A 72,089-nucleotide genomic window follows, 5' to 3' on the forward strand; every position below is an offset into this window, starting at 1 on the left:
TAATAGCACGCATTTTCAGTACAACATTTGAATAATGAAGTAAATAACCTATCTTAGGTAGCTTTGTTGAATGCTATGCTAAACATCCTTCTCAATAAGATAGTCTTTTTTCTCTACATAGCAAAAGATAAATATCATACAGATATATAACTTTTCAGTTTTCACCATACTCTCTTCTACTGTAGTTGATATTATAGTTAAGAGTAGGCAGGGATTGCTGTTCTGATTCTCTTGCTGCATTTATTTTCATTTGCATCAAACATTACATACAGTAACATTGTTCAGTGACATGCCTACATCAGCACCAAAGATTTATTTGATATTTGGATGGCAATGTTCTTTCTATATGCTGGAGAACCAGAGGAGTGGGGAAACAGACCAGAAAGTCAAGGCTGAGGGAATGTCGAGGGAACAAAATGAGCATGTGTTATTTCCTAGATATTCCCTTGTGTGCACTTTTAGGTTCTCTATGCTTACAAAAAGGAAAGGAAAGTAGGATTTCAGACATGCTCTTATAGAGTGACTCGTGCTCAAATCTAGAAATTGATATCACCTCAGGTTTGGGTTTTGAGAGCTCACTTATCTGAATCTGTAGTATAGCAGTTTGATTAAAGTCTTAGTATAAAATGTCTTTCAAATTTCACGCACTAAATAAAGCAGCATCGGGAGGGCCATTTCTTGAATTGTTTGTCTCCACTTTATTCAGGTGAACCAAAATGTTTTCCCAGGTCTTCGAACTGAAATACAGTAGTACTTTAGAACCACAACACTACAACAAAGTTGCCACTGCATGTAAATTAGACAAACAGAGTGTGCACACAACCACGGAAAGACACATATACAAGCAGACAGAACAAGAAACCAGACAAATAAGAACACTGACAAACAAACTAATGATGATGAACTTATTTATTAGATAATAGAGAGGTCACATAGTTCTATACAAAGCGGTTAACATTAAGATCGAATACACGACCAATAAAAACAGAACACAAATCATTATTAATAAGTTTCATCTGATACATGACTAACAAAGTATTCTACTATAACAAGCTAGAACACATGTCTCAATCCGATGTTACAGTCGCCAAATGTGCTCGTCTGTTCTCTAGAAATTTGTTGATGAAACGACTCCTTGGATTGTCAATCAACGAACGACGAATTGCTGCAATTTAGAACATGATTTGTAAGGACATGATTATTTTAAATTATTGTCATTCTAATTGTATCTATATCTATAATCTATAAATCTATAAATATATTATAAGAACCACTCACTCTTCAAGCGGTATTTAGTGTGATGATCCGGGTTGAAATGAATAGTGCTGTGGTCCGAGGTTTCCAAGCACCCTATTGTTATAAAATAATAGTATATAATTATTAATAAGAGTAAGAATTAAGTATATATTGAAAGATGTTAGGCACAGAAGAAATTACTGTGCTTATGGTTACAACGCAGCAAAGTTCCAATAATTATGTTCTTGTCAACTCTAGCTAACGACCATCGTAGAGCATTTCTTTGCAAGAGGTCAGTCCATACCCCCACGATGATTAGATCCCACCTATTAAAAACCTTAATCGTCTGAATAAGACCTAACAAATGCATAATGCTGTTAAAAAATAATGTATATATGAAAATTAGTGCCACCTAGAATCCATTAGTACAACTTCTCTATACGGTCTTCCACCGATATGCTTTAATGGTTCCAAATGAAGAACTATGCCAATAACATCTGAACAATTCACATATGATTAGTTACCTTTGAATCATTTAGACTTCAGGCGTTAGTGATATATATATATATATAAACTATATGGAAAGAAGGGTTATTACCTACGAATGTCTTATGCGGTTGTTGGTAAACCTCATGAAATGGCATAAGATACTTTGGAAATGGAGGAAATTGGATTGGCTTCGTGAATGGATCCACAATAGTATGTGTTATCAATCCCAACTCTAGCCCATGACCAATATTGCGAAATTGAAGTTCCTCCCGGTTTAGACAAAATGCCACTCTATACAATGTATATGTGCATCCTTGTGTGAGTAAGGCATCGAACCGTTGGACATTATTGCCGTTAGAAATTGCTTCGATTTTGGATCCCTAGATATTTGGGAATACATGTTGTATGAGTCAAAGAATTTAATTATAATAACATGAATATATTGGCTCTATTTCAATGCTTGTTGAAGTGACTCACAGTGATGTCCTGTAGGATGTAGTGTTGACTATTACGACGCCTAGGGAACTTAACAACTACTCTCGCAAAGACACTTTTGACTTGTGGTAAGTTATTGACATCTTGAATATCGTCAAATAGCACGAAACTACATAAAACACGAACTTTAGTTTAAGTTCTTCATACAAATAGATGTAAAAAGTAAATAACCTTATATAAACTTACGGAGGAAAGGGAGACAGGCCTGCCACCGTCCTATTTTGAGTACGTCTACCTAATGCCATTGTTCTTATAGGATCTATCATGACATTATTGCAAAGATACAAAAAACATTAAAACGACTATATGACATATAATCTCTTGTCTATTAAAATGCTAAAATAATATGTACAATATATCGCTGTATTAATAGGACTGAATTTAGAGATATCAGAATTTAGCAACAAACAAAGTCACTCTGTCAATTGGGGACAGGTACAAGTGTATTGTACAAAAAGTCCTCCCATGCAACATACAACACCAGAAATTATATAATGCACCCATAATGAATTATGTCAGTTTCTGCAACACACTGCAGGCTGCAGTTTTCAATCTCTTAGTATTTCGTTTGGATTAGGTTCAGCATTTCAGTATTCATACATTCATTCATGTTTCAGTATTACAGCTTCCAGTGATTATACTGATACAGGTGCTGATCTTATTGTCTCATAATTACAGGTCAATTGTTCAAGTTGCAATTGTTCAACAATTCACAGACATTTTCATCAATATTCATCAGAACTTTACAAGGACAGGTTATTTGAATTCACATCATATTGTTTATTTGGCCTATTTTTTCTGCCTGCAAAATGCCTAGATCAAATCCTCAGCTGACTAATAAATAAACAAGCCCTCTCATACTCCAGAACTTGTTGTCAAATAGAAGATGGACAGTGACGGAACAATAAGTTGAACATCTTTGTGTTGTAATGCTCCTGTGCATCATTGTTGGGCCTATCGCCGGATACTTAATATTTAAGATGTCATGTAACACGCAATGATTTGCACATTACAATGTTTGATAGTGACGTTTTAAGAGGAAGTTGTTGATGTATCGTTCAAAAAGAAGAGGGGAGAGAGAATTGTGGGCGGGTGCAAGTGCAACATACAAAAAGCATGCTACCAGCTAAGCCTCCCAACTATAATGTTTTTATCTAAGAATTAGCATCAACCTCTATATACCGGAAGCATGCTATAATTGGTTTATCTAAGAATTAGCATCAACCTCTATATACCGGAAGCATGCTATAAACTTTATATAGCCCAAAGAATACCCCAAATACACACAAGTCTAGTATTTTATTTAATGACCCTAATTATCAACCATTTACTGATTAGTGATAAAAATAATGAACAACCACTAAGATTATGTCAAATCTCTACTACTTATTACAATTTAGAGGACTCAATAGTTAGCAGCTAACAAATACAAAGTGTTATATATTGCAGAATATTAGTGCTAGAACAATATATGTTGCCTAAGTGTCATAACCATAAGATGGTGAGCATTATAGTTTCAGGTAAAGAAGGTGTTGAATTTTCAGTGGTTACCTAAAAATCCAGCAATGTCCAGCAAGCACCACTCAGCAACACAAATCAAGTTCAAACTTCTGTTCAAAGTAATAGAGCAAACATTAATAGTTAGCAACCATGCAACAGGTAGCAACGATTAGAAGGTAGGAAATACAAAAATATCAGCTATGATGTACTCAAGATACTTGCTAGCAGGAAAAACATAATGGACAGGACCCTCTGGTCATACTAACTACGAAGGATAACCTTGAGATACAGAAGCACTACGATAAAAAGCATTACATAAGATAAAACAAAGGTTCTTCTTATGTGTTCTTGCACTCTTGAAAATCAAAGCAGCTTATGCTAATCCAATTGATGGGATTGATGGGAGCATACATATGTATGAGTTTGGACTGCTGAAAATCAAAGCAGCTTATGCTAATCCAACTAATGGGATTGATGGGAGCACAATGCAATAAACAGCAAGGAGAACAACAGCCTAGCTATTAGTGGGATTGATGGGAAGCAAAATTCAGCATATCGTTAGGTCAGTGCAATGAACAAAAAGCAGAACAACAAAAACTGTGTCGTCTGTCCCTTGAGCTTTTAAACAGTCTGAACTAATGCGAACAGGAACCCAAACAATATATTTTGATTGATGTGATCAGCAAGTCAAATGCTATTTGGTACTCCGAATTGGTGTCAACAGCAAGCCAAACACTATATGGTACTCTGAATTGGTGTCAACAGCAAGCCAAACTACTCATCATCTTCGAGATCGTATAGGATATGTTTAAACTGAACAACAGGACAAAGATATTAACTATGAGTCTATGACTGTAATCCTAAATCACATGACAGAAACATATTGCTACAAAACATATTGCTGCATAACATTCGACACATAGCTATCATGGGCTCTCCGGTACTACAACGCTATCTAATTAGTTATATGTGATTTCACTAAAGAATGAAGATGGCAGCAGCTACATAAACAAATGTGGTAGCTCATGAATGTGTTAAAAAAGAACTTGAGAAGCACATTAACATACATCTGCTGACACCTGCCTCGTATCTAACACATCAGCCTTGTTCCCAGCAAGAGCCACTATTGTATTCGAGTTTCCTGCATTAAAAAGAAAAGGAAAATTAAAACAAACAATTGTAGATCAGCAGCACACTCAATGATATAATACATCCACAGATAACCCCTTCCAATGACAAAATTCACATCGTTCTCAAGTGGGTTTCCTGCTATCTAATTAGTTGTCAACAAAAACATAGAACTACAAAGAGTATTACCTCTATGTGATTTCAGTCGTCCTCGTTCTCCGGCACGCGCGCAGTCTTGTTGATACCCACTTGAGAACTACAAAAAAGGAAGGGTTGCAGAACGGTGATATCAAGATTATCACTGAGAACATAGATTAAATGCAATGAAAAGGAAGAAATGGACAATGCAATTATAAACTTCAACATTTGGAACTAAGTTAATCTAACAAATGGGAAATCTTTTCTCTGGGCACACCGTTTGCCCCCTAACAGACGCTGCTTTGCCGACCAATGGTGTACTGTCATTAGCCCTCGAATATGAATTCCCTAGCTCATGTAATTCCTTGAAACAGAACCACTCTTACCCCCCCCGGCCCAATGCAATGCAAGACAGTAAAAAAACATTAATTCAGTTCATGCAAAGAAAAACAAATACATTGCACCCCACTTCTGCTCAGCATATAAGCTCAGCAAATAACCTCAGCTATCTTACTGTTGGCAAAACTCATTGTGAATTGATATACCACTTCACTTGGGCCCCAAGGGGTTTTCCTCACGTATACTAAAAATAGCAGTCTCTACTCATGTCCACAATGTTGTTTAATCTTAACGCAAAAGCATACTGGCAGATTATACTTGGAATCAAGCAAATGTGGCATCAGATGGCTCATTCATTACGCTAGAACTGACAATATCTGGTCGACTGAACCAGATGCCAAAACTTTGATGGAAAGGCTTGATCACAATGTATGACCATTGCCATTGCTCAATCAACACGAAAATTAGAATAAATATATATGATAAAAATACGAACATATGTGCACTTGTTCAACGAAATGTTTTTATACAAATAAACTGCAAACCACTACAATCCTCGTAGCGATAAAACTTGCATTTCCAAAAAATACTGACCGAGAATCCATCTCTTTATTTTTCATAAGTGGTTGCATTGGCCACTAAACCTATAGAAAAATAACAATGATTGGTTGTGTTTGTGTTAAGTCTTAGAGAACTAACAAGTGAGTGAGTATATAGTTATATTACACAATGCAATAAAACCAAGGCTGAGAGCTTGCCAATTATTTGGATAGGAGGATTGGGACCCAAATTTTTAGGATTTCCTATTATCCTAAAAAATCATCAACCAAGTGCCCCTTATACTACAGCTAGAACAAACTACATAGTTCAGTTAAAACAAAAAAGGTAAGTTATTCAACAGAATAAAAATCCTAATAAGCAAAGAGGGGATAACAAACACAAACTAAGATTCTGACTACAAATCAAGACATAGCGAATTGGATTGCTGAGCTGTAAGCAATGAGAATTTAGCAGTTAGGTCAGGCGGCAGTGGGGTGGACATTGGGTACCTCGTCAATGGCAGAGGAGAGCTCGGAGAGGCGGTCAAAGCAGAGCAGCGCGCTGTACACGTTGGGCAGCACCGGCGTGGCGGCAGCGCTGTTCCGGACGCCGATGGAGGGAGGGAGTAGGCGAGGTCCTCCGGCTCCCGATGCAGGACAGGAAGCGCGCTGTTGCCGTGGCGGACTACGTGCGGATTTGGGGTGAAAGAGACAGGAACGGACTCGGACGCGGCACCATATAGCGACATCATCCAGCGCCAAGGAAGTGGAGGTCGTGGGGAGGGAGGATGCGAGAGTGGGGCTGAGTGGCTGACCGAGCGGTTGCGCTGAGGAAGAAGACCGCTCTCCCGCGGTCCCGCCTGAGGGTCGCGTCGCAGGGCGACGGGCGACGGCGACCAGGACGCGCCCGGGGCCGAGGTGCCCGCCCCACTCGCAGCACCCCTCGCAGCAAATGGGCCGTCCGCGCGACACTCAGCAAATGGGCCGCGCGGTTCCATTGATGGGCCGAGGAACCGCTCTCCTGCTGTCTTGCAACAATTTAGCACCATACTGGCTACTAAAGGAGACATGGCGCGGCTTATAAGCGTGGGCGCGGACTTGATAGTAAGAATTCTGTTGGTGGCTGAATTGGTTAAGTTCAGCTCTTGCGCAGGTATGATAAAATTTTTGCTGGAAACCTGTGTGTACGGCTGTGGGGTACGTAGATGGCAGAACCGGTCAGAGGCAGAACGGTCAAAAGGCAGACTACTATTGCTTACTTAATAAGTAGTAGAGATTCTTTCTAACCCACTTTTTTCCGTCAACATTCATTCAAATAATAATAAATATCTCTACTACTTATTAAGGCTGCAATAGTAGTCTGTCTCTGACATGTTCTGTCGTTCTGCCATCTACGTGCGCCCCACAGGGCCGTACACGCCTCCTGCATGTGGGCCCCACTCACACGCCTCCTGCATGTGGGCCCCACTCCTGCGTGCACGCATTCCCACCCAACTCGCCTTCTCATTGTCCAGAAAAAAATATCACGTCCTCGCGAGTTGGACAGTTCAACCACCAAACACAATATAGTTCAACAACAGAGTTCTTACTGTTAGGTCCGAGCCAACGCTTATAAGCCGCTCTATATCTCCTTTACTAGCCAGTATGGTATTAAGTTTTTTGCAAGACAATACAACAACACAACAGTGCAGGTGTTCTGGGCTGAATTTTTGGTGCGGCCCATACGTTTGGGGCGACCCATACTCCAGCGACTGCAGCAGTCTTCTTTGGCAACCTCCGTCTGCACGACGTCGCGCCCAACCGCTCGGTCAGCTCCACTACCGTAGCCTCCCTCTCCACGATCTCCACTTCTTTGACCAGTTCCCCTCCCGCTCCATTCCTGCACTTTGCCGACGTCCGCAAGCTCCCCTTCGTCCTTCCTGCATCGGGAGCCGGAGGACCTCGCCTACTCCCTCCCTCCATCGGTGCGGCGGCTGTCTCGGTCGAGCCTGAGTCGAGCGGAGGTCGTGCCCCCGTCGCGCCACCACTTCGTCCTGCCTTCGGGACACCCCCTCGTCGCCTCCCTGACCCCCACAGTCGCGACACACGCCGCTATCGTCGCACGAGGCCACATCGCCGCTACGCCACCACTCCCTTCCCTAGTCGCCTCCTCGACACTCGCAGCCACAGCGCGTGTCGTCGTCGTCGCACGAGGCTGGGGCCCCACCGTGCGACCACTCCCTCCCCCTCGTCGCCTCTCCAACCCAGTCGCATCCCTGTAGACGGTGGCTACCCACAGACGGAGAGAATCCTGCTCCCTTGCCTAGGTTTCTCGGAACCCTAGCCCCGACGCTGCAGAACCTCCTCGCTGACACGTTGCCCCACCCTCGAGCCCACTTCCCGACGCCACCCTTGCACAAGATCCCGATGCGGCAATGGCGGCTGATAGTCGCCTAGAGGGGGGTGAATAGGGCGAAACTGAAATTTACAAAATTAATCACAACTACAAGTCGGGTCAGCGTTAGAAATAATAACGAGTCCGAGAGAGAGGGCGCAAAACAAATCGCAAGCAAATGAAGAGTGTGACACGCGGATTTGTTTTACCGAGGTTCGGTTCTCGCAAACCTACTCCCCGTTGAGGAGGCCACAAAGGCCGGGTCTCTTTCAACCCTTCCCTCTCTCAAACGGTCCCTCGGACCGAGTGAGCTTCTCTTCTCAAATCAAAACCGGGAACAAAACTTCCCCGCAAGGGCCACCACACAATTGGTGCCTCTTGCCTTGATTACAATGGAGTTTTGATCACAAGAACAAGTGAGAAAGAAAAGAAGCAATCCAAGCGCAAGAGCTCAAAAGAACACGGCAAATCTCTCTCGCTAATCACTAAAGCCTTAAGTGGAGTTGGAGAGGATTTGATCTCTTTGGTGTGTCTAGAATTGAATGCCTAGCTCTTGTAAGTGGTAGAGAAGCGGAAAACTTGGATGCAATGAATGGTGGGTGGTTGGGGGTATTTATAGCCCCAACCACCAAACTAGCCGTTTGGTGGAGGCTGTCTGTCGTATGGTGCACCGGACAGTCCGGTGCACACCGGACATGTCCGGTGCGCCAGTCACGTCACCAAAGCCGTTGGGTTCTGACCGTTGGAGCTCTGTCTTCTGGGCCCGCCTGGATGTCCGATGGCGCACCGGACATGTACTGTAGAGTGTCCGGTGCGCCACTACGCGCGTGCCTGACTTCTGCGCGCTCTGGCGCTCATTAAATGTCGTTGCAGGTGACCGTTGGCGCGAAGTAGCCATTGCCCCGCAGTTACACCGGACAGTCAGGTGTACACCGGACATGTCCGGTGAATTATAGCGGAGCAGCCGTTGCAGTTTCCCGAAGCTGGCGAGTTCCTGAGGCCGCTCTTCCCTGGAGCACTGGACACTGTCCGGTGTTGTCGGCGTTTCGAGACAGGGGGGTCCCTAAGCCGACGAGTGAGTGTGCTGCGTGCCCCAGCCCAGATGGGTCGAGCGCGTGGGCGAGCGCGAAGGGGGGAGAGGCGAGGTGGCCGGAGCCGAGCGTGAGAGAGGTGGAAGTCCCGCGGCCTTCGTGTTCGTCCCGCGCCCAGGTCGGGTGCGCTTGCAGTAGGGGGGTTACAAGCGTCCACGCGGGTGAGGGGAGCGAGCGGCCCCAAGAGAGCGCCTGTCCCGTCCTCGGTCCCGCGCGGCCAACCTCCTCTAAGAAGGCCCTGGTCCTCCCTTTTATAGTCGTAAGGAGAGGATCCAGGTGTACAATGGGGGGTGTAGCAGAGTGCTACGTGTCTAGCGGAGCGTGAGCTAGCGCCCTAGGTACATGCCAATGTGGCAGCCGGAGAGGTCTTGGCACCTTGCTGGCGTGATGTCGTGGCTGTCGGAGGTGCGACGGAGCCTGGTGGAGGGACAGCTGTTGGAGCGGTCGAGTCCTTGCTGACGTCGCCCTGCTTCCGTAAGAGAGCTGGGGGCCGCCGTCGTCACAGAGCTTGTGGAGCGCCATCATTGCCCATCCGGCGGAGCTGGCCGGATGGGACGCCGGTCTCGTTCTCTGTGACCCGAGTCGATTCGGGGTAGGACGATGATGGTGCTCCCTGTTGACGTGGCGGGTCTGTGCCCTAGGCAGGGTGACGTGGGGGTTCCTCCGAAGCCGAGGTTGAGTCTATCTTCTGTTGCCGAGGCCGAGTCCGAGCCATGGGGTCGGGCGAGGCGGAGGTCGTTCGGCCGAGGCCAGGGCGGAGTCCGAGCCCTGGGGTCGGGCGAGGCGGAGTTTCGTCGTCTTCCGGGTCTTAGCCCGAGTCCGAGCCCTGGGGTCGGGCGGAGCGGAGTTCGCCGTCTTCCGGGTCTTAGCCCGAGTCCGAGCCCTGGGGTCGGGCGGAGCGGAGTTCGCCGTCTTCCGGGTCTTAGCCCGAGTCTGAGCCCTGGGGTCGGGCGGAGCGGAGTTCGCCGTCTTCCAGGTCTTAGCCCGAGTCCGAGCCCTAGGGTCGGGCGGAGCGGAGTTCGCCGTCTTCCGGGTCTTAGCCCGAGTCCGAGCCCTAGGGTCGGGCGGGGCGGAGTTCGCCGTCTTCCGGGTCTTAGCCCGAGTCCGAGCCCTGGGGTCGGGCGGAGCGGAGTTCGCCGTGGCGCCTTTGGCAAGGCCTGACTGCCTGTCAGATTCACTCTGTCGAGTGGCACCGCAGTCGGAGTGGCGCAGGCGGCGCTGTCCTTCTGTCAGACTGGTCAGTGGAGCGGTGGAGTGACGGTGGTCACTTCGGCTCTGCCGGGGGGGCGCGTGTCAGGATAAAGGTGTCAGGCCACCTTTGCGTTAAATGCTCCTGCAATTTGGTCAGTCGGTGCGGCGATTTAGTCAGGGTTGCTTCTGAGCGAAGCTAAGGCCTCGGGCGAGCCGGTGATGCGTCCGCCGTAAAAAGGGGGGCCTCGGGCGAGACGGAAGTCTCTCGAGGTCGGCTGCCCTTGGCCGAGGCTAGGCTCGGGTGAAGCGTGATCGAGTCACTCGTGTGGACTGATCCCTGACTTAATCGTACCCATCAGGCCTTTGCAGCTTTATGCTGATGGGGGTTACCAGCTGAGAATTAGGCGTCTTGAGGGTACCCCTAATTATGGTCCCCGACAGTAGCCCCCGAGCCTCGAAGGGAGTGTTAGCACTCGCTTGGAGGCTTTCGTCGCACTTTTTTGCAAGGGGACCAGCCTTTCTCGGTTGCATTTTGTTCCGGTGGGTGCGCGCGAGCGCACCCGCCGGGTGTAGCCCCCGAGGCCTCGGAGGAGTGGTTACACTCCTTTGAGGTCTTAATACCTTGCGTAATGCTTCGGCTGGTCTGGTCGTTCCCTCATGCGAACTGGCCGTAGCCCGGGTGCACGGTTGGGGCCCAAGCTCTCGGGTTGGTATGTTGACGCTATCAACGGTTTGGCCGGAGCCGGTTTTTGCGAGAGCAGCCCTCGAGCCTCTGCACAGGGCGAGAGGACGATCAGGGACAGACTCGGCTTTTTACATACGCCCCTACGTCGCCTTTCCGCAAGGAGGAGGGGGGGAGTGCGCCATGTTACCCTCGATGGGCACCGAACATGGTGTCTCCGATGAGCTGCAAGCGGGTAATCCGAGTGGACGTCCGTGCCCCATTCGTTGGGGGTCGGCTAGGGGCCCAGAGGCACGCCCAAAAGTACCTGCGGGTGACTTGCCGGACCCGGTCCCCTGGCGACGGGGTCCGAGGGCTCGATGCCTCCCTCCGATGGGATTCCGTTACAAGATCGTTCCCGCTGGTCTCGGAAATGTCCTAGGGTACCTCGGGAGCGCAGCCCGAGCCTTGGTTATGTATCGAACGTACCCCTGGTCATCCCTCGCTCGGTGTCTGAGGCGACTGTGAACCCTTCGGGGGCCAGCTTTCGAACCCCTGATCAGTAATGGGCGCGGAGCCCGAGTAGCCTGAGGCGGCCATGGAACCCTTCGGGGGGCTGGCCTTCGAACCCCTGACCAGTAGTGGGTGTCGGGCCCACGCGATCTGAGGCGACTGTTGAACCCTTCGGAGGGCCAGTCTTCGAACCCCTGATCAGTAGGGGGGGCTCGGAGCCCGGTTCCTTCGCGGAGAAGGATCCTTTTCGGGGTATCCCCCTTTCCCGGTCCCTGTTGCAAGAGATAGAGAAAGAGGAAAAAGGAAAAGGATACGAAATCGAACGACGTGGCGTACCTTTTCTGACGCGGTTATTACGGCGAAGGTGAAGCGTCGCGCGCTCCTCCCGTCAGAGGCGCCGCCCGTCCCGCCGTGGAGTTAATGCGACGGGGCGAGTGGTTGGCGGGGCGGCCGTTGCGCGTGCGCGATCCGTTCGAGGAACGGGTCACGGGTGCGCCGTCTTCACGCCGTGGGAGGAGGCTCTCTTGCTGTCCCAGGATGAGACGTGAGCCTGGCTGACGACGTGACTGCTGCGCCCGCCTGCCTGCCACCGCCATTACTGCCGGCCCACTTTCGGTTGCTTTGACCAACGCGCCAGGCTGGCGTTGCTGGGTCGCCTCGAGTCGCGGCATAGGCTCCGCAACCGAAGAGGCGCGACGGTGGCGCAAGTGGCGGTGCGGTTGCTTGCATGCAGCGACTGGCGCGCCGGTTGCTTGACGCGTGGGCCTGGGCTTCCAAGCTGGCGTGTCAGAAGTCGGAGAAGCGCGTCCACCTGGCGCGGTTGCATGCCGCCTACATGGCTGCCCGCCCCTTCCGCCCGTTGGTCTGGGCAAAAGTGGGGGGTCGCTTGTAACCGCTGGACGGTCGTGCGCACCACGTGCGGCGGTTTGGCTTCTTCTGCCCTGAGCCGGTTTGCATGACATGCGGGACCCAGCCCCCGAGTCGCAGGGGAGGGCCTTGGAGCGTGTTGGAGAAGACTCAGCCCGCGGCGTCTGGGGGCGCACGTAGGGAGAGTTGCCTTTAAAAGGAGGGAGACTCCTTTCAGAAGGCAACCATGTCTTCTTCCTCCCTTATGCGTCGTGTCTTTCCATCTTCCAAGCCCCCGGGTGGGGGGTATCCGCCGCCTTTCCGCCTCCTCGTTGGAGGAACGCAACTCCATGGGAGCTGGTACCTCTCAGCCATCGTTCGGCTTCAAGGATTTTCATCACGCAGCCTGGCCACACCCCGCCACCGGCGGTCACCCAAGATGGTGACCTCCAGTTCGACGGTGGGGAAAGCGGGCCAGGCCGCGGCCTCTACTCCTCCCTCGGCCTCAAGGATTTTCGTCATCCAGGCCAAGATGGAAGATGAGGCGAGTCGGGGGGCCGCCCCCGCGTGGGTCGGCTGCCTTTTTCTTCCCCCCGCGCCTGGGGGAGAATGGCGTCCTCGAGTCCCACGGGGACTTCCTCCAGCCATGTCGGGATAGGTAGGGCGCTAGTGGCCCTGGGTCTCCGTCTCCCTGCCTGAATGGCTGGTTCTCGTCCTCAGCGGGGGAGAGCCCTCCTGTCGTGACACCTGCCCCAAAGCTGCTGCCTAAGCCGCTTCGCTGCCTAGGGCGGGGGCGGTTGTCGTCGTGGTTAGAACGGGCGGCAGCGAGCCGCTCGTCGTTCTTCTGTTACTCCGCAGGCCTTCCCCCTCGGTTGTCGTCATGGTTAGAATGGCTGGTTCGTTCCTACGGAGGGGAACCGGAGTTCCGTTTGTAATGGCATCTCGAATGCCAGTGTTTTTTGTTCATTGTGGCTGTCGAGGCCTGAACATGTATGTAATTTCGGCACGGAGCCATGTTCTTTCCTCATTTTCGAGCGCTAAGTCTCGTCTGTTGAATATCTGAACCGCTTTACCGAGCATGAGTCGCCCCGTGTCAAGGTGACGAGTGAGGTATCCGTATCCCGGAGGCGTAGGAATCCCTCGGCCCGATCGGCCTTGTTGTCTGGGGCTCCTCTAGCTTAGTTAAAGAGACCCTTCGGCCGCCCTTCGATGAGCCGAGGCCAGGGGTAGCGATATCAGTATGAACAGAGGCGGAGTTGGCTCGAGAATGGGAACCTGGTTGGCCGGAGCCTAGCCGTGTTGTCCGTCAGCGGAGCCGACGCCAAAGTCGATCAGCCGAGGCCTCGGGTCGGGCTGGCGCCCTTGGAAGCCGGTCGGCCGAGGCCCCAGGGGTAACCGGCCGAGCCGCCTGCTCGGGCCGGATTCCCGGAGGAATCCCTGGACCGCGTCGCCGTCCGAGGCTGGGTCGGACTCTGCTGAAGACGTCGTCGATGCCGAGGGTGCTACGGCTCCCTTCAGCGTGAAGACCCGAGCCTGCAGGATCAGATCGTCTTGTAGCGTGTGCCTTCTGCGGCCGCCGAGGCCAGAAAACACACCCTCGCCGTGCTTGCGAAGCTGCGCCTTTTTTTTCTCTTGTTTCGAGCATCTGGACTCTGTCGGTAACGGGGATGTTTGTGTGAGCGAGAGTTGCTTCTCGCGGAAGGGACGAGTGAGGTATCCGTATCCCAGAGGCGTGGGAATCCCTCGGCTCGGTCGGCCTTGCCGCTTACGCGTACTTTCACCCGTCCATGAGGCCCTGTCCCCGACTTAGTCGAGAAAGCTTGAAGGACTGCTTCGGCAGGAGAGCTTCCAAACGTGAAGACTTGTTCGGTCCACGGAGTCGCTTTATCCGAGCGCGAGTTACTTCTCGCAGAAGGTGATGAGTGAGGTATCCGTATCCCGGAGGCGTAGGAGTCCCTCGGCTCGGTCGGCCTTGGCCGCTTACGTGTACTCCGTCGTTTCCAGGATCCGCTTTCCGAAGTAGTCGAGAAGCACGAAAGTAATCCTGCTGAAAAGAGATCCTTTTTCGAGGAAAAATTCGACGCAGAGGGGGTCTCCCCCCTTTTAGCCCCCGAGGGAGGGTCGGGCTTTGCCGAGGCTAGGCCGACCCTTCCTTGACGACTAAACTTTGCATAGGTGCGAGGTATATGAACAACTTGGAAACATCTTAAGGGTAGAAGCGACGTAGCTGTTTGATGTTCCAAGCGTTGCCGTAGATCTCGCCTTGATTGTTGGCCAGCTTGTATGTTCCGGGCTTCAGAACTTTGGCGATGACGAATGGCCCTTCCCAGGGGGGCGTGAGCTTGTGCCTCCCTCGGGCGTCTTGCCGCAGCCGAAGCACCAGATCGCCCACCTGGAGGTCTCGGGACCGGACCTCTCGGGCGTGGTAGCGTCGCAGGGACTGCTGGTACCACGCCGAGTGTAGTAAGGCCCTGTCCCGAGCCTCCTCCAGCTGGTCCAGTGATTCTTCTCGGCTAGCTTGGTTGCTTTGATCGGCGTAGGCCCTCGTCCTCGGGGAGCCGTATTCCAGGTCAGTGGGCAAGATAGCTTCAGCCCCGTAGACCAGGAAAAACGGCGTGAAACCCGTGGCACGACTCGGCGTCGTCCTTAGGCTCCAGACCACCGAGGGGAGTTCCTTCATCCACCGCTTGCCGAACTTGTTGAGGTCGTTGTAGATCCGAGGCTTGAGCCCTTGTAGAATCATGCCGTTGGCATGCTCCACTTGCCCATTCGACATGGGATGAGCCACGGCGGCCCAGTCCACCCGGATATGGTGATCCTCGCAAAAATCCAAGATTTTTTTGCCGGTGAACTGGGTGTCGTTGTCGGTGATGATGGAGTTCGGGACTCCGAAGCGATGGATGACGTTGGTGAAGAACGCCACCGCCTGCTCGGACCTGATGCTGTTCAGAGGTCGGACCTCGATCCATTTGGAGAATTTGTCGATGGCGACCAGCAGGTGCGTGTAGCCCCCGGGCGCCTTCTGCAAGGGACCGACGAGGTCCAGACCCCATACAGCGAAGGGCCAGGTGATGGGTATTGTCTGTAGAGCCTGAGCGGGCAGGTGGGTCTGCTTTGCATAGAATTGGCACCCTTCGCAGGTGCGGACAATTCTAGTGGCGTCACCCACCGCCGTTGGCCAGTAGAAGCCTTGCCGGAAAGCATTCCCGACAAGGGCTCGGGGCGCTGCGTGATGGCCGCAAGCCCCCGAGTGTATTTCTTGCAGCAGTTCCCGACCTTCGGCGATGGAGATGCATCGCTGGAGGATGCCCGAGGGACTGCGATGGTAGAGCTCTTCTTCATCGCCCAGCAAGACGAACGACTTGGCGCGTCGCGCTACCCGCCGAGCCTCGACTTGGTCGGGGGGTAGCTCGCCTCGACGGAGATATTGCAGGTATGGGGCCTGCCAATCTCGATCAGGCGTGGCCCCGCTCTGCTCTTCCTCGACGTCCAGTGCCTCGCCCTCGGGGGCCGAGGGTACCTCGGGCTGTGCCGAGGGTGCCTCGGGCTGAGCCGAGGGTACCTCGGGCTCGGGCGCGTCGTCGATCTTGACAGAGGGTTGATGCAGATCCCGGGAGAAGACGTCCGGGGGGACCGTCGTTCGCCCCGAGGCTATTTTAGCCAGCTCGTCTGCGGTTTCGTTGTAGCGCCGAGCGATGTGGTTGAGCTCGAGCCCGAAGAACTTGTCTTCCAGGCGCCGAACCTCGTCGCAGTAGGCCTCCATCTTCGGGTCGCGGCAGTGGGAGTTCTTCATAACTTGGTCGATGACGAGCTGCGAATCACCACGGGCGTCGAGGCGTCTGACCCCTAGCTCGATGGCGATCCGCAACCCGTTGACCAGAGCTTCATACTCGGCCACATTGTTGGACGCCGGGAAATGGAGGCGCAGCACGTAGCGCAAGTGCTTTCCGAGGGGCGAGCTGAAGAGCAGGCCCGCGCCGGCTCCTGTCTTCATCAGCGACCCGTCGAAAAACATGGTCCAGAGCTCCGGTTGGATCGGAACCGTCGGCAACTGGGTGTCAACCCATTCGGCCACGAAGTCCGCCAACACCTAGGACTTGATGGCCTTCCGAGGGGCGAACGAGATCGTTTCTCCCATGATTTCCACCGCCCACTTTGCGATCCTGCCCGAGGCCTCTCGGCACTGGATGATCTCCCCCAGGGGGAAGGATGACACCACAGTTACCGGATGAGACTCGAAGTAGTGTCGCAGCTTCCGCCTTGTCAGGATCACAGCATACAGCAACTTTTGAACTTGTGGGTAGCGGATCTTGGTCTCGGACAACACTTCGCTGACGAAGTAGACCGGCCTCTGAACGGGCAATGCATGCCCTTCCTCTTGCCTCTCGACCACAATCGCGGCGCTAACCACCTGAGTGGTCGCGGCGACGTAGACCAAGAGGGCTTCTCCATCCGCCGGGGGCACCAAGACAGGCGCCTTTGTAAGGAGCGCCTTCAGGTTCCCGAGGGCTTCCTCGGCCTCAGGGGTCCAAGCGAAACACTCGGCCTTCCTTAAGAGGCGGTACAGAGGCAGACCTCTTTCGCCGAGGCGTGAGATGAAGCGGCTCAGGGCCGCGAGGCATCCCATGACCCTCTGTACACCTTTTAAGTCCTTGATGGGTCCCATGCTGGTGATGGCCGCGATCTTCTCCGGGTTGGCTTCAATGCCTCGCTCGGAGACGATGAACCCCAGGAGCATGCCTCGGGGCACCCCGAAGACACACTTCTCGGGATTGAGCTTGACTCCTTTCGCCTTGAGACATCGGAATGTCACTTCAAGGTCGGAGAGGAGGTCGGAAGCCTTCCTTGTCTTGACTATGATGTCATCGACGTAGGCCTCGACTGTGCGACCGATGTGTTCGCCGAACACATGGTTCATGCACCGCTGGTACGTTGCGCCCGCATTCCTCAAACCGAACGGCATGGTGACGTAGCAGTACATGCCGAACGGCGTGATGAAAGAAGTCGCGAGCTGGTCGGACTCTTTCATCCGGATCTGGTGATACCCTGAGTAGGCATCGAGGAAGGACAGGGTTTCGCACCCAGCGGTGGAATCCACGATTTGATCGATGCGAGGCAGAGGGTAGGGAACCTTCGGACATGCTTTGTTGAGACCAGTGTAGTCCACACACATCCGCCATTTCCCCCCTTTCTTCCTCACAAGCACAGGGTTGGCAAGCCATTCGGGATGGAATACCTCTTTGATGAACCCTGCTGCCATTAGCTTGTGGATCTCTTCGCCAATCACTCTGCGCTTCTCCTCGTCGAATCGGCGCAGAGGCTGCCTGATGGGTCGGGCTCCGGCCCGAATATCCAGCGAGTGCTCGGCGACATCCCTCGGTATGCCGGGCATGTCCGAGGGACTCCACGCAAAGACGTCGGCGTTTGCGCGGAGAAAGTCGACGAGCACTGCTTCCTATTTGGGGTCGAGCCTGGAACCGATCCGGATCTGCTTGGTGGTGTCGCCACTGGGGTCCAGAGGGACGGCCTTAACCGTCTCTGCTGGCTCGAAGTTGCCGGCATGGCGCTTCACGTCTGGCACCTCCTTGGAGAGGTTCTCCAGGTCGGCGATGAGGGCCTCGGACTCGGCGAGGGCCTCGGCGTACTCCACGCACTCCACGTCGCATTCGAACGCGTGTTTGTACGTGGGGCCGACGGTGATGACCCCGTTGGGGCCCGGCATCTTGAGCTTCAGGTAGGTGTAGTTGGGGACGGCCATGAACTTTGCGTAGCACGGCCTCCCTAGTACGGCGTGGTAGGTTCCTCGGAACCCGACCACCTCGAACGTCAGGGTCTCCCTTCGGAAGTTGGAGGGCGTCCCGAAGCAGACGGGGAGGTCGAGTCGCCCGAGGGGCTGGACGCGCTTCCCAGGGATGATCCCGTGGAAGGGCGCAGCGCCTGCCCGGACGGAGGACAGATCGACGCGCAGGAGCTTGAGGGTCTCGGCGTAGATAATGTTGAGGCAGCTGCCCCCATCCATCAGGACCTTGGTGAGCCTGACATTGCCGACGACGGGGTCGACGACGAGCGGGTATTTCCCCGGGCTCGGCACATGGTCGGGGTGGTCGGCCTGGTCGAAGGTGATGGGCTTGTCGGACCAGTCTAGGTAGACTGGCGCCGCCACCTTCACCGAGCAGACCTCCCGGCGCTCTTGCTTGCGATGCCGAGCCGAGGCATTCGCCGCATGCCCTCCATAGATCATGAAGCAGTCGCGGACCTCGGGGAACTCTCCTGCTTGGTGATCTTCGTTCTTGTCGTCGTCGCGGGCCCTGCCACCCTCGGCGGGTGGCCCGGCCCTGTGGAAGTGACGCCGAAGCATAACGCACTCCTCGAGGGCGTGCTTGACGGGCCCCTGATGGTAGGGGCACGGCTCCTTGAGCATCTTGTCGAAGAGGTTTGCACCTCCGGGGGGCTTCCGAGGGTTCTTGTACTCGGCGGCGGCGACAAGGTCCGCGTCAGCGGCGTCGCGTTTCGATTGCGACTTCTTCTTGCCTTTCTTCTTGGCGCCGCGCGGAGCAGACGCCTCGGGAGCCTCTTCCGATGGGCGGCCCTGGGGCTGCTTGTCCTTTCGGAAGATAGCCTCGACCGCCTCCTGGCCAGAGGCGAACTTGGTGGCGATGTCCATCAGCTCGCTCGCCCTGGTGGGGGTCTTGCGACCCAGCTTGCTCACCAGGTCGCGGCAAGTGGTGCCGGCGAGGAACGCGCCGATGACATCCGAGTCGGTGATGTTGGGCAGCTCAGTGCGCTGCTTCGAGAATCGCCGGATGTAGTCCCGGAGCGACTCCCCTGGCTGTTGCCGGCAGCTTCGAAGGTCCCAGGAATTCCCGGGGCGCACGTATGTGCTCTGGAAATTGCCAGCGAAGGCTTGGACCAAGTCGTCCCAGTTGGAGATCTGCCCCGGAGGCAGGTGCTCCAACCAGGCGCGAGCAGTGTCGGAGAGGAACAGGGGGAGGTTACGGATGATGAGGTTGTCGTCGTCCGTCCCACCCAGTTGGCAGGCAAGGCGGTAGTCCGCGAGCCACAGTTCCGGTCTCGTTTCCCCCGAGTACTTCGTGATAGTAGTCGGGGGTCGGAACCTGGTCGGGAATGGCGCCCGTCGGATGGCCCGACTGAAGGCCTGCGGACCGGGTGGTTCGGGCGAGGGACTCCGATCCTCCCTGCTGTCGTAGCGCCCCCCACGCCTGGGGTGATAGCCTCGGCGCACCCTTTCGTCGAGGTGGGCCCGTCGGTCGCGTCGATGGTGCTCGTTGCCGAGGTGGCCCGGGGCCGCAGGCGCGGTGTTGCGCGTGCGCCCGGTGTAGACCGAGGCTTCCCGCATGAATCGGGAAGTCGCGGCATGAAGTTCCGAGGGATATCCCTGCCTTCGGGAGGCAGTGCTCTCGGCCCGTCGGGCCGCAGCGCCTTCCAGGAGATTCTTGAGCTCTCCCTGGATTCGCCGACCCTCGGTGGTTGATGGCTCCGGCATCGCGCGGAGGAGCATCGCTGCGGCTGCCAGGTTCTGACCAACCCCGCTGGATGCGGGCGGCGGCCTGACCCTGGCATCGTTGGCGACGCGGTGCTGGAGACCTTGGGGCAGGTGACGTATTTCTCCGGCCAGGGGTTGGCCCGCCCATGCCTGCCCGACGTCCCGACGGATCGGCTCAAGCGCTCCTGTTCCCTCGTTGAGCCTGGCCTGCGCCTCGCGGACTTGCTCGAGTTGTGGGTCGTAACCCCCCGCCGGAGCGGGGACCACAGCTAGCTCCCGTGGGATGTCGGCGCGAGGCACCGGCCTAGGAAGATCACCGTCCTCCGGCATGCCGAGATGGTTGCCTTCGGAGGGATCCCCTAGCTCGATGTGGAAACATTCGCGGCTTGGGCCGCAGCTCTCGTCGCCAAGGCTGCGGCTTCCGTCGGAACAGTCGGATAGGCAGTAGTCACATGCGGTCATGAAGTCCCGCATGGCACTGGGGTTGCCAAGTCCGGAGAAATCCCAACAGATGCTGGGATCGTCATCTTCCTCGGACCCAGAGGGCCTGTAGGTCGAGACGTCCGTCAGTCGGTCCCAAGGCGACCGCATACGAAACCCCAGTGGGGTTGCACTCGCCTCAATGAGAGCGCCCGCCAAAGCGAGGTCGTTTGGCGGGTTGAGGCCGAGTCGAAATGACGTAAGATGGGAGTTAGTCGGTACCTTTTGGTCGACGAGGAGCGACGTAGTCACATCGGGGACTGGTTGCACCGTCATCTCAGGTACGAGGGCGACGTCCTGCAGGCTTTCCGCGAGCGCACCGGCGTCGTCTTCTTGCTCGGGGTCAGCGTGTCGCGGGGGGACGGCGCTTGCCTTCGTCTTGAACGCGAGGTCGACGTCCGGCGTGCCTTTCGTCGGGGCGTCGGGGGCGTCGATTCGCTCGACGGCCAACGAAGCGCGGCCTCCCGCTTGGCCTTGATGGCCCCGCCTCCTCCTCCGTTGGCGGGGGAGAGAACGGAGCGAGCTCGAATGTTGCTCTTCCACCACGCGGGGAAGATGTCGTCGATTCCGCCGCCGGCGGGTGGGTTGTCGGCCGCCATTGTCGTTGTCGCGCGGCGGTGGAAGAAGTATCATGTCGTAGCTGCCGTCGAAGAACATGAACTCAAGAGTCCCGAAACGAAGCACCGCCCCGGGCCGGAGAGGTTGCTGGAGACTGCCCATCTGGAGCTTGACGGGGAGCTGTTCGTCAGCACGCAGCAGGCCCCTACCTGGCGCGCCAACTGTCGGCGTTTCGAGACAGGGGGGTCCCTAAGCCGACGAGTGAGTGTGCTGCGTGCCCCAGCCCAGATGGGTCGAGCGCGTGGGCGAGCGCGAAGGGGGGAGAGGCGAGGTGGCCGGAGCCGAGCGTGAGAGAGGTGGAAGTCCCGCGGCCTTCGTGTTCGTCCCGCGCCCAGGTCGGGTGCGCTTGCAGTAGGGGGGTTACAAGCGTCCACGCGGGTGAGGGGAGCGAGCGGCCCCAAGAGAGCGCCTGTCCCGTCCTCGGTCCCGCGCGGCCAACCTCCTCTAAGAAGGCCCTGGTCCTCCCTTTTATAGTCGTAAGGAGAGGATCCAGGTGTACAATGGGGGGTGTAGCAGAGTGCTACGTGTCTAGCGGAGCGTGAGCTAGCGCCCTAGGTACATGCCAATGTGGCAGCCGGAGAGGTCTTGGCACCTTGCTGGCGTGATGTCGTGGCTGTCGGAGGTGCGACGGAGCCTGGTGGAGGGACAACTGTTGGAGCGGTCGAGTCCTTGCTGACGTCGCCCTGCTTCCGTAAGAGAGCTGGGGGCCGCCGTCGTCACAGAGCTTGTGGAGCGCCATCATTGCCCATCCGGCGGAGCTGGCCGGATGGGACGCCGGTCTCGTTCTCTGTGACCCGAGTCGATTCGGGGTAGGACGATGATGGCGCTCCCTGTTGACGTGGCGGGTCTGTGCCCTAGGCAGGGTGACGTGGGGGTTCCTCCGAAGCCGAGGTTGAGTCTGTCTTCTGTTGCCGAGGCCGAGTCCGAGCCATGGGGTCGGGCGAGGCGGAGGTCGTTCGACCGAGGCCAGGGCGGAGTCCGAGCCCTGGGGTCGGGCGAGGCGGAGTTTCGTCATCTTCCGGGTCTTAGCCCGAGTCCGAGCCCTGGGGTCGGGCGGAGCGGAGTTCGCCGTCTTCCGGGTCTTAGCCCGAGTCCGAGCCCTGGGGTCGGGCGGAGCGGAGTTCGCCGTCTTCCGGGTCTTAGCCCGAGTCCGAGCCCTGGGGTCGGGCGGGGCGGAGTTCGCCGTCTTCCGGGTCTTAGCCCGAGTCCGAGCCCTGGGGTCGGGCGGGGCGGAGTTCGCCGTCTTCCGGGTCTTAGCCCGAGTCCGAGCCCTGGGGTCGGGCGGAGCGGAGTTCGCCGTGGCGCCTTTGGCAAGGCCTGACTGCCTGTCAGATTCACTCTGTCGAGTGGCACCGCAGTCGGAGTGGCGCAGGCGGCGCTGTCCTTCTGTCAGACTGGTCAGTGGAGCGGTGGAGTGATGGTGGTCACTTCGGCTCTGCCGGGGGGGCGCGTGTCAGGATAAAGGTGTCAGGCCACCTTTGCGTTAAATGCTCCTGCAATTTGGTCAGTCGGTGCGGCGATTTAGTCAGGGTTGCTTCTGAGCGAAGCTAAGGCCTCGGGCGAGCCGGTGATGCGTCCGCCGTAAAAAGGGGGGCCTCGGGCGAGACGGAAGTCTCTCGAGGTCGGCTGCCCTTGGCCGAGGCTAGGCTCGGGTGAAGCGTGATCGAGTCACTCATGTGGACTGATCCCTGACTTAATCGTACCCATCAGGCCTTTGCAGCTTTATGCTGATGGGGGTTACCAGCTGAGAATTAGGCGTCTTGAGGGTACCCCTAATTATGGTCCCCGACAGGTGTACACCGGACAGTCCGGTGAATTATAGTGGAGTTGCCTCTGGAATTTCCCGAAGGTGACAAGTTTGCGCTGGAGTCCTCTGGTGCACCGGACATGTCCGGTGGCACACCGGACAGTCCGGTGCGCCAGACCAGAGGTGCCTTCGGTTGTCCCTTTGCTCTTTTGTTGAACCCAATACTTGGTCTTTTTATTTGCTAAGTGTGAACCTTTGACACCTGTATAACTTATACACTAGAGCAAACTAGTTAGTCCAATTATTTGTGTTGGGCAATTCAACCACCAAAATTATTTAGGAACTAGGTGTAAGCCTAATTCCCTTTCAATCTCCCCCTTTTTGGTGATTGATGCCAACACAAACCAAAGCAAATATAGAAGTGCATATTTGAACTAGTTTGCATAATGTAAGTGCAAAGGTTGCTTGGAATTGAGCCAATATAAATACTTACAAGATATGCATGGATTGTTTCTTTATTTTTAACATTTTGGACCACGCTTGCACCACATGTTTTGTTTTTGCAAATTCTTTTGTAAATCTGTAAATCTTTTTCAAAGTTCTTTTGCAAATATTCAAAGGTAAATGAATAAGATTTTACGAAGCATTTTCAAGATTTGAAATTTTCTCCCCCTGTTTCAAATGCTTTTCCTTTGACTAAACAAAACTCCCCCTAAATGAGATCCTCCTCTTAGTGTTCAAGAGGGTTTTGATATATCATTTTTGAAATACTACTTTTCTCCCCCTTTTGAACACAATAAGATACCAATTTGAAATTTACCAATTGAAAATCTCCAATTTTAAAGTTAGGTGGTGGTGCGGTCCTTTTGCTTTGGGCTCTTACTCTCTCCCCCTTTGGCATGAATCGCCAAAAACGGAATCATTAGAGCCCTCAGAATTACTCTCTCCCCCTTTGATCATAAATAAATGAGTGAAGATTATACCAAAGACGGAGTCCTTTTTGCTTGGTGTTCATGCTTTCTCCCAAAAATGGAGAGTTGTTTGGAGTGACGGCGAAGGATGAGTTACGAAGTGGAAGCCTTTGTCTTCGCCGAAGACTCCAATTCCCTTTCAATGCACCTATGACTTGGTTTGAAATAGACTTGAAAAACACATTAGTCATAGCATATGAAAGAGACATGATCAAAGGTATACAAATGAGCGATGTGTGCAATTTAGCAAAAGAAATTGCGCGAATCAAGAATATTGAACTCATGCCTAAGTTTGTTAAAAGTTTGTTCATCAAGAGGCTTGGTAAAGATATCGGCTAATTGATCTTTAGTATTAATATATGCAATCTCGATATCTCCCTTTTGTTGGTGATCCCTTAAAAAGTGATACCGAATGGCTATGTGTTTAGTGCGGCTATGCTCGACGGGATTATCCGCCATCTTGATTGCACTCTCATTATCACATAGCAAAGGGACTTTGGTTAATTTGTAACCGTAGTCCCGCAGGGTTTGCCTCATCCAAAGCAATTGCGCGCAACAATGGCCTGCGGCAATGTACTCGGCTTTGGCGGTAGAAAGAGCGACCGAATTTTGCTTCTTTGAAGCCCAAGACACCAAGGATCTTCCCAAGAACTGGCAAGTCCCCGATGTGCTCTTTCTACTGATTTTACACCCCGCCCAATCGGCATCCGAATAACCAATCAAATCAAATGTGGATCCCCTAGGATACCAAAGCCCAAACTTAGGAGTATAAGCCAAATATCTCAAGATTCGTTTTACGACCGTAAGGTGAGATTCCTTAGGGTCGGATTGGAATCTTGCACACATGCAAACGGAAAGCATAATGTCCGGTCGAGATGCACATAAATAGAGTAAAGAACCTATCATCGACCGGTATACCTTTTGATCGACGGTTTTACCTCCCGTGTCGAGGTCGAGATGCCCATTGGTTCCCATGGGTGTCTTGATGGGCTTAGCATCCTTCATTCCAAACTTGGTTAGAATGTCTTGAGTATACTTCGTTTGGCTAATGAAGGTGCCTTCTTGGAGTTGCTTGACTTGGAATCCTAGAAAATACTGCAACTCCCCCATCATCGACATCTCGAATTTTTGTGTCATGATCCTACTAAATTCTTCACATGTAGACTCGTTAGTAGACCCAAATATAATATCATCAACATAAATTTGGCATACAAACAAGTCATTTTCAAGAGTTTTAGTGAATAAAGTAGGATCAGCCTTTCCAACTTTGAAGCCATTAGCGATAAGGAAATCTCTAAGGCATTCATACCATGCTCTTGGGGCTTGCTTGAGCCCATAAAGCGCCTTAGAGAGTTTATAGACATGGTGAGGATACTCACTATCTTCAAAGCCGGGAGGTTGCTCAACATAGACCTCTTCCTTGATTGGTCCATTGAGGAAGGCACTTTTCACGTCCATTTGATAAAGCTTAAAGCCATGGTAAGTAGCATAGGCCAATAATATACGAATTGACTCAAGCCTAGCTACGGGTGCATAGGTTTCACCGAAATCCAAACCTTCGACTTGGGAGTATCCCTTGGCCACAAGTCGAGCTTTGTTCCTTGTCACCACACCATGATCATCTTGCTTGTTGCGGAAGACCCATTTGGTTCCTACAACATTTTGATTAGGACGTGGAACTAAATGCCATACCTCATTTCTAGTGAAGTTGTTGAGTTCCTCTTGCATCGCCACCACCCAATCCGAATCTTGGAGTGCTTCCTCTACCCTGTGTGGCTCAATAGAGGAAACAAACGAGTAATGCTCACAAAAATGTGCAACACGAGATCTAGTAGTTACCCCCTTATGAATGTCGCCGAGGATGGTGTCGACGGGGTGATCTCGTTGGATTGCTTGGTGGACTCTTGGGTGTGGCGGCCTTTGCTCTTTATCCTCCTTATCTTGATCATTTGCATCTCCCCCTTGATTATTGTCGTCATCTTGAGGTGGCTCATTTGCTTGATCTTCTACTTCATCATCTTGAGCTTCATCCTCATTTAGAGTCGGTGGGGATGCTTGCGTCGAGGATGACGGTTGATCTTGTGCATTTGGATGCTCTTCGGATTCCTTAGGACACACATCCCCAATGGACATGTTTCTTAGCGCGATGCATGGATCCTCTTCATTACCTATCTCATCAAGATCAACTTGCTCTACTTGAGAGCCGTTAGTCTCATCAAACACAACGTCACAAGAAACTTCAACTTGTCCAGTGGATTTGTTAAAGACTCTATATGCCCTTGTGTTTGAATCATATCCTAGTAAAAAGCCTTCTACAGTCTTAGGAGCAAATTTAGATTTTCTTCCTCTTTTAACAAGAATAAAACATTTGCTACCAAAGACTCTAAAATATGAAATATTGGGCTTTTTACCGGTTAGGAGTTCATAAGATGTCTTCTTGAGGATTTGGTGTAGATATAACCGGTTGATGGCGTAGCAGGCGGTGTTGACCGCCTCGGCCCAAAACCGATCTGAAGTCTTGTACTCATCAAGCATGGTCCTTGCCATGTCCAATAGAGTTCGATTCTTCCTCTCCACTACATCATTTTGTTGTGGCGTGTAGGGAGAAGAGAACTCATGCTTGATGCCCTCCTCCTCAAGGAAGCCTTCAATTTGTGAGTTCTTGAACTTCGTCCCGTTGTCGCTTCTAATTTTCTTGATCCTTAAGCCGAACTCGTTTTGAGCTCGTCTCAAGAATCCCTTTAAGGTTTCTTGGGTTTGAGATTTTTCCTGCAAAAAGAATATCCAAGTGAAGCGAGAATAATCATCCACTATTACAAGACAATACTTACTCCCGCCGATGCTTATGTAAGCAATCGGGCCGAATAGGGGTGTGTTTGGTTTGATTTTTGGCTTTTGGCTTTTGCCCCCTAAAAGCCAAAAGCCAACCAAAGGGCTGGATCCAGGAAAAAGCTTTTTCTAAAAGCTGACTTTCTCACAGTGCAAATCTGAAAGCACCCCTGTACCTGCTTTTAGTGGTTTTTCGGATGAAACTATGAAAACATATATCGAAGAACTTTTAACGATTTTTAGTGGTTTCTACCAAACGATTTTTAGCTTTTTAATGGCTCACAGCCTACAGCAGCTTTTTCCACAGCTCACAGCCCACAGCAACTTTTTTCACAGCCACAGCCCAACCAAACAGACCCTAGATCCATGTGGAGTAGCTCAAGCGGCCTGTCGGCCGTCATGATGTTCTTGTGTGGATGATGGGCACCAACTTGCTTTCCTGCTTGGCATGCGCTACAGACCCTGTCTTTCTCAAAATGAACATTGATTAGTCCTAAAATGTGCTCTCCCTTTAGAAGCTTATGAAGATTCTTCATCCCAACATGGGCTAGTCGGCGGTGCCAGAGCCAACCCATGTTAGTCTTAGCAATTAAGCATGTGTCGAGTTTAGCTCTATCAAAATCTACTAAGTATAGCTGACCCTCTAACACACCCTTAAATGCTATTGAATCATCACTTCTTCTAAAGACAGTGACACCTACATCAGTGAAAAGACAGTTGTAGCCCATTTTGCATAATTGAGATACAGAAAGCAAATTGTAATCTAATGAATCAACAAGAAAAACATTGGAAATGGAATGGTCAGGAGATATAGCAATTTTACCCAATCCTTTGACCAAACCTTGATTTCCATCCCCGAATGTGATAGCTCGTTGGGGATCTTGGTTTTTCTCGTAGGAGGAGAACATCTTCTTCTCCCCTGTCATATGGTTTGTGCACCCGCTATCGATGATCCAACTTGATCCCCCGGATGCATAAACCTACAAAACAAATTTAGTTCTTGACTTTAGGTACCCAAACAGTTTTGGGTCCTTTGGCATTAGAAACAAGAACTTTGGGTACCCAAACACAAGTCTTGGAGCCCTTGTGTTTGCCCCCAACAAACTTGGCAACTACCTTGCCGGATTTGTTAGTTAAAACATATGATGCATCAAAAGTTTTGAATGAAATGTCATGATCATTTGATGCATTAGGAGTTCTCCTTTTAGGCAACTTAGCACGGGTTGGTTGCCTAGAGCTAGATGTCTCACCCTTATACATAAATGCATGATTAGGGCCAGAGTGAGACTTCCGAGAATGAATTCTCCTAATTTTGCTCTCGGGATAACCGGCAGGGTATAAAATGTAACCCTCGTTATCCTGAGGTATCGGAGCCTTGCCCTTAACAAAGTTTGACAATTTCTTAGGAGGGGCACTAAGTTTGACATTGTCTCCCCTTTGGAAGCCAATGCCATCCTTAATGCCAGGGCGTCTCCCACTATAGAGCATACTTCTAGCAAATTTAAATTTTTCATTCTCTAGGTTATGCTCGGCAATTTTGGCATCTAATTTAGCTATATGATCATTTTGTTGTTTAATTAAAGCCATGTGATCATGAATAACATTAATATCAACATCTCTACATCTAGCACAAATAGAAACATGCTCAACAATAGATGTAGAGGGTTTGCAAGATTTTAACTCTATAACCTTAGCATGTAATATGTCATTTTCACTTCTAAGGTTAGAAATAGTAATATTGCAAACATCAAAATCTTTAGTCTTTGCAAGCAATTTTTCATTTTCATTTCTAAGGCTAGCGAGTGAAATGTTCAATTCTTCAATCCTAGCAAGTAAATCATTATTATCATCTCTAGAATTGGAAGTTGAAACATTACAAACATGAGAATCAACCTTAGCTAATAAATTAGCATTTTCATTTCTAAGGTTGGCAATAGTATCATGGCATGTGCTTAGCTCACTAATTAATTCCTCACATTTTTCTATCTCTAGAGCATAAGCATTTTTAACCTTAACATGTTTCTTATTTTCCTTAATTAGGAAGTCCTCTTGGGAATCCAAAAGGTCATCCTTTTCATGAATGGCACTAATTAATTCATTTAATTTTTCCTTTTGTTCCATGTTAAGGTTGGCAAAAAGGATGCGCAAATTATCTTCCTCATCACTAGCATTATCATCACTAGAGGACTCATATCTAGTGGAGGATTTAGATTTAACCTTCTTCCTTTTGCCGTCCTTTGCCATGAGGCACTTGTGGCCGACGTTGGGGAAGAGGATTCCCTTGGTGACGACGATGTTGGCGACGTCCTCGTCGTCGGAGGAGTCGCTAGAGCTTTCGTCGGAGTCCCACTCCCGACAAACATGGGCATCACCGCCCTTCTTCTTGTAGTATCTCTTCTTCTCCTTTCTTCTCCCCTTCTTGTCATCGCCCCTGTCACTGTCACTAGAAATCGGACACTTAGCTATAAAGTGACCGGGCTTACCACACTTGTAGCAAACCTTCTTGGAGCGGGGCTTGTAATCCTTCCCCCTCCTTTGCTTGAGGATTTGCCGAAAGCTTTTGATGACAAGCGCCATCTCCTCATTGTCAAGCTTTGAGGCGTCGATTGGTTGTCTACTCGACGTAGACTCCTCCTTCTTCTCCTCTGTCGCCTTAAATGCGACCGGTTGTGCCGCGGATGTGGAGGGATCATCTAGCTCGTTGATCTTCTTCGAGCCCTTGATCATATACTCAAAGCTCACAAAATTCCCGATTACTTCCTTGGGAGTCATTAGTGTATATCTTGGGTTGCCACGAATTAATTGAACTTGAGTAGGGTTAAGGAAAATAAGAGATCTTAGAAAAACCTTAACCACCTCGTGGTCATCCCACTTTTTGCTCCCGAGGTTGCGCACTTGGTTTACCAAGGTTTTGAGCCGGTTGTACATGTCTTGTGGCTCCTCCCCTTGGCGAAGACGGAAGCGACCGAGCTCCCACTCAATCGTTTCCCGCTTGGTGATCTTGGTGAGTTCATCACCCTCGTGCGCGGTCTTGAGTAAGTCCCAAATCTCCTTTGCACTCTTCAACCTGTAACACCCCAGGTGTTACCATGGCTAGAGCACACCTTGCCACTAAGGACTGTGAGTTAAATGGGGTAAAAGCTTAGGGCAACACATAAGAACTTTGGAGATCATATGCTAATCAAGTTGCCAATGACCTAAGAAGTCTTACTCTAATCCTTGCTCACTTACTACCTTGGATAAGAGGGGAGAAGAACCCTAGACCTCTCTTAAACCCTATCTTCCAAAACCCTAGGTAAGAAGGGAAGGAGAGTGAACAAGTGTGCAAAGCATGTGTAACTTTTACCCAAACCCTAAGCAACCTTTTAACCAGCAATTAGGGGAGAGAATTATTGCAAAAAGACCCCTGGAGAAACCCCAATTCAAATCTCCAAGTGGAGAGAGAGCTAGAACTCTCTATTTCCCCCTAAGTCAAATTCTAACCCTAATCCAAAGACCAACCGTGTTCACTTTGAAGATGGCGCCAAAACCACTTGGATTCTATACCAAAAATGTGGTATACCACTTAAGACACCCCCTGGAAAAAGTGGAAGCCGAGACTCGGACGTTTGACAGCTCTTGACATCAGTTTTGTCGCAATGTGGGCAGTGAGACAAGCCAGATTTGGCGCCCGTCTATCTCCTGATCTAGGGCGTATCCTCCTTTGGAACTCACACATGTGAGATAGCCCTAGGTGCCAGGAGGAGGTCTGCGCTGGATTCATGGCAAGATTCGCACGTTTGCGACCTCTGGAGACGTTTGAACAATGGAAGAAACACACCTCCACGTGTTCGACGCTTTCTGCCCGCGCCAGAGCACGCTCGCGCGCCCCCCCGCATGCCCAGCGCCGCGCCTGAGCCAAACCAGCGCCGTGGCCCGCGCCCGCGCCTATAAAAACCCTCCCAGGCTTCGACTACACTCTTCCGCGCACCCTCAAACATCACCGGAGTTTAGCTCGTCGCCGTTTGCCCGTGCGCAGCGAGTCCGCGGCCGCCCAATCCCCCTGTCACCGTAGACCGGCCATTAGAGCCATTCCCAACCCCGTCCAGCCCTCGGAGAAGACTGTGCACACCTCCATGAGGCTCCCCGAGCAAGGAATCGGAGTTTGCTTCGCCGGAGAGGCCAGTCCACGCTCGCCGGAGCTCTCAACCCCGCCGGAGTACGTGGACCGGGTAAATCACTCAACCATCCTTCGATTCCTTGTGCACACGGTCGCTACGTTACCCCGTGAAGCTCACCGTGCCCTCGGATTGAACCAGTTCGCCGTGGTTTGGCCGGTACACTCGCCGCCGACGAGCACACCCGCCTGCGCGCGTGGACCGGGCGATTCCGGCCATCCCCGACGTCAAGCCGTACCTCGACGTGACCGCCAGAGTCTCCCCGAGCCAACCCCACCCTTCGCCGGACCTCCCTCGCCGCCGGTAAGCCGCGCCACCCTTTTCTTTCCCGCGGTTACTATTTGCATAAGGGGAAGGACTGCAGGTGAGAGGGAGAGAAGGTCAGGGGGTTTTGTGAAATGTCAGAGGCACAGGGGAATAGTGGCGCGAGGGTAGATTTGCGAAGGTTGATTTAGTTTAAACCCAGGGACCTCGGTGTAAACTGTTTTTCCAGAAAACCTTTATGAAATCTGTTTTTAATTTGAACAGAAACTTTGAAAATCCATAGCTTCTGTTTAACTCATCCAAATTTGGTCAAACCAATTTTGTCAGACTCTAAATAATGTAACCTACTTAAGAAAAATAAAAAACCCCCTATGTACTATAGAAAACTTTAAAGCTTTGATTTAATTATAGTTTTGGCCAAAAGCTCAATAATAGGGCAAAAATTGGTTGCACTATTTGACTGGGGTTAGAAAATTTTTGAGAAGTTTGTATCTACCTACTAACCCAAATAAAAATGTTAAACCTCTCTGTCCACTCCACTAAGTTAGTTTTACCCCTTATTTTATAATATGCTTAAGGGTAAGAAAAATAGAAAATGTGATTTAAACAAAGAACCAGAGAGCACCTCTATTTTTGTTGGGATACTTATTCAATATAGTTCACTGGAAAAATCTATCATACCCTGGTTTAGTATAAAATAAGTAGGATACCTTTTATTTTAATAAAATAAGGATAACTTAGAAAAACCCTACAAAAATAACCCCAAGGTAAAAACACCCCCACCCTTGGGATAACTAATGTTTTATTAATGAGAACTTAGGAAAAATATGAAATCTGCTGTTTGACATTTTTCAAATAATAATGTAGTAGAAAGTGCCTTTTTGACATTAAACTTAAGAAAATCATAACTAAATAACCACCCCTTAGTTTTCTGTGATTTTTAGCACAGAAGCCTATTATTACTATGGGATGCTAGCAAAAATAACCCTTAGGACAGAACCTACCCCTAACTAAGAGATGTAGTGTAAAGTGGCCCATTTTGCATAACTCTTGTTATTTTTGTTTAAAGCCTAGCTTTGTACTTTAAGCCTCAAATTCTTAAAACAGGCTAGAATAGCAAATGACAACCCACTGTAATTTTTCAGAATTTTTGGAAATTATTAAAACACTGTCGTAGTTCAAACCTACACTAGAAACCCTAAATGGAAAGTAAAGAAAGGAAAATGAATAGTGTAAATTAATGTCATCCTAAAACCTTTATAAATTTGTCCACTGAAATCTATAAAGACAATACCAATCCACTATGTTATCTTCACTAAAAACCCAAGCCTAAAGAGTAATAAGCCTAACCCACAGGAAGCCCCGCATGACTAAGAAACCCTAAGTTACTTCTTAACTTAGTTCTCTTTAGCATAATATTATTAAATCCTGCATAATCATGACATACATGTTCATTGCATTTCGATAGACTGTAATCTTGCTGACGGAGAGTACATCCTCGTGCCGGAGCAAGGAGCTGCTCAGGAGGTAGCCCCGGATCCAGCACCCGAGCCTGCACCAGAGGACCTGCCTGCCACTGCTTTGGAAGGCAAGCCCCGGTTCTATGCATAACCTGTTATTTATGCTATTTTACTTCACTTAATGATTGTAGGATTGATTGTGCACTTAGGTGTAGGAATTGTTTGAAACCCTAGTTGCATGATCTCAGGAATCCTTTTGAGATGAATACTAGTATGACAGGTCGAGTAGTTGCTTTATTTAATTAGGATCTCGGTAGAAGACGAGTGATTTTTTTTGCACTCGCGCGAGATCAGGAAATTGATTGTACCCACTTTCACATTATCATGATACTAGTTGGTGGACAACAATCCATGGGGATCGGTTGTTTACGAGATGGGAAAATGGAATAAGGATTTACGTGCAGATACCTGTGTCAAGCGTTTGAACGTACTAAGCACATGCCGAGAAATATGGTAAATCGGTAAGCCTAGTACCTGAGTGAACCTGGTAGTGGACATATCCCCTCACGCGACCTGAGACGAGGTCTCCCATTCCGGTTATGGTGGGTACAAGTGCGGTCACTGCACGACGGCCAATCGGGGTCAGTGAGGCATTGTACGGCAAGGCGGTGAGCCCTGATCTGCTGACGGGGAATCGATGGGGACGGTTGATATGTGTGGGGACGGAGTGCCCCTGCATGTCGTGTGTTTAGGTTTACCTTGCAAGGATAAAAACTCGATTCGAATCGTCTGCTTCTCGCAGCTAATGAGACTGCTTGATCCATTGTACTGCATTGAGTAACAAGTGGAAATATGATGAGTTGATGTAAGATATTGATTGTTAATAATGCTTGCTACCATGTATGAATAGATAGTCCACTTTTAGCCTTAAGAGAGTCACACTTAATTTTGACTAAATTAAAATCTTGACTTAGAAACTCAGCTAGTGCTTTTGGCAATCAAACCCCACAGCCAAACAGCTGCATGTCTAGAGGTAGAGGAGTAGACTCCTCACACCGGGTAAGTCTAGCTGAGTATTAGTATACTCAGCCTTGCTTGTGGCATAATTTTTACAGGTTCTCTGGAGGAAATGGTTGCTGGAGTGACTTGGTCGTCCATCTTGCCACCGGGTTGGACTGTCGAGTGGGACCCTGCCTCGGCTGAGGAGGAGCATGAGGAGTGATGGGACAGGCTTCCCCATCTCTCCATTTATTTACCGTTAGTTTATTTCCGCTGCACTCCGAACATTGATGGTTACTTTTGCAAAAACTCCGATGATGATGATGGTGATGTAATAATTTCATACTCTGACATGTATGGTTTTATGCTTTATTGTATTTGCTCTGTGACTCACCTTCGAGTGAGATTGTGGTACTTGATCCTGTCAGTGGCCGTGTCGGACTAGATCCGAGGGATTGACGGGTTATTCCCATTTAAGTGTGGTCTAGCCTCCAAGGCGGGGCTTAGGCACTTAAGTTGGAATAATTCGGGCAGTTCCGCCACAGCTGGTATCGGAGCTTGTACCACCACAGAGGAATCAATAAAACATGAATACCATCCTTTTCCAAAGTAAAACTTGATAGAAACAATGTTGGATAGATGGTAGGGCAAGCAGGATAGACCTAGGACGTGAAGCCTTAGGATGATAGAAGGGTAGCTAGGTGGCTAAGTAACTAGGCCCTACAGGCCACATTTACAGGATGGGAGTTCTTCCCTATTCCTTCTGTCTTGTTGTGAGGTCGTTCAGGACGAGCATGCATGCATTCTTAATTAAGCAAATGGATAACTGAGTAATGGACTTAAAAACAAGATAACAACCAACTAGGTTCTCAGTGCCTTTTCATTTAACTAGAGAAAGGCTGAGTTTTATTTTTCCTTGTTCTTTTTATAATTCTTTTTCTTTTACTTACGCTTAATCGTACACAGATGACTTCCCACGGATCCTCCGATGACGGAAATGCACTGACCCACACTGACGGACTGGCACGAGAGGGCTTTCCCCGCATTTTGTGGGAGGTACTTCAGGGGGCCGGATACACGACACCCCCTCAGTACGCGGTGCAGCAGTTCGAGAAGCACCGAGTGCCTCGCTGTAGAGTGAGGATGACTTTGGAGCCTCATCCCCTGCAGCTAGGCTGGCGCTCCTTGGACTCCGAGTCTTTCGGATACCGAGCAGAGGACACGATCGAGGCGATCGCTCTGCATGGATTGACTACTTTCTGCGGATTCCATCCATTGGAGCTGGCTACCCACCCCATTGGCTTGTTCCCCGCTGAGAGGGAGGACGACCCAATGTGGAAGGATCGGGTGGAGCATGCCAAGGATATCTGGGCCATCTACCCAGGACAGACCGCACACTTGACCGTACGGTGCATGAATGCTCTGTACCGTCTGCAGGTGATGCGCGGTGAGGCGATGTCCCATCTGATGGCACTGCTGGAGGCAACAAAGATTACGTTGGATAACAGAGAGGAACTCGTGGTCGATTTGTCTCAAGAAATGGTGGAGAAGGACTTGCAGGTGGAGCAGCTATCCACTGATATTCAGGAGTTGGAGGAGCTAGTGGGCACCAGGGAGAACACCATCGAGGTTCTAGAGGATCAGCTCATTAACACTCAGTAGCAGCTTGCTGAGGCTAACGAGCACCTGGACATGCATCACCAGGAGATCCAGGACCAGGAGGCCAACGAGGATGTCGACATTGAGGGAGGAGATGAGCCTGCCTCCAGTGTGGACACTGCTGGCTCGGGAAGACCACCTTCCCCCGAGTCGAGTGTTGCTTCGTTCGCTCACTAGGTGTTCATGATAGGCTTAGAAGTTGGATAGTCGGACTCCTCGCAGCTAGCTTAGCTTTTGCACCCTTGGGGTACTAGGCTAGATAGAGTTGGGTCATTTTGGAACAATTTGATGTAATCGTGCTAAACTCTCTTGGAAGCTTGTTGATGGATGCCGTCATCAGTCTAAATTTGGAAGAAGGAATTAGTGTCTTTTAAAAATCCTTTTGTTGAAGTCGGAGTCTATCATGTTGTTTTAACTTTTTCTCTGTGATAAAATCTTGAACTTGGAACTGTGGTGTTAAGTATGTATGTGGTTTTTCAGATGGCCGGGAGGCAGCGTCGTGGCCAGAACGAGCGCGTTCCTCCACCGCCGCCACCACCTCCCACTCTGCAGGAGCTCATGGCTTAGCAGAATGAGATCCTGAGACAGCTGGCTCAGCGTCAGCCACCACCTCAGCACTATGGTGGTGGAGACCATCAGCATCACCCCGCGGCGGCTACATACCAGGAATTCCTTAGCACCCAGCCTCCATTGTTCACAAGGGCGGAGGACCCGCTTGATGCAGATGTATGGTTGCGAGTGGTGGAATCCAAATTCCCACTGCTCCATGGAGCTTGCTCAGAGGTCACCAAAGTCAGGTTCGCCACCCAGCAGCTTCGCGGACCCGCAAGGACTTGGTGGGATCATTTTCTTGCTATGCAGCCAGAGGACCGAGAGGTGGAGTGGAGGGAGTTCAAGGTAGCTTTTAGAGGACACCATATACCAGCCGGGATTATGGACAGGAAGCTCAATGAGTTTTTGGCACTCACTCAGGGCAACAGGACAGTGTTGCAGTATGCCCAGGCTTTTAATGACTTGTGCCAGTATGCGGGATACCATGCAGATACAGATGAGAAGAAGAGAGACAGGTTCAGGAGGGGGCTCAGCACTAAGCTCCGTGACCGTCTCAACACCGTCAGGGCCAACAGTTACAATGAGTTGGTCAACATGGCTATCTCCCAAGAGGACTGCATTACAGCTAGACAGGCAGAGAAGAAGAGAAAGACCCCTGTGGCAGGACCCTCAGCTCAGCCACAGCGCTTCAGGATTGTGTCCGACACCCAGAGCAGGGGACCCCAACAGCAGCAAGGAAGATGGGTGATCCGACCTCAGCAGCAGCAGCAGCAGGCACCCAACCGCACCCAGTTTCCAGCTCAGAGGAACAATCAGCAGCAGCAGCAGTACCGCCAGGCAAATGACAATAGGTGCTTTACATGTGGCAACACTGGGCATTATGCCAAGAATTGCCCCAGGAACCAACAGAGGCAGGGGCAGAATGTCAATCAGAACCAAGGCAAGAGACAGAAGGTGCAAGTAAGGCAGGGCAGGCTGAACTTCACCACCATGGCTGATATTCCAGAGGGAGCACCCGTCATGACTGGTATCTTTACAGTTTTGAATTATCCTGCTATTATTCTATTTGATTCTGGTGCATCGCATAGTTTTATCAGTACAAAATTTAGTGCCAAGTGCCAATTGCCTTTTCACCACACCAATGGAGGTATCACAATTTCAACCCCAGGAGGCAGGGTTGCCACTTACCAAATTAACAAGAATGTGCCTATAAAGTTTGGTAGTCTGATAATTAAAACCAACCTCCTCATTTTGGGTTTGGAGAGTGTGGATATTATATTAGGAACTGACTGGTTGACCAGAAATCAGGCTGTGATGGATATTGCAGCTAGAGCCATTGAGGTGCACTCACCAACTTGTGGTGAGACCACACTATTTTTGCCTGACCAGGGTTGTACCCGATCTTGTGCCTTTGTTATGTTAGAATCCCCAGTGGAAAAGATCCCAGTGGTCCGTGACTACCCAGATGTTTTTCCAGAGGAATTGCTAGGGATGCCACCTGACCGAGACATTGAGTTCGCCATCGAATTGCAACCCGGGACCGCTCCTATCTCCAAGAGACCCTATAGGATGCCTCCCGCGGAATTGGCAGAATTGAAGAAGCAATTGCAAGAGTTGTTGGACAAGGGGTTTATTCGCCCAAGTACTCCACCATGGGGATGTCCAGCTTTATTTGTGAAGAAAAAGGATGAGAGTTTGAGAATGTGTGTTGACTACCGCCCTCTCAATGCGGTGACTATCAAGAACAAATATCCACTGCCCCGCATTGATGTTCTGTTTGATCAGTTGGTAGGTGCCAAGGTATTCTCCAAGATAGATCTTCGCTCAGGGTACCATCAAATCAAGATCCGTGCCAGTGACATTCCCAAGACGACTTTCTCTACCAGATATGGGCTGTATGAGTTTTTGGTGATGTCTTTTGGGCTGACCAATGCCCCGACTTATTTTATGTACCTGATGAACTCAGTGTTTATGCCAGAGTTGGATAAGTTCGTGGTTGTTTTCATTGATGATATTCTGGTCTATTCCAAGAATGAAGATGAACATACTGAGCACCTGCACATCGTGCTTCAGCGGCTGCGCGATCATCATCTTTATGCTAAGTTGTCTAAATGTGAGTTCTGGCTGAAGGAGATTAAATTCTTGGGTCACACAATTTCCCAGGATGGGATATCCGTTGATCCTGAGAAGGTGCAGGAGGTGATGGATTGGAAACCCCCAACTACAGTGAAGCAGATTCGGAGTTTTCTGGGATTGGCAGGGTATTATCGACGATTTATTCCGGATTTCTCCAGGATTGCCAAACCAATGACTGAACTGTTAAAGAAGGGAGTCAAGTATAATTGGAGCCAAAAGTGTGAAGATGCCTTTCATACCTTGAGGCAGCACTTGACAACAGCCCCAGTGCTGGCCCAACCTGACAACACCAAGCCATTTGAAGTTTATTGTGATGCTTCTGGTACCGGATTGGGATGTGTCTTGATGCAAGAGAACAGGGTCATTGCTTATGCTTCCCGAGCACTCAGGCCCCATGAGCAGAATTACCCCACTCATGATCTGGAGTTGGCAGCTGTAGTTCATGCTCTTAAGTTATGGAGACACTACTTGATGGGAGCTCACTGCAACATCTACACTGATCACAAGAGTCTCAAATACATCTTCACTCAGGCAGATCTGAACATGAGGCAAAGGAGATGGTTGGAGTTAATCAAGGACTATGATTTGGAGGTGCATTACCATCCTGGTAAAGCCAATGTTGTGGCAGATGCCTTGAGCAGAAAGGCCCAGTGCAATTGTATGAGCTTGGATGTGGGAGTTACCACCCTGTGTGATGAGTTGTGCAGATTGAACCTGGAAGTTGTTTCTTCGGGTGACCTAAGCTATATCTCGGTGGAATCCACGTTGCAAGAGCAGATAGTCAGGGCACAGGTTGAGGATAAGGGTGTTCAGATTATCAAAGATATGATCAAGCAAAAGGCAGAAAAATACAAGTGTTTCCGACAGGACAGCAAGGGAATTCTATGGTTTGGAGATCGATTGGTTGTTCCCAAGGACCCTGAGCTCAGAAAGCAAATACTAGATGAAGCTCACCTTTCCAAATTCTCTATGCACCCGGGCAGCAACAAGATGTACCATGATCTCAGATCTCTATATTGGTGGACTAGAATGAAAAGGGAAATTGCCAAGTACGTATCCGAGTGTGACACTTGCCAGAGGATAAAGGCTAGTCACTTGAAGGCAGCAGGTCCCTTGCAACCCCTTCCCATACCATCTTGGAAATGGGAGGACATTTGCATGGACTTCATAGTGGGATTACCCAATACCTCCAGGCACCATGATTCTATTTGGGTTATTGTGGACAGGTTGACCAAGACTGCTCATTTCTTGCCGGTGCACACCACCCACAAGACAGAGAAGTACGCTGAAATTTATGTTGATCAGATAGTAAGATTGCATGGTATTCCAAAGACCATTATATCTGACAGAGGAGCACTATTTGTGGCACGCTTTTGGGAGAAACTGCAAGAATCACTTGGGACCCAAGTAATCTGAAGCTCAGCATATCACCCGCAAACAGATGGCCAGACAGAAAGGGTAAATCAGATTTTGGAAGACATGTTGCGGGCATGTGCACTACATTATGGAAAGGATTGGGACAAGTGTCTGTCTTTGGCAGAGTTTTCTTACAATAACAACTATCAATCCAGTCTGAAGATGGCACCTTTTGAAGCCTTATATGAGAGAAGGTGTAGGACCCCCACTAAATTGGTCTCAAGCAGGAGAAAGGGAAATTTTTGGGCCAGATTTAGTACTCGAGGCAGAGGCAAAAGTCAGAGTTATTAACAAGAACTTAGAAGCTGCTCAGGCCAGGCAAAGGAGCTATCATGATAAGAGGCGGAAGCCTCTACAGTTTGAGGTGGGAGATCATGTCTATCTTAAGGTATCACCCACCAAGGGCGTCCAGAGATTCGGGATCAAGGGCAAGTTAGCTCCTCGCTACGTTGGACCCTATAAGATCAAGGCAAGTTGTGGACCCGTAGCCTACCAATTGGAATTTCCACCTCACATGTCAGCAGTTCATAATGTGTTCCATGTATCTCAGCTGCGGAAATGTGTTCGTCTACCCACTGAAGTGCTACCGGAACCAGACATTGAGATAGAACCAGACCTGTCCTACCAAGAGTACCCCGTCAAGGTATTAGATCAAAAGGAGAGATCAACTCGGGCAAGGTCGGTCAGGATGTACAAGTTTCAGTGGAGTCACCATTCAGCAGAAGAAGCTACATGGGAGACTGAGGATTTTCTACGCTCTCGCTTCCCCGACTTTCTGCCCAAAGGAGTCGGTATGTAACCCTAAAACCCCACCCCACCTGCCCTTTGAATTCAATTATATGAAAAACTTAGATAACAAGGATAATCTAAGTTGTGGATTTAACTTAAGAAGGGCTTCCTTCTGAAATTGCAAAGAGGATGACATTCGAAGAGCAGTTAATAAGAGAAACTTAAGTATAAAGGGAAAACAACACCAGCACACCTTCAAGCACCCTCCAAGGGACTCTACCTAAAATCTCGGGACGAGATTCCTTTAAGGGGGAGGGCTGTAACACCCCAGGTGTTACCATGGCTAGAGCACACCTTGCCACTAAGGACTGTGAGTGAAATGGGGTAAAAGCTTAGGGCAACACATAAGAACTTTGGAGATCATATGCTAATCAAGTTGCCAATGACCTAAGAAGTCTTACTCTAATCCTTGCTCACTTACTACCTTGGATAAGAGGGGAGAAGAACCCTAGACCTCTCTTAAACCCTATCTTCCAAAACCCTAGGTAAGAAGGGAAGGAGAGTGAACAAGTGTGCAAAGCATGTGTAACTTTTACCCAAACCCTAAGCAACCTTTTAACCAGCAATTAGGGGAGAGAATTATTGCAAAAAGACCCCTGGAGAAACCCCAATTCAAATCTCCAAGTGGAGAGAGAGAGCTAGAACTCTCTATTTCCCCCTAAGTCAAATTCTAACCCTAATCCAAAGACCAACCGTGTTCACTTTGAAGATGGCGCCAAAACCACTTGGGTTCTATACCAAAAATGTGGTATACCACTTAAGGCACCCCCTGGAAAAAGTGGAAGCCGAGACTCGGACGTTTGACAGCTCTTGACATCAGTTTTGTCGCAATGTGGGCAGTGAGACAAGCCAGATTTGGCGCCCGTCTATCTCCTGATCTAGGGCGTATCCTCCTTTGGAACTCACACATGTGAGATAGCCCTAGGTGCCAGGAGGAGGTCTGCGCTGGATTCATGGCAAGATTCGCACGTTTGCGATCTCTGGAGACGTTTGAACAATGGAAGAAACACACCTCCACGTGTTCGACGCTTTCTGCCCGCGCCAGAGCACGCTCGCGCGCGCCCCCGCATGCCCAGCGCCGCGCCTGAGCCAAACCAGTGCTGTGGCCCGCGCCCGCGCCTATAAAAACCCTCCCAGGCTTCGACTACACTCTTCCGCGCACCCTCAAACATCACCGGAGTTTAGCTCGTCGCCGTTTGCCCGTGCGCAGCGAGTCCGCGGCCGCCCAATCCCCCTGTCACCGTAGACCGGCCATTAGAGCCATTCCCAACCCCGTCTAGCCCTCGGAGAAGACTGTGCACACCTCCATGAGGCTCCCCGAGCAAGGAATCGGAGTTTGCTTCGCCGGAGAGGCCAGTCCACGCTCGCCGGAGCTCTCAACCCCGCCGGAGTACGTGGACCGGGTAAATCACTCAACCATCCTTCGATTCCTTGTGCACACGGTCGCTACGTTACCCCGTGAAGATCACCGTGCCCTCGGATTGAACCAGTTCGCCGTGGTTTGGCCGGTACACTCGCCGCCGCCGAGCACACCCGCCTGCGCGCGTGGACCGGGCGATTCCGGCCATCCCCGACGTCAAGCCGTACCTCGACGTGACCGCCAGAGTCTCCCCGAGCCAACCCCACCCTTCGCCGGACCTCCCTCGCCGCCGGTAAGCCGCGCCACCCTTTTCTTTCCCGCGGTTACTATTTGCATAAGGGGTTAGAAAAATTGGTTGCACTATTTGACTGGGGTTAGAAAAATTTTGAGAAGTTTGTATCTACCTACTAACCCAAATAAAAATGTTAAACCTCTCTGTCCACTCCACTAAGTTAGTTTTTACCCCTTATTTTATAATATGCTTAAGGGTAAGAAAAATAGAAAATGTGATTTAAACAAAGAACCAGAGAGCACCTCTATTTTTGTTGGGATACTTATTCAATATAGTTCACTGGAAAAATCTATCATACCCTGGTTTAGTATAAAATAAGTAGGATACCTTTTATTTTAATAAAATAAGGATAACTTAGAAAAACCCTACAAAAATAACCCCAAGGTAAAAACACCCCCACCCTTGGGATAACTAATGTTTTATTAATGAGAACTTAGGAAAATATGAAATCTGCTGTTTGACATTTTTCAAATAATAATGTAGTAGAAAGTGCCTTTTTGACATTAAACTTAAGAAAATCATAACTAAATAACCACCCCTTAGTTTTCTGTGATTTTTAGCACAGAAGCCTATTATTACTATGGGATGCTAGCAAAAATAACCCTTAGGACAGAACCTACCCCTAACTAAGAGATGTAGTGTAAAGTGGCCCATTTTGCATAACTCTTGTTATTTTTGTTTAAAGCCTAGCTTTGTACTTTAAGCCTCAAATTCTTAAAACAGGCTAGAATAGCAAATGACAACCCACTGTAATTTTTCAGAATTTTTGGAAATTATTAAAACACTGTCGTAGTTCAAACCTACACTAGAAACCCTAAATGGAAAGTAAAGAAAGGAAAATGAATAGTGTAAATTAATGTCATCCTAAAACCTTTATAAATTTGTCCACTGAAATCTATAAAGACAATACCAATCCACTATGTTATCTTCACTAAAAACCCAAGCCTAAAGAGTAATAAGCCTAACCCACAGGAAGCCCCGCATGACTAAGAAACCCTAAGTTACTTCTTAACTTAGTTCTCTTTAGCATAATATTATTAAATCCTGCATAATCATGACATACATGTTCATTGCATTTCGATAGACTGTAATCTTGCTGACGGAGAGTACATCCTCGTGCCGGAGCAAGGAGCTGCTCAGGAGGTAGCCCCGGATCCAGCACCCGAGCCTGCACCAGAGGACCTGCCTGCCACTGCTTTGGAAGGCAAGCCCCGGTTCTATGCATAACCTGTTATTTATGCTATTTTACTTCACTTAATGATTGTAGGATTGATTGTGCACTTAGGTGTAGGAATTGTTTGAAACCCTAGTTGCATGATCTCAGGAATCCTTTTGAGATGAATACTAGTATGACAGGTCGAGTAGTTGCTTTATTTAATTAGGATCTCGGTAGAAGACGAGTGATTTTTTTTGCACTCGCGCGAGATCAGGAAATTGATTGTACCCACTTTCACATTATCATGATACTAGTTGGTGGACAACAATCCATGGGGATCGGTTGTTTACGAGATGGGAAAATGGAATAAGGATTTACGTGCAGATACCTGTGTCAAGCGTTTGAACGTACTAAGCACATGCCGAGAAATATGGTAAATCGGTAAGCCTAGTACCTGAGTGAACCCGGTAGTGGACATATCCCCTCACGCGACCTGAGACGAGGTCTCCCATTCCGGTTATGGTGGGTACAAGTGCGGTCACTGCACGACGGCCAGTCGGGGTCAGTGAGGCATTGTACGGCAAGGCGGTGAGCCCTGATCTGCTGACGGGGAATCGATGGGGACGGTTGATATGTGTGGGGACGGAGTGCCCCTGCATGTCGTGTGTTTAGGTTTACCTTGCAAGGATAAAAACTCGATTCGAATCGTCTGCTTCTCGCAGCTAATGAGACTGCTTGATCCATTGTACTGCATTGAGTAACAAGTGGAAATATGATGAGTTGATGTAAGATATTGATTGTTAATAATGCTTGCTACCATGTATGAATAGATAGTCCACTTTTAGCCTTAAGAGAGTCACACTTAATTTTGACTAAATTAAAATCTTGACTTAGAAACTCAGCTAGTGCTTTTGGCAATCAAACCCCACAGCCAAACAGCTGCATGTCTAGAGGTAGAGGAGTAGACTCCTCACACCGGGTAAGTCTAGCTGAGTATTAGTATACTCAGCCTTGCTTGTGGCATAATTTTTACAGGTTCTCTGGAGGAAATGGTTGCTGGAGTGACTTGGCCGTCCATCTTGCCACCGGGTTGGACTGTCGAGTGGGACCCTGCCTCGGCTGAGGAGGAGCATGAGGAGTGATGGGACAGGCTTCCCCATCTCCCCATTTATTTACCGTTAGTTTATTTCCGCTGCACTCCGAACATTGATGGTTACTTTTGCAAAAACTCCGATGATGATGATGGTGATGTAATAATTTCATACTCTGACATGTATGGTTTTATGCTTTATTGTATTTGCTCTATGACTCACCTTCGAGTGAGATTGTGGTACTTGATCCTGTTAGTGGCCGTGTCGGACTAGATCCGAGGGATTGACGGGTTATTCCCATTTAAGTGTGGTCTAGCCTCCAAGGCGGGGCTTAGGCACTTAAGTTGGAATAATTCGGGCAGTTCCGCCACACAACCCTTGTACCTTGTTATATTCCTCTCTACTTAGAGAGGCAAGGAGTATGGTTGTGGCTTGGGAGTTGAAGTGCTCGATTTGGGCTACTTCATCCACATCATAGTCTTTATCCCTACGGATGGTATCTGTGCACCAAACTCAACAACATCCCATATACTTTTGTGGAGTGAGGTTAGATGAAATCGCATTAAATCACTCCACCTAGCATAATCTTCACCATCAAATGTTGGTGGTTTGCCTAATGGGACGGAAAGTAAAGGTGTATGTTTAGAAATGCGAGGGTAGCGTAGGGGAATCTTACTATACTTCTTACGCTCTTGGCATTTAGAAGTGACGGACGCCGCGTCGGAGCCGGAGGTAGATGCCGATAAAGAATCGGTCTCGTAGTAGACCACCTTCCTCATCCTCTTTTTCTTGTCCCCACTCCGATGCGGCTTGTGGGAAGAAGATTTCTCCTTCTTCTCTTTGTGGTGTGAAGAAGATTTCTTCTCCTTCCCTTTGGATGAGTCCTTCTTCTTCTCCTTCCTCTTGATGCGGGACTCTTCCGATGAAGTGCTCCCGTGGCTTGTAGTGGGCTTTTCGCCGGTCTCCATCTCCTTCTTGGCGTGATCTCCCGACATCACTTCGAGCGATTAGGCTCTAATGAAGCACCGGGCTCCGATACCAATTGATAGTCGCCTAGAGGGGGGGGTGAATAGGGCGAAACTGAAATTTATAAAATTAATCACAACTACAAGCCGGGTGAGCGTTAGAAATAATAACGAGTCCGAGAGAGAGGGCGCAAAACAAATCGCAAGCAAATGAAGAGTGTGACACGCGGATTTGTTTTACCGAGGTTCGGTTCTCGCAAACCTACTCCCCGTTGAGGAGGCCACAAAGGCCGGGTCTCTTTCAACCCTTCCCTCTCTCAAACGGTCCCTCGGACCGAGTGAGCTTCTCTTCTCAAATCAAAACCGGGAACAAAACTTCCCCGCAAGGGCCACCACACAATTGGTGCCTCTTGCCTTGATTACAATGGAGTTTTGATCACAAGAACAAGTGAGAAAGAAAAGAAGCAATCCAAGCGCAAGAGCTCAAAAGAACACGACAAATCTCTCTCGCTAATCACTAAAGCCTTAAGTGGAGTTGGAGAGGATTTGATCTCTTTGGTGTGTCTAGAATTGAATGCCTAGCTCTTGTAAGTGGTAGAGAAGTGGAAAACTTGGATGCAATGAATGGTGGGTGGTTGGGGGTATTTATAGCCCCAACCACCAAACTAGCCGTTTGGTGGAGGCTGTCTGTCGTATGGTGCACCGGACATGTCTGGTGCGCCAGCCATGTCACCAAAGCCGTTGGGTTCTGACCGTTGGAGCTCTGTCTTCTGGGCCCGCCTGGATGTCCGGTGGCGCACCGGACATGTATTGTAGAGTGTCCGGTGCGCCACTACGCGCGTGCCTGACTTCTACGCGCTCTGGCGCGCATTAAATGTCGTTGCAGGTGACCGTTGGCGCGAAGTAGCCGTTGCCCCGCAGTTACACCGGACAGTCCGGTGTACACCGGACATGTCCGGTGAATTATAGCGGAGCAGCCGTTGTAGTTTCCCGAAGCTGGCGAGTTCCTGAGGCCGCTCTTCCCTGGAGCACCGGACACTGTCCGGTGTACACCGGACAGTCCGGTGAATTATAGTGGAGTTGCCTCTGGAATTTCCCGAAGGTGACGAGTTTGCGCTGGAGTCCTCTGGTGCACCGGACATGTCCGGTGGCACACCGGACAGTCCGGTGCGCCAGACCAGAGGTGCCTTCGGTTGTCCCTTTGCTCTTTTGTTGAACCCAATACTTGGTCTTTTTATTTGCTAAGTGTGAACCTTTGGCACCTGTATAACTTATACACTAGAGCAAACTAGTTAGTCCAATTATTTGTGTTGGGCAATTCAACCACCAAAATTATTTAGGAACTAGGTGTAAGCCTAATTCCCTTTCAGCGGCCAACAACGGGCGCTCAACGCCACCGCGCCGCCTGCGAACCCATGGTGAGATGTGTGGTCTCGATCTAGAGCCGAAGGACTTCCCCAACACCCTTTCCTCCATGGGCGCGACATAGGCCAGCTCATCTGCGATGACGAGGCATCTTCGACCGACTTCCCAACACCCCATCCTCCATCAATGCGGCTCCAGTACCCCTTCCTCCATCGGCGCGGCAGCATCCAGTTCATCTGCGATGACAAGGCGTCTTCGACCAACCATGCCCTACTACAAGTGGTGTCAGTCCATCTCAGATAAGTGGAGTAATTTGTTTGTATCTGTATAATCTATTTTATTTCTGCCCTAATCCTGATTAATAGCCTAATCACGCGATAACTAATACATGTCGATTTCTTTCCTTAGCCGGCGTCATGCACATGTGAGATCTAGGGAGATGAGGAGGAGGAAGGGTTGTGGGGACCGGGGGTGCGAGATGGCAGATTCACCTACAACTACAAGAAAAGAAAGAGCGAGAGATTTACAGAAACCTCCAGATCCGCAGAGGAGGAGATTGGAGGATCTCTACGGCGCTGACGGATTAGTTAAGGAACGAAAGATCACATCGTGCCCAGTAACTAGATTCAGATTTGGGCGCCATGCGTGGGTGCAGGGCCAGGCCGAGGTGAAAGAGGTAATGTAGAACTTTCAAAAAATAAAGCTTGAGATATGCATTGATGTTTGCATGTCTTGTGCAGCTTCTTTGATTCTGTATTCTGATTGAGTGTTTTAATCTATCTTATAGTTGGTTCTGGTTGCAGTGGTACCAGAAAATGCATCATAAGCTATTTCTAGGTATTATATCCTTAGTTTCGTGTGCTCTGTTTATAGATTCGACGATTGAGAAGAAATCAAAGAATAAAAATGTGGAACTCGGATTTTCAGATGAAGAGTGTGACTAAGAACTTCCTGATTTTCCATCATTTATTCCATTCTTACCTCCTCTGGTATGTATGTGTGCCTTTCTGCACTCAGATACTAAGATGCTTGATTGTTACTAAGGCATAAACTTCTACCTTATGTGAACAGAGTGCAGCTAATCTAAAGGTCTACTATGCCACACGTTTCACCATCATAGTTGGGATAATGGTGTTCGGTGGTTTTCTTGCACCAATCGTAAGTCATAGTTCTCAATTTTGGTATTCTAAGCAGGTAGCGCTTTTTATGCAGCAATCAACTTACAGAGCAGATGCTCTCTTGTTGACAACTCTCATAAGAGTCGATAAGGTATGTATTTTTTCCTTCATACAAGAAAGAAAAGGATATTTGTAAATCTGGCCTTAGTATAACATCCATTTGGAGACTAGGATGAGGTAAATAATTGGGTTTCAAAAAGCTTTTTTATTAGAAATATATTCTTTTGTGAATATACCAATCCAGAATATTAAAGCAGTCCATCTTGACCAAACAATTCAACCCAAGATGGGCCAAATCAATTTGATTAGTCATGGTAATATCGTGTTTTTTACCATTATATTCATGTTCTGTATCGAGAACATTAACATTAGATTGTCAGATTGAAAACGGTATTTTTTAGCCCTGTAAGCTACAATTTTTGGACTGACAATATGGTTACCAAAAATGATTTGATTAGGTACACTACACATCTAAATATCTAGCAACATTTTCACCCTCAAAATTTACGCATCGTATGTGGTTCTGTCTTGTCTTCTGATTTGTCTAGACCATGGACAATACTATCAAGACTATTATTATTTTATCATTTCAATGATAGGTTGGTATGTATGTTCATCATATCCCTCAACTGTGAACCTGATGTTTAGTGATAATTTAGGACCTATGTCTATATTCTGCCAACATTTTTACCTATCAGTCCTTTACGATTGTGCTAGCTTCTAATCGTACTTGAAAGTGGATAGATAAAAACCTAGAGACATTTACAGAGATGTTCTCACCTCCTTTGCTTTTTTGCCATCCATGATTTGTAGATAGTGGACATCTTCAGTAGCAGCTGTCGTGGCCACCATAAGAATCCTCCTTTAGAGTCATATGTGAGGTGAGAGACTGGGCGACACTGCCCAAGTCCCAACAATGTGTTGCTCAACATCTTTCTTAGGTTGGGGTTTTGCAAGATCATGTCGGAAGTGGAGGCTGTGTGCAATGCGTGACAGCGTGTCATGGTCGAGGACCCTAAGCTTTAGCGCCACATTCATATCACATTTGTTCTGGAATGGTCATCCACTGAGCTCAATTTCCTGTAAGATATAATTATCGTTGAATTAGCTGACCAACATTTATATTGCCACTTGTAGAGATCATGAATGGTCCCTGGAGTTGGCCTGGTTCACGCTCCATTCTCGCTGCTTGCAGCGCGTTTTCTGGCATCGTTCTTCAAGCAAGCATGCGAGCTGGCTCCTATTTTCAATGAGCTCGTGGATTGTGTGAGCTTAGATGGGGAGTCCTTGCAAGCTGCTTTGTCTAGGCAAGTTCTGAATTCTATACACTGGATTCTTGTGGTACCAATGTGGTATATATCTTTGTTCAGAGCATACAGTGAGTAGATGAGATTATCAACTGATTTTTTCATCACAAGATTGTTGCCTTGAAGTTTGAGGAGAATATAACTCTTTGTTAGTTAGGTTATCGAAGGTCGAGCTAATTTTTAAATTCTTAGCTATATAATGGTAATAGGGACTTATCATTTTATAATTTCATACATGAATTTACCGCAAGGCTGCTAGATATTCATGATAAGATGATGTTGATAAAAAATAAAGAGGTGAGTAAACTGTTTCTTATCAGCCTCTGTGTCTCAGTTTTGACCTTTAGGAAATGCTTTTTCAAACTTTCTCTTGTTTTTAGCCAGCCACTGATATGTGTTTGATACACTTTTAGGATATACGCTTAATATTGCACCGGTCGTACTATATGTTGGATTCTGAAACCAATTCACTGCTTCAAATTGAAAACTCTAGGAGCTATTGTTTTGCCACGAACGCTGCAACTTTCTGTTGTTCCATCAGGTTGCTACTAAATTTACCTAACCATGATTGCCTGGTTGTTTTGTTTAGCTATTTTGGGGTGCACATATTATTTTTCACTAGACACTAAGTTCATTTTATCTCCTGTCTAACAATGGGCACATTAGCTTTCAGCACGCGATTCAATATAATTAATTCCAATGATCTATGTAGTTGTCTCTATAGCTATTTGAATGGATAGCATGCAGTTTTGTGTGCTTTGTTCTGCTTTGTTGGCTACTATTTTTATTCGAATCTGCTCCATTACAAGTGAGTCTTTTGTAACAATGGATAATACTTTTTGAGTGGCAATTAGCTATTTTTATTCGAATCTTTTGTAATAATGGATAATCTTTTGTTGGCTACTATTTTTCTCGTTGCAACACATGGGTATTTACCTATAATACTATGAAGCATGTCAAAAAGATGATAGTTACTATAAACAATTGATGAGTGGTTGTGTGCATATGTCGTTTCTTCAGTGTGAGCAGTACCTACCATGCAGAATAAATTTCTTCATTTGAGTAGGATCGGATAGGATTAACGATTAATGGTATGCGAGCCGATTTGTGGAATTCATCGGATTATGTATTTGATGCCTTCATGTACACTGTTGTCGGCTTCATACGGGGCTAATTTTCCTTGTCACCTTTGAGAACTGTCGTATACGTTCAAATTAGTAAAATATTCTATTTAAACTAATTTGATTTCACCTATTGTTTTGTTTGATGTTCAGCGTCCAATATGTGTGAAAACACTTATGCGTTATGCAAAACTCCTTTTTCAGTGCTGGACATATAGGTGTCAAACTTGATAAGGTTCATGAGGCAAGAATAGGCTGTTAAAGCAATGAATCTTTTTGAAGGAGCACAACAGGGTGAGCAAGAGATCTCTGAAGAACTGGGTGGTAATGATCTTATCATTGTATTTCACAGTAAGGCCATATGAATTTTCTGTATGTGAATGCATTTAGACAGCACAAAGCTCTTGCCCTTACACTTAATGATACAAAATTTGCAGTGAACAAGTTGAACCAGATGACCAATGTTGTTGTTGGCATCATTGTGTCTGCTCTCTGGCTTCTTATTCTAGGAATAACTACAAGACATTTCTTTGTCTTCCTAAGTTTACAGCTTCTCCTGGCAGTTTTCATATTGGGAACACATTGAAGACATTTTTTGAGACAAATATTTAATCGTTTGCAGGAAATATTTTACTTGTTGGTCTGGAATTTTTGCCAATTATTTATTTAGTTGTTAACCACTGCAGGACCAGCAGTACTTGATCGAGAAGATGCATATTTAGCTCAAGCTGTTTTCAAACATATGCAACTAGATGACAATGAGGTATTTGGATATTAGAGGTTTTAAAAGTATTCTAGAATCTTGAGCAAGTGCTTTTTTTTGTTTACAAATAATGATCTCGTATGACTGGTTTAGTGTTGTGTCGACTCGCTCATGTGGTCTTTAAGGACACATGTTTCAATTTTCTTTATTGTTGTGTTCTTGTAAGCACCAATAACAATCAAGAGTGTTTGTTCATCTTGTGGTGTTTTCAAATAATGTAAGCGAGATTATTTGTACAAGTGACAAAAATATGTGGTCATTTGTAAAATATTTGTTTGTAGGTGGTTCTAGGAGGTGGTCAGGATGCAATGAATGTGACTATGATAGACTGTCGTGTTGGTAAATTTGAGGCTAAATTCTATCACAAGGTAATTTATTTTCCAGTTAATAAAGTACCAATGTAATACTCCTTTTTTGTGTTCCTTGCTAACTTTGTATGATTTAAATATTTGAACTGTTGAAGGCGAGAACCGTGACACCCGAGTCTGAGGTCAAGTGCCATACCACCGTGTTTTCAGGATGGTTCACCGAGCCACCATCACGCTGTGGTATGTCTCTCGGTTGTGTTGCTTTGTCACATGTACTATTTTTGTTACCACTCTCATATGTTGACTGGTTATTTTACTCCACCCTGATTGCTATCTGTGCACGCAAAGCCAGCAAGGTTTAGTATTATAATAACCCGACGTGGTCAGGTGCTTAGTCCTCCTGCTAATATTGTTTACCTTATGTTATGTCTCTTAATTAACATTTGTCTACCAGAGGAATGGTATCCCAAATTTCGAAAGTTAAACATTTGGTTAAACTTGGAATGCTTTGTCTCTTCAAGAAAGTTAGAACGTTGGGAAAGCCAGAAACATTTGATCAAACTTTTTTTTGCATTTTCATTAAACATGGCTATGTTGGACACGTATTGTCATTGTATTGTAACCATATTTCCATTCCATTGATAATTCCTTATGCACATTTCTTTCTCATGTTGATTATTTATGAGTTATCCAAAACATATCTGCGAAATGAGTTAATGATTCTTTTCATTCACTTGACTGAAACCTTTAGTTTCCCATTGGGATAGACTCTGATTGTTTCAAGTGAGCATTGGAGCTCCGAGCATTGAATAGGCACATAAGTGAATTTATAGAACATTTTGCCGGTTGAAAGGTATGAAAACACTTGTCCTTTATTTACTCTAGAACAAACTTAAAATCCATTATTGTAAGAAATCAGATATGGAAATAAGTTTATCTGTATATTTCCTCATGATCATGAGTCCTTTTTCAGCATGTACCAGTTCATTTTGGGTATTTCAGAACACAAGCAATTTTCATGTGCAATAGATATTTGTCATAGTCCACAAATCAGAAACATGCATTCTTAAATCTTAGATTTCTGCAACATGATTGCGTAGTGATAATTATGCTCATGTTATAACCAAGGTTCAAACCTTAAAAAACTATTTAGGAACAGATTTGCGAGTGACACATGAGCCATTTCAATTCAATGGTTCAAGTAATGTTCATTGCTTGAGCAGATGAAAAAAATGATTTCAGCAATTGTAACTACAACCTCTCTTTTGTCAAACACGCAATAACTACATATAATCATGGAATCAATAATAAAATAGTCGCATTCTCTTTGTTATTACTCTCTTGATTTTCAACTATATTATGTGTTTTTAAACTAACTACTTGTCCCAACATCATATATGCAAAACATGAGGGAGTATCTACTTTTTTGAAACTTATCGGTTTACTTTTTTTCTTTACCACATCAACTTTAACTATGTGAGGTGCGGAATTCAAGATGCATATGCCATTTTAGACATACTATGAGTTAGTTTTGTTTATACAACATGTATGGTTTATTTGAACTGTCTAAACCCGTTAGTTTAGCATATAGACTCCAGAAGAGGGACAAGGCATCAATGTTCCTAAAACCATTAGTTTAGCATGATTATAATTTGAACTGTCTAAATCATCCATTTTTAGTGTGATGAACTGTTATTTGGAATGGTGCTACAATAGTTTGTATATTTGGTGATGAACTATCAAAGGTTTGTTCATGTTGAAGGACTCGACATGTCATTCCTGAATGAAGGGTTGCTCAAGAATAGAAGAGGGTTCAAACTTTTCTATAGTATCATCTTTGGGGGCACAACTATACATGTAAATTTTTCTAAAATATTCTTTACATAATGTATCTGTAATTCAGATTTCTAAAGCATTGTGTGTGGCACAAAACTGCATGGACAATTAAATTAGGCTACTTGTTTAAGATATGTGCCTCGAATTCGTAACCATTGATTGTTGTATTGTTCTTCAGGTTAGCATGACGCTGAACATTTTGGCCGACCTTTCACCTCTTTTCACGTGGGACACAAAACAGGTAAACACATATTTCTGGCACTTCAGACCATTTCCTTCATGGTCGTTGTTCCTGGTTTCCACTAATTTTTACTGCACAATAAAGTGTGATTTTATCTTTATGTACAAGGTTAACACTGAAAAATAAGGAATCCCCGAGCAGAGGAGGTACCTCTCATTAATGTTCGGGTCTTTTAGCGAATGAGAATTTAAACTTGAGTTTTGGGTAACTGTATTAGAGTGTTCTCAATTTGCAGAATGATTTTTCATTAGAAAATTTTAGTCTATCTTGATACATCAGTTCAACTGAATCTCTTATGAACCTTTTTATTGTGTTGTTCAAGCAAAACTTTAAAAGATTGTTGCTTAACTTTGCTTTTATTGCATGCTTTTTGGTGTTTGTTTTTGTGGCAGCAGAGTGTGGGACTCCACAGGATGCTTTTATTCAAGTAAGTTTGTCAGTTATTATTCTTCATGAGTCCATATATTACTTGTGGTCCTGTAATGTAGGTCATTATTATAGTGGCTTAGATGATCGTTAATCACTATTAGCCTCCAACAATTGTCCATAAAAGCATGAGTTTTCTGCTTGGGACTATAGTGCAATCTCATGAAATTGCCACTTGCTAGAGGGTTGCAGTAATGATGTCATATAGCTTTTCTCTTAGTCTTCAACTTACATTGAGAGTTGTTGCAGATGCATATAGTGGTTTTGGAAAGTGAATTTTTACTTTGTTGTGGGTTGTGCCAATTGCCAAATCTTTCAAAGCTACACAATCTGACCTAACCCATTAGACATCATGTGTTATTCATGGGATTTTTTCACCAATATATGTAAATCTAGATGAACAACAATTGAGTATATATTATGGGAAAACTGAAGTCTATAGGTTAATTAATCCATGTCCTTGTAGACCAGCTAGCTAAATCTAGTTCAAGGAACATCAATAGTTGATAAAAAGAATGTAGTTTGATTGCAATAGGCCAGAACAATATTTTAGAACAAGGTAAACAGTGCCCTTGATGTTAGCTTGATAATTTGCATAACTATTACTGGTTTTCCAAACTTTTGGGTAGCAAATTGAGACTGCTCTTTGTATTTGTGTGATATAATCTTGGACTTAATGGATACATGTACCAGTATGTCATTTGCACAATTACTGTTGTTTTTACCTTCAAAGTTGTTTATGCTTCTATTGTTAATGTCCATTGTAGATTCACTCATCTGGCACAATTGTGCTTGACTACTTGTGTGTGATTGATTAGCTTAGTAATTGGTTAAACTGATTAAGTTTTGCAGGCAAAGAATAAGGTATACATTTACTTGTCGCCATTATGAAAACAAAGAAATAAGTTATGTGCATTAAATCATGGGATTTCTTAAAAAACTATGTTGCTGCTGTAATGGTGGGAAGTTACATGCTCATGTGTTTTTGCAGTTGTGTTCAAATACGGAAGTGGTTTGATTATCGTAGCCATATTTGTATTGTAAGTATAATGCATGATTTTTAGAATTTTCCCCAACCTGTCAAGTAGACATTGGGGTCAAATCAATCAATAAATTTCAATGAATGAACAGGTTTGTGAGAAACTTGGCCCAAATTTATATGGATTTCTGTAGAAAATTGACATCTGTGAAGGAAAAGTCCCTTGGGCTCCTCACCCAGAATTTTGTCAAGCTCTTCTTCACCATGAAGGTTAGAGGACTAAATTCACACTGTGTGGTTCTGGTTATTTCTCTTTCGCACTTAACTATAATGGGGCTTGTATTTTGTGCAGGTTGAAACAATCTCACTTTGACGAAGGTGGGCTTCTCCTTGGAGACGGACATGTAGAGAGCAACATGAGAAGTTAGCGCATGCATTCCTTTTGTTTAGTTCCATGTTTGTGTTAAATGCCTTTTATATCCAAGTAGAACACACAATGGACACACGTAAGCAGATATATACTCCAATCTTTAGATGTTCGTTGTTAAAACACTCTATTTGTTTAATGATGTTATTGTCAATTAAACTAGGATCAGTGGTCTTCTCTATAAAGGTATATGTTGACAGATGCCTTATTTTCATTTTTATTTATATTAATACCCTATATCGTTTTTTGTTTTGGGGAATGAAGTGCATAGGAATTTTGTAGTGTGGGCGATGATGCTTATCTTTTTTTGTGGGATGCTCAAACTGGCATTGGCTCAATCAATTCGATGCTTGTCTTATTCTATGAATTTTAATATATTTTATCATAATATGTTATTCCGTAGCAACGCACGGGCATTTACCTAGTAAACATATATGCAAACAATAGTCATATGTTATTTAAAGAATGCATGATTACCTTAAAACGAATTATATTTTGGAACATAGGGAGTATTATTTGTTAATCTAACTGAAAATATACTATTATTGTTTGTTAGAAATATTAGTATAAATTAACAAACTAAGAAAAAACTACTAGTAAAAAAATAGATCGGTCTGTACAGTCAAAAAAAATCACAAACTATATTAGTATTGTGCATTCTTCTTTCATGAGCATTCTCAAACTAAAGCATCAACAAACATAACTTCTCTATGGTTATCTGATCGTAAAAAGCATTACAAACGCTTTTTCTATTTGAATTGTTTAGGACTCTCACCAAATAGTAAGCTCTATCTTGCCCCTGTTTGTTTTAGTTTTTTTCAGCTTTTCTATGATAATCTATGAAAAACATAGATTATCGTTAACTCGTCAACGTCAATCGTCAAGATTACCACTAACTCGTCACCGTCAACCGTGAATGAGTACTTGTTCGCTTGACTTTAATCTGTACCAGATTCTACTGTTTCTACAGTGTTTTGTCGTTATGAATTACAACTATAGTAGTCCGAACAACTGGATTTAAGCTGAAGTAAATGCCCGCTACATTTCAGCGTAAACATGTGAAATGACACGGCATGGCCTGCACTAAAAAAACACCCAAGTTTGCGACCACCTACATAGCGCAGCAACCGAGCTGCAAATCACGTCAGAAATTTAAACCACAGTTATTATTGGAACTGGACCGCCGACAGCCCGACACATGTCGTATCTGTCGGGTCACAGCAGCGGGCTTTCAGGTCTGTTGGGCCAACACTCCCCAAAAAGCTTGCTCATTAGAGGTTTGCGCCTTCAACCATGTAAATCATGCTTGCTCACCCACACCACACAATGTGGGACTATTCTCAACAATTTTCCCCTCACACATTATGAGCTAAAGCTTGTTTAAAAGTGCACTGCATCAACCTGGCTTTGATACCAATTGTTATAACCGGACCGCCAAAATATGGTGTGTTGGGGCGAAAATGCTACCCTTCGCTCCAGGCCTTCGTCAACTCGCTGCACCAGCGGAGGCAAGATGACCGGCACGGCCCACCCCTTCGCCCTATTCACTGCAAGACGAAGGCCTACGACGAAGTCTCTCCATCCCACGTCCTCGCTCGACCTGGAGGCCCACGTGGGATTCGACCCATTGTAACAGGCCCCGCACGGACAGGCGTGTTACGGGCCTGATTTATAATAGCTTTCCTATAATGATAGTCTGTAACCCTCCCTTATGGGAATATTCTGGGGATAATCGAGGTGCCTGAGGGCACAAGCGTCCTTACATGGAGACGTTGCGCACTCGGGCACCTATAAATACCCCCGTACAGTGCCCTTGAGAGGCTAGATTAACAGAGCAATCGCCATCTCGAGTTAAACCTTGCTTGCATTCCTTTCACTCCCCCGTTGGATCATCTTGCCTAGGAGAGCAAGTTCTAACATTTGGTGCCCAACGTTCGTGCTACGAACAAACCACCCGCGATGGCACCCAAGAGAGCTAGCTCGAAGGCAACCCCATCCATTGACAAAGCAGCGAAGGCAGCGCTGCTAGCCGAGAAAAAGGGCAAGACCCTTGCAGACACCACCCACCAAGAAGCCTGCGAAGACTACGCACTCAGCAAGAGACAGCGCAACGACCAACCCACTCCCGAAGGCTCCCTCCGCACCTGCAGCTCCAGAGGACAGCCACAAGAACCACCCCCAGGCTTCGCTCCACTAGAGGGCGAGGACGCCACAAAAGACGGCGAAATCATCGGCATCCCAGCCGAGGAACAGCTACAGCTGCGGGCCCTGCGCATCAAGAACCGCAACCTCCAGAAATAGAAAGAAATCCTCGAGGCCAAGCGTCAACATGTCTCTGCGCAGGCCAAGGTGCGCCAGATGATACGAGATGAGGAGCATAGGGCTCAAGAGCTCGAGCAAGAGATTGCACTCATGCAGCGCGAAGGACAACATGATCTGCAACACGGCCCGCCCCTCCAGCAGTGCACACCGGTCCGAGACCTATTCATTCCTCAGCGCGGACCCTTCATCCCACACGCCGCAGCATTCCAAGGCATCAACTACCTTGATGAGCGGAGCCCCCTGGCACCGCAACTGCAAGTGTCACCATGGCTCGCCAACTTCAGGGCAGGGACCTACCCCAAGTACAATGACAGCACCGACCCAGCACAGTACATCATGAGCTATCAAGTCGTTGTCGCATCATCCGGAGGGGACGATGCCACGATGGCCAAGTCCTTCATCATCGCCCTCGAAGGTCCGGCCCTGACCTGGTACACCAGGTTGCCCCCATTGTCCATCGACTCCTGGAGAAGTCTCCGGGATAAATTTCTGCTCAACTTCCAAGGGTACCACCCAGACACCGATGCCTTGGCCGAACTGTCACTCTGCAAGCAGCTGGAGAAAGAAACCCTGTGGGAGTACTACCGCAAGTTCCTGACTCTCAAGTCCCAACTGCCTTTGGTCGACGACCAAATTACCATTCACTACGCCATCAGTGGCCTTCGGGTTGGCGTCCTTTATAGTCACTGCATCAGGGACCCACCCAAGAACCTCCAAGAGCATATCAGCTGTTTGAAAAGTATGCCAGATTCGAAGAGCTCCACCAGCGCAAGGTCGAGTCCTAGAGGAAACCCAAGGACCCTCCGCAGTCCAGCCGAACATGGACAAGACCTTCGTAGTCAGACTCCGGTCGGGACAGCCGCAGTCAGCAGCAGGTGCATAACATTGCCAACCAGCACCCCGCCGGCGAGGCCCCTCGCCATCAAGATTATCCCCCTAGGGCCGCGGCAATGGCACTCGTGGTCGGGGCCGAGGACGGGCGCAGTAGCCGCGCAGATTTTACTGCCTGTTTCATGGCGAAGACTGCGCGCACCCAATGAGGGACTGCCCGGAAACGAAGGCCACCAGGGACAGGATGTATCGGGCACAACCAGCCGACAACCCAAGAGTTGTCGCACACACATATCAACATCACCTCCCACAACCATACAACCACGGCCCCGCTCAGCATCCACCTAACCACGCATACCAACACCACCAGGAGGTGCAGGTCGTACCACCCCCACTCCCGCCTGCGCACCCACATCAGCCAAACATCCACCACCCAAATCACCCCAAGCACCAAAACAGGAAGACTTTGCTGATCAACCGTATCGCGGAGTCATTCACATGATCACTGGGGGTCCAGCGTCGACTTCGACACGAAGCGGCAGAAGGGGGACCACTACCGAAGCATCAACCACATCGTCGTCACCGGCCCAGTCATGCAAACGAAGTGGCCCCATGTGCCGCTGACCATCGACACCAGGGATGTCGACTTGCACAGCGCACCCCACATTGACGCCATGGTAATCAACTGCAGTGTGGCAGGCTGGGATCTGCACAAAGTCTTAGTTGACAACGGCAGCCAGGAGGACATCATCTTCCTCCATGCCTTCGACCGCATGGGCATCAGCCACAATTTACTTAAGCCTTTGGACAATCCCCTATATGGCTTCGGCGGCAAGGGCACCTTTCCTGTGGGCAAGATAAAGCTACCCTTGTCCTTCGGTGTAGCACCCAATGCACGAAGTGAGCAGGTCATCTTCGACATCGTCGACATGGTGTACCCGTACAACGCCATAATGGGTCGGGGCTCCATCAACAAGTTTGAAGCGGCCATTCACGGACTTTACCTGTGCATGAAAATCTCGGGCCCGCAAGGCGTGATCACAGTCTATGGCAACCAGCAGACTGCGCGCAACATTGAAAGAGACTTTGTTCTAGGGCAACGGAATGTACACTGCCTTACAACGCAGCGCGAGGTCCCCCTTGACCCGGCAACGCCCAAGCAACGACGGAACAAAGACGGTCCCCCTTGACCTGACAACGCCCAAGCAAATGGTCATCATAAGCGAAGACATGACTTCGCAAGACGAGGAGAAACTCATCTCCTGTCTTTCCAGAAATAACGACGTCTTCGCCTGGTCTGCCCTCGACCTAGTCGGAGTCAGTCGCACTATCATCGAACACAGTCTGGGCATCGACCCTTCGGTGCGGCCGAAGAAGCAGAGGCTGCGCAAAATGTCTGATGAAAAAACAGAAGCCGCCAAAGCCGAGGTACACCGCCTGCTTGAGGCCAATTTCATCGAACCAGTCGCCTACCCTACGTGGCTCGCTAACGTAGTCATGGTGCAAAAGAAAAGCGGCAAGTGGCGGATGTGCATCGATTTCACAAGCCTCAATAAAGCCTACCCCAAGGATAATTTCCCGCTGCCACGGATCGACAAGATAGTCGACAGTGCAGCCGGATGCGAAGTCATGTCGCTCCTCGACTGTTTCTCCGGCTACCACCAAATATACATGAAGGAGGAAGACAAGGCCAGTACCAGTTTCATCACGCCCTTCGACACGTATTGCTTCGTCAGAATGCTGGAGGGACTAAAGAACGCTGGGTCCACCTTCTCTCGCCTCACCAAGACGGTGCTCGAGAGCCAAGTAGGCCGGAACATTTTCACGTATGTGGACAACATCGTCGTCGCCAGCAAAAACAAAGAGGATCATCTGGCCGACCTCGCAGAGACATTCGCGAACATGCGGGATGCAGGACTTCGCCTAAACCCCGAGAAGTGCGTCTTCGGAGTTCGCTAGGGGAACATACTAGGCTACCTGGTGTCGCACCGCAGGGTCGAGGCCAACCCGACCAAGATCCAGGCTATCATCAACATGACGCCTCCGCAGTCAGCCAGAGACGTCCAACGTCTGACAGGCAGATTGGCCGCCCTCAACAGATTCATTTCCAAGTCCGTAGAGCGAAGCCTACCTTTCCTCAAGACACTACGCGGTGCAAAAGACTTTGCATGGGGACCAGAGCAAGCGGCAGCCTTCGCATCACTCAAGCAGCACCTGTCAGAGTTGGCAACCCTTACAAGCCTCGACCCCTCGCTACCACTGTTGCTCTACGTCGCAGCTTCGCCACACGCAGTCAGCTCAGCGTTGGTCCAAGAGCAGGACAGAGAGGGCACAACTCGGCAGTGTCTAGTTTATTACGTCTCCGAAGTCCTCATGACTTCCAAATGCAACATGACGGAGTTGGAAAAAATTGCCTACGCAGTCCCATGGCATCGCGCAAGTTGCGCCACTACTTCGAAGCGTTCAAGGTGCGAGTCACCTCATACAGGGGACTCGGCAAATTATTCAGAAATCCGGAGGCGTCCGTTCGTATTGCCAAATGGGCAGCCGAACTCTCCGAATACCACATCACCTTCGAGCTCAGGACAACAATCAAGTCGCAAGTCCTCGCTGATTTCATCGTCGACTGGACAGGGCCGACACGGCAGCAAGAAGAGCCCTCAGAGAAGGTGTGGTCCATCCACTATGACGGCGCATGGTGCCATGCGGGGGCAGGCGCGACTGCAATTATCACTTCACCCACCGGCATCAAGCACAGATACACAGCACGCCTCAGCTTCGCTCTAGAATCCGACAGGTGCACAAACAACATAGCAGAGTACGAAGCCGTTATCCTGGGCCTTCACAAGCTAAAAGCACTCGACGTGACCACCTGCATAATCAAGACAGACTCCAAAGTCGTTGCTGGCCAGGTCGAGAAAGACTATTCAGCAAAAGACCCCGCACTTATGCAGTATCTTACGGTCGTTCGCAGTCTTGAGAAACAATTCAAGGGTTTCACCCTGCAGCATGTGGACCGCGCAAGGAACGAAGAGGCCGACACGTTAGCCAAAGCCGCAGCCAGAGGCGAAGCCCTGCCCTCCGACGTGTTCTACCACGTCATCGGCACGCCAGCCGTCCGCAATCCAGAGGGTCTGCAAATAACCACCAACGCCGAGGGCCATCACATCGTCAACCTCATCATGACTGAAGACTGGCGAGCCCCAATAACCCTGTTATTGGAAGGATATTACCATCCAGGTGATGTCAACAAGGCCAAGCGCCTCAAACACTGAAGCCGAGATTTCACACTAATTGAGGGCCATCTATACAAGAAAGGAATCAGTCAACCCATGCTCAAATGTGTCACAGAGACCGAAGGCCTCCAGATCCTGCGCGAAGTCCACAACGGAACTTGCGGCTCTCACTCGGGGCCTAGGGCCCTCGCTGCCATGATGCGTCAAGGTTTCTACTGGCCCGCTATAGTCTGCGCCGCGAATCGAGTCACGAGGTCGTGCGAAGCCTGCCAGAAGTTTTCCCCCCGTTCGGGCAATCCTTCGCAATTCACAAAGCTGATCGCCCACACATGTCCACTTCAACGCTGGGGGCTAGACATTGTCGGGCCACTACCCACGGCCCAAGGGAACCACAAGTTCACCTTCATCGCCGTCGAGTATTTTACCAAGTGGATCGAGGCAAGGGCAGTATCCACAATAACGTCGAAGACTGCCCAAAAATTCTTCTGGCAAAACATTGTTTGCCGATTCGGAGTACCGTCCGAGCTCACAGTCGACAATGGCAAACAGTTTGACAGCCAGGACTTCAGGGACTTCTGCTTCTCCATTGGCACCAAGCTTGCCTTTGCCTCAGTATATCACCCACAATCTAACGGCGTCGTGGAGCGCGCCAACGACAAGATTTTCACTACCATCAAGAAAATGCTTCTCAACGACAAGAAGGGAAAATGGGCCGACCTGCTACCTGAAGCAGTCTGGGCACTGAACACGACCGAGTGCCGGGCGACTGGATTCACTCCCTTTCGCCTGCTATACGGATCGGGGGACATGACCCCGCAGGAAATAAAACATGGGTCACCGCGGACCAGCGCTTCCGCCATCCCCGACGTAGACGAACCAACCTCCAAAGACCTCATCGACGGAGACCGTGTCTTCGCCCTGCAGGCCCTCAACAAATACCAAGCTCAAACGAAGGTCTGGCGCGACCACGCAGTCGTCCCAAGAGAATTCGACGAAGGGGACTTCGTACTCGTCCGAACAACTCGGACAGAGTCACGGGGCAAGCTGGAGCCAAAGTGGGAGGGTCCATTCATCGTCAAGACGAAGGCGTCCCCCAGCGCGTACAGGCTAACAACGCCATCTAGCGAGGACCTAGAGCATTCCTTGAATATCGATAATCTCCGCAATTTTTTTGTTTGAATCCTCAGGGCCTACGCGCCCTTGTAATTCACCAAACAGCACTATTCAGACCCGCACTCTTTTCCTCCCGGGGGGGTGAGGTTTTTAACGAGGTGGAGCCATGTAATATACCTGCAAAAATCCCCCGCAGAAACTAAGACACAACATGTCGAAAAAGACCGCATCAACGGTCTTCGACATTCGACTACTCCAAAGTCACCGCGAGAGGCAGCGCAGACTACCCTCGCGTGCGACACTCCGCGCAAAAGTCGCCTAAAGGTGCAGCCGGAATAGCACAACAAGTGCGTTAATCAGTCTTTTATCCAAAAGACACTCCGCGCAAAAGTCGCCAAAGGGTGCAGCCGGAATAGCACAACAAGTGCGTTAATCAGTCTTTTATCCAAAAGACACTCCGCGCAAAAGTCGACTAAGGGTGCAGCCGGAATAGCACAACAAGTGCGTTAATCAGTCTTTTATCCAAAAGACACTCCGCGCAAAAGTCGCCTAAGGGTGCAGCCGGAATAGCACAACAAGTGTGTTAATCAGTCTTTTATCCAAAAGACACTCCGCACAAAAGTCGCCTAAGGGTGCAGCCGGAATAGCACAACAAGTGCGTTAATCAGTCTTTTATCCAAAAGACACTCCGCGCAAAAGTCGCCTAAGGGTGCAGCCGGAATAGCACAACAAGTGTGTTAATCAGTCTTTTATCCAAAAGACACTCCGCGCAAAAGTCGCCTAAGGGTGCAGCCGGAATAGCACAACAAGTGCGTTAATCAGTCTTTTATCCAAAAGACACTCCGCGCAAAAGTCGCCTAAGGGTGCAGCCGAAATAGCACAACAAGTGTGTTATCAGTCTTTTATTCAAAAAGACACTCCGCGCAAAAGTCGCCTAAGGGTGCAGCCGGAATAGCTCAACAATTCGAAGTCTTTTCTCTACAAGACATTCCAAGCACAAGCCGCCTAAGGGTGCAGCCGAAACAACACAACAGGAGCGTTCATCGAAGTCCTTTATCTAAAACATAGCGCAACACTTAAAGGCGCAGCCGAAATAGCGTTAATCAAAGTCTATCATTACAAAGACACTTCGCACAACGCCGCCCACGTACACAGTCGAAACAATACAAGTGTACGAACACGGCCAACAGGCCACATCACCATTACAATTACATACACACGGCGAGGGCATCGCCTATTACACACATGGCGAGGGCATTGCCTATCACATCGGCTCAACCTTCGGAATGATACCCATCTCCCTGTAATTAAACAACATTATCCTCAATTCCTCACCCTCAAAAAGCTCACGAAGATCCCCTTCGCCTATGCCCGCCCCGTTCGGCGAAGACAACAATTCTCGTTTACCAGCCCCGTCTACCCGAAGTCGGCCACGCTCCATCCCCATGCGACGGCGCCTGCCGCTCCGCGAAAATTCACCAACACACTGCTTCCCCACCACTCTTCGCCGCCTGCACCCAGTACTCGTACTTGGAAGATCCTCAGCACCCTCCGCACGCGGCAAAGTCTCTGCCGCGGCCACATCCAACGCGACAAAATAATCTAAGCCTTCATCCGAGGACTCCTCCGTCCAGGGAAACGAACTCCCAGACTCACCGTTGGATTCAAAACATTTAGACATAGAGCCAAGCACACTATCATCGGCGGGCACTACAATTGAAGTCTCCGTCGCAAAATCAATATTATCAGTAGTGGTTGCTTGCGCAGGCCCAAACGACGGAACCTGCGCAGCAACCGAGGTTCAGTATTGTCGGCGTTTCGAGACAGGGGGGTCCCTAAGCCGACGAGTGAGTGTGCTGCGTGCCCCAGCCCAGATGGGTCGAGCGCGTGGGCGAGCGCGAAGGGGGGAGAGGCGAGGTGGCCGGAGTCGAGCGTGAGAGAGGTGGAAGTCCCGCGGCCTTCGTGTTCGTCCCGCGCCCAGGTCGGGTGCGCTTGCAGTAGGGGGGTTACAAGCGTCCACGCGGGTGAGGGAAGCGAGCGGCCCCAAGAGAGCGCCTGTCCCGTCCTCGGTCCCGCGCGGCCAACCTTCTCTAAGAAGGCCCTGGTCCTCCCTTTTATAGTCGTAAGGAGAGGATCCAGGTGTACAATGGGGGTGTAGCAGAGTGCTACGTGTCTAGCGGAGGGAGAGCTAGCGCCCTAGGTACATGCCAATGTGGCAGCCGGAGAGATCTGGGCACCCTGCTGGCGTGATGTCGTGGCCGTCGGAGGTGCGGCGGAGCCTGGTGGAGGGACAGCTGTTGGAGCGGTCGAGTCCCTGCTGACGTCGTCCTGCTTCCGTAAGAGAGCTAGGGGCCGCCGTCGTCATAGAGCTTGTGGAGCGCCATCATTGCCCCTCCGGCGGAGCTGGCCGGATGGGACGCCGGCCTTGTTCTCCGTGACCCGAGTCGATTCGGGGTAGGATGATGATGGCGCTTCCTGTTGACGTGGCGGTCTGTGCCCTAGGCAGGGCGACATGGGGGTTCCTCTGAAGCCGAGGTTGAGTCTGCCTTCCGTTGCCGTGGCCGAGCCCGAGCCATGAGGTCGGGCGAGGCGGAAGTCGTTCGGCCGAGGCCAGGGCGGAGTCCGAGCCCTGGGGTCGGGCGAGGCGGAGTTTCGTCGTCTTCCGGGTCTTATCCCGAGTCCGAGCCCTGGGGTCGGGCGGAGCGGAGTTTCGTCGTCTTCCGGGTCTTAGCCCAAGTCCGAGCCCTGGGGTCGGGCGGTGCGGAGTTCGCCGTCTTCCGGGTCTTAGCCCGAGTCCGAGCCCTGGGGTCGGGCGGAGCGGAGTTCGCCGTCTTCCGGGTCTTAGCCCGAGTCCGAGCCCTAGGGTCGGGCGGAGCGGAGTTCGCCGTGGCGCCTTTGGCAAGGCCTGACTGCCTGTCAGACTCACTCTGTCGAGTGGCACTGCAGTCGGAGTGGCGCAGGCGGCGCTGTCCTTCTGTCAGACTGGCCAGTGGAGCGGTGGAGTGACGGCGGTCACTTCGGCTCTGCCGGGGGCGCGTGTCAGGATGAAGGTGTCAGGCCACCTTTGCGTTAAATGCCCCTGCAATTTGGTCAGTCGGTGTGGCGATTTGGTCAGGGTTGCTTCTGAGCGAAGCCAAGGCCTCGGGCGAGCCGGTGATGTGTCCGCCATAAAAAGGGGGCCTCGGGCGAGACGGAAGTCTCTCGAGGTCGGCTGCCCTTGGCCGAGGCTAGGCTCGGGTGAAGCGTGATCGAGTCACTCGTGTGGACTGATCCCTGACTTAATCGTACCCATCAGGCCTTTGCAGCTTTATGCTGATGGGGGTTACCAGCTGAGAATTAGGCGTCTTGAGGGTACCCCTAATTATGGTCCCCGACAGTAGCCCCCGAGCCTCGAAGGGAGTGTTAGCACTCGCTTGGAGGCTTTTGTCGCACTTTTTTGCAAGGGGACCAGCCTTTCTCGGTTGCATTTCGTTCCGGTGGGTGCGCGCGAGCGCACCCGCCGGGTGTTGCCCCCGAGGCCTCGGAGGAGTGGTTACACTCCTTCGAGGTCTTAATACCTCGCGCAATGCTTCGGCTGGTCTGGTCGTTCCCTCATGCGAACTGGCCGTAGCCCGGGTGCACGGTCGGGGTCCAAGCTCTCGGGCTGGTATGTTGACGCTGTCAACGATTTGGCCGGAGCCGGTTTTTGCGAGAGCAGCCCCCGAGCCTCTGCACAGGGCGAGAGGGCGATCAGGGACAGACTCGACTTTTTACATACGCCCCTACGTCGCCTTTCCGCAAGGAGGAGGGGGGGAGTGCGCCATGTTACCCTCGATGGGCACCGAACATGGTGTCTCCGGTGAGCTGCAAGCGGGTAATCCGAGTGGATATCCGTGCCCCGTTCGTTGGGGGTCGGCTAGGGGCCCAGAGGCACGCCCAAAAGTACCTGCGGGTGATTTGCCGGACCCGGTCCCCTGGCGACGGGGTCCGAGGGCTCGATGCCTCCCTCCGATGGGATTCCGTTACAAGATCGTTCCCGCTGGTCTCGGAAATGTCCTAGGGTACCTCGGGAGCGCAGCCCGAGCCTTGGTTATGTATCGAACGTACCCCTGGTCATCCCTCGCTCGGTGTCTGAGGCGACTGTGAACCCTTCGGGGGCCAGCCTTCGAACCCCTGATCAGTAATGGGCGCGGAGCCCGAGTAGCCTGAGGCGGCCATGGAACCCTTCGGGGGGCTGGCCTTCGAACCCCTGACCAGTAGTGGGTGTCGGGCCCACGCGATCTGAGGCGGCTGTTGAACCCTTCGGAGGGCCAGCCTTCGAACCCCTGATCAGTAGTGGGGGGCTCGGAGCCCGGTTCCTTCGCGGAGAAGGATCCCTTTCGGGGTATCCCCCTTTCCCGGTCCCTGTTGCAAGAGATAGAGAAAGAGGAAAACGGAAAAGGATACGAAATCGGACGACGTGGCGTACCTTTTCTGACGCGATTATTACGGCGAAGGTGAAGCGTCGCGCGCTCCTCCTGCCAGAGGCGCCGCGTGTCCCGCCGCGGAGTTAATGCGACGGGGCGAGTGGTTGGCGGGGCGGCCGTTGCGCGCGTGCGATCTGTTCGAGGAACGGGTCACGGGTGCACCGTCTCCACGCCGTGAGAGGAGGCTCTCTTGCTGTCCCAGGATGGGACGTGAGCCTAGCTGACGACGCGACCGCTGCGCCCGCCCGCCTGCCACCGTTATTACTGCCGGCCCACTTTCGGTCGCTTTGACCGACGCGCCAGGCTGGCGCTGTTGGGTCGCCTCGAGTCGCGGCATTGGCTCCGCAACCGAAGAGGCGCGATGGTGGCACAAGTGGCGGTGCGGTTGCGTGCATGCAGCAACTGGCGCGCCGGTTGCTCGACGCGTGGGCCTGGGTTCCCAAGCTGGCGTGTCAGAAGTCGGAGAAGCGCGTCCATCTGGCGCGGTTGCATGCCGCCTGCATGGCTGCCCGCCCCTTCTGCCCGTTGGTCTGGGCGGAAATGGGGGGTCGCTTGTAACCGCTGGACGGTCGTGCGCACCGCGCGCGGCGGTTCGGCTTCTTCTGCCCTGAGCCGGCTTGCATGACATGCGGGACCCAGCCCCCGAGTCGCAGGAGAGGGCCTTGGAGCGTGTCGTAGAAGACTCGGCTTGCGGCGCCTGGGGGCGCACGTAGGGAGAGTTGCCTTTAAAAGGAGGGAGACTCCTTTCGGAAGGCAACCATGTCTTCTTCCTCCCTTAAGCGTCGTGTCTTCTGTTGCTCCGCAGGCCTTCCCCATGGAGTGGGGTCGTTCGTACCTGTGGAGGGGGGAACCGGAGTTCCGTTCGTAATGGCATTTCGAATGCCAGTGCTTTTTGTTCATTGTGGCTGTCGGGGCCTGAACATGTATGTAATTTCGGCACGGAGCCGTGTTTTTTCCTCATTTTCGAGCACTAAGTCTCGCCTGTTGATTATCCGAACCGCTTTACCAAGCATGAGTCGCCCCGTGTCAAGGTGACGGGTGAGGTATCCGTATCCCGGAGGCGTAGGAATCCCTCGGCCCGTTCGGCCTTGTTGTCTGGGGTTCCTCTAGCTTAGTTAAAGAGACCCCTCGGCCGCCCTTCGGTGGACCGAGGCCAGGGGTAGCGATATCAGTATGAACAGAGGCGGAGTTGGCTCGAGAATGGGAACCTGGTTGGCCGGAGCCTAGCCGTGTTGTCCGTCAGCGGAGCCGACGCCAAAGTCGATCAGTCGAGGCCTCGGGTCGGGCTGGCGCCCTTGGAAGCCGGTTGACCGAGGCCCCAGGGGTAACCGGTCGAGCCGCCTGCTCGGGCCGGATTCCCGGAGGAGTCCCTGGACCGCGTCGCCGCCCGAGGCTGGGTCGGACTTTGCTGAAGACGTCGTCGATGCCGAGGGTGCTACGGCTCCCTTCAGCATGAAGACCCGAGCCTGCAGGATCATATCATCTTGTAGCGTGTGCTTTCTGCGGCCGCCGAGGCCAGAAAAAACACACCCTCGCCACGCTTGCGAAGCTGCACCTTTTTTCCTCTTGTTTCGAGCATCTGGACTCTGTCGGTAACAGGGATGTTTGTGTGAGCGAGAGTTGCTTTTCGCGGAAGGGACGAGTGAGGTATCCGTGTCCCAGAGGCGTGGGAATCCCTCGGCTCGGTCGGCCTTGCCGCTTACGCGTACTTTCACCCGTCCATGAGGCCCTGTCCCCGACTTAGTCGAGAAGGCTTGAAGGACTGCTTCGGCAGGAGAGCTTCCGAACGTGAAGACTTGTTCGGTCCACGGAGTCGCTTTATCCGAGCGCAAGTTACTTATCGCAGAAGGTGATGAGTGAGGTATCCGTATCCCGGAGGCGTAGGAGTCCCTCGGCTCGGTCAGCCTTGGCTGCTTACGCGTACTCCGTCGTTTCCAGGATCCGCTTTCCGAAGTAGTCAAGAAGCACGAAAGAAATCCTGCTAAAAAGAGATCCTTTTTCGAGGAAAAATTCGACGCAGAGGGGGTCTCCCCCCTTTTAGCCCCCGAAGAGGGTCGGACTTTGCCGAGGCTAAGCCGACCCTTCCTTGACGACTAAACTTTGCGTAGGTGCGAGGCATATGAACAACTTGAAAACATCTTAAGGGTAGAATCGACGTAGCTGTTTGATGTTCCAAGCGTTGCCGTAGATTTCGCCTTGATTGTTGGCCAGCTTGTATGTTCCGGGCTTCAGAACTTTGGCGATGATGAATGGCCCTTCCCAGGGGGGCGTGAGCTTGTGCCTCCCTCGGGCGTCTTGCCGCAGCCGAAGCACCAGATCGCCCACCTGGAGTTCTCGGGACCGGACCTCTCGGGCGTGGTAGCGTCGCAGGGACTGTTGATACCGCGCCGAGTGTAGTAAGGCCCTGTCCCGAGCTTCCTCCAGCTGGTCCAGCGATTCCTCTCGGCTGGCTTGGTTGCTTTGTTCGGTGTAGGCCCTCGCCCTCGGGGAGCCGTATTCCAGGTCAGTGGGCAAGATAGCTTCAGCCCCGTAGACCAGGAAAAACGGCGTGAAGCCCGTGGCACGACTCGGCGTCGTCCTTAGGCTCCAGACCACCGAGGGGAGTTCCTTCATCCATCGCTTGCCGAATTTGTTGAGGTCGTTGTAGATCCGAGGCTTGAGCCCTTGTAGAATCATGCCGTTGGCACGCTCTACTTGCCCATTCGACATGGGATGAGCCACGGCGGCCCAGTCCACCCGGATATGGTGATCCTCGCAAAAATCCAAGAATTTTTTGCCGGTGAACTGGGTGCCGTTGTCGGTGATGATGGAGTTCGGGACCCCGAAGCGATGGATGATGTTGGTGAAGAACGCCACCGCCTGCTCGGACCTGATGCTGTTCAGAGGTCGGACCTCGATCCACTTGGAGAATTTGTCGATGGCGACCAGCAGGTGCGTGTAGCCCCCGGGCGCCTTCTGCAAGGGGCCGACGAGGTCCAGACCCCATACAGCGAAGGGCCAAGTGACGGGTATTGTTTGCAGAGCCTGAGCGGGCAGGTGTGTCCGCTTCGCATAGAATTGGCACCCTTCGCAGGTGCGGACAATTCTAGTGGCGTCAGCCACCGCCGTTGGCCAGTAGAAGCCTTGCCGGAAAGCATTTCCGACAAGGGCTCGGGGCGCTGCATGGTGGCCGCAAGCCCCCGAGTGTATTTCTTGCAGCAGTTCCCGACCTTCGGCGATGGAGATGCATCGCTGGAGGATGCCCGAGGGGCTGCGGTGGTAGAGCTCCTCTTCGTCGCCCAGCAAGACGAATGACTTGGCGCGTCGCGCTATCCGCCGAGCCTCGACTTGGTCGAGGGGTAGCTCCCCTAGGCGGAGATATTGCAGGTACGGGGCCTGCCAATCTTGGTCTGGCGTGGCCCCGCTCTGCCCTTCCTCGACGTTCAGTGCCCCGCCCTCGGGGGCCGAGGGTACCTTGGGCTGTGCCGAGGGTACCTCGGGCTGTGCCGAGGGTACCTCGGGCTGAGCCGAGGGTACCTCGGGCTCGGGCGCGTCGTCGAGCTTGACGGAGGGTTGATGCAGATCCCGGGAGAAGACGTCCGGGGGGACTTTCGTTCGCCCCGAGGCTATCTTAGCCAGCTCGTCTGCGGTTTCGTTGTAGCGCCGAGCGATGTGGTTGAGCTCGAGCCCGAAGAACTTGTCTTCCAGGCGCCGAACCTCGTCGCAGTAGGCCTCCATCTTCGGGTCGCGGCAGTGGGAGTTCTTCATGACTTGGTCGATGACGAGCTGTGAATCACCGCGGGCGTCGAGGCGTCTGACCCCTAGCTCGATGGCGATCCGCAATCCGTTGACCAGAGCTTCGTACTCGGCCACATTGTTGGACGCCGGGAAATGGAGGCGCAGCACGTAGCGTAAGTGCTTTCCGAGGGGCGAGATGAAGAGCAGGCCCGCGCCGGCCCCCGTCTTCATCAGCGACCCGTCGAAAAACATGGTCCAGAGCTCCGGTTGGATCGGAGTCGTTGGCAGCTGGGTGTCGACCCATTCGGCCACGAAATCCGCCAACACCTGGGACTTGATGGCCTTCCGAGGGGCGAACGAGATCGTTTCGCCCATGATTTCCACCGCCCACTTTGCGATCCTGCCCGAGGCCTCTCGGCACTGGATGATCTCCCCCAGGGGGAAGGATGACACCACAGTTACCGGATGAGACTCGAAGTAGTGTCGCAGCTTCCGCCTTGTCAGGATCACAGCATACAGCAGCTTTTGAACTTGTGGGTAGCGGATCTTAGTCTCGGACAGCACTTCGCTGATGAAGTAGACCGGCCTCTGAACGGGCAATGCATGCCCTTCCTCTTGCCTTTCGACCACAATCGCGGCGCTAACCACCTGAGTGGTCGCGGCGACGTAGACCAAGAGGGCTTCTCCGTCCGCCGGGGGCACCAAGACAGGCGCCTTTGTAAGGAGCGCCTTCAGGTTGCCAAGGGCTTCCTCGGCCTCGGGGGTCCAAGCGAAACACTCGGCCTTCCTTAAGAGGCGGTACAGAGGCAGACCTCTTTCGCCGAGGCGTGAGATGAAGCGGCTCAGGGCCGCGAGGCATCCCATGACCCTCTGTACCCCTTTTAAGTCCTTGATGGGTCCCATGCTGGTGATGGCCGCGATCTTCTCCGGGTTGGCTTCGATGCCTCGCTCGGAGACGATGAACCCTAGGAGCAGGCCTCGAGGCACCCCAAAGACACACTTCTCAGGATTAAGCTTGACTCCTTTCGCCTTGAGACACCGGAATGTCACTTCAAGGTCGGAGAGGAGGCCGGAAGCCTTCCTTGTCTTGACTACGATGTCATCGACGTAGGCCTCGACTGTGCGACCGATGTGTTCGCCGAACACATGGTTCATGCACCGCTGGTACGTCGCGCCCGCATTCCTCAAACCGAACGGCATGGTGACATAGCAGTACATGCCGAACGGCGTGATGAAAGAAGTCGCGAGCTGGTCGGACTCTTTCATCCGGATCTGGTGATACCCTGAGTAGGCATCGAGGAAGGACAGGGTTTCGCACCCAGCGGTGGAATCCACGATTTGGTCGATGCGAGGCAGAGGGTAGGGAACCTTCGGACATGCTTTGTTGAGACCAGTGTAGTCTACACACATCCGCCATTTCCCCCCTTTCTTCCTCACAAGCACAGGGTTGGCAAGCCATTCGGGATGGAATACCTCTTTGATGAACCCT

At 50.0% G+C, this 72,089-nt stretch overlaps 1 long non-coding RNA gene across 1 annotated transcript; it reads right to left on the reverse strand.

Annotated features, from left to right (window-relative positions):
- Window positions 1–1,667: 1,667 nt before the first annotated feature.
- Window positions 1,668–6,456, reverse strand: LOC103636783 (uncharacterized). The gene is made up of 8 exons (XR_002264529.1): window positions 6,375–6,456; window positions 5,038–5,104; window positions 4,788–4,861; window positions 3,772–3,830; window positions 2,407–2,479; window positions 2,203–2,329; window positions 1,835–2,105; window positions 1,668–1,733 (listed from the first exon to the last, which is right to left on the reverse strand). It is a non-coding gene; the product is annotated as an uncharacterized lncRNA (long non-coding RNA).
- Between the last annotated feature and the right edge of the window lie 65,633 nt (window positions 6,457–72,089).

The sequence above is a fragment of the Zea mays genome, chromosome 8, assembly GCF_902167145.1.
Source record: "Zea mays cultivar B73 chromosome 8, Zm-B73-REFERENCE-NAM-5.0, whole genome shotgun sequence".
Classification (NCBI taxonomy): Eukaryota; Viridiplantae; Streptophyta; class Magnoliopsida; order Poales; family Poaceae; genus Zea; species Zea mays.